Genomic DNA, 72,089 nt, shown 5'->3' with positions numbered 1-72,089 from the left:
AAAAATTTATCAAATAATTAATTCAGATGTTGATCCAGATGATGAGTTTTCACCACTGTGGCTGTCATATATTTCATCTGGTACATCTATTAGTTTACTTGACGCATCATGTACATGAAATGATGGATTTCTTCTTAATTGAGGGTTTAAAACTTTTAACTTTTTTCTGGCTGTTGGACATGAAGTAGTCGGAGTGTGAGGCCTTTTTTTGGCTTGTGTGAAAGTGGGTTTTTTTAACCCAGAACCTCCAGCTTGTGATGATTTTAACCCAGAACCTCCAGCTTGTGATGAGGTTCTTGTGATGATGCTCTTGGGGTTGATGGTAACTGTGTTTCAACCTGAGTTTCAGTGGGTTCAGGTAGTTCAACTGTTGTAGATGGAGCACCAGGCTCATCATTACAATTTTTGACCCAGTACTTAATATTTGCTTTGACCTGTGAATAATTCTCTTTAACAAAAACTAACATTTTTAGTGTTTCTAGTTTAATACACTCCCGTTTGGCACTTATAATATTTCCACTTGTAGAAAACATCCTTTCTGATGAAGCTGATGTTACTGGTATACACAGATGGTCTCTTGCAACAGCTGACAGCAATGGAAATTCCTTTTCATGATCCTTCCACCATTGTAAGGAATTCACATTATAACTTTGTGCTGGCAAGTCCATGTATTTCATTATTTCAGTTTCCAGTGGGGGACATTTCAGCTTTGATTGTGAAGTTTTCAACAATTCTTGCTCCTGAATGATGTCAAACAATTCATCAATTTCAGCTTTATCCAAAGTTTCACTATTTTTCACTGTCATCTCGGCTTCACGGGCAGCATAGAATTCAAGTGTTGTTGGATGATTTTCCACCAAAAAATTTGTCATTTCTAACAATTTGTTTGAGTCTTTTGTGATAAATTTGACTCCAACACCTCTTTTAGATGGGTTGAAAAAGTTTCCATAGTTGTAATATTTATAGTTTATGCCTTTTTCTGGTAGGCGAGTTTCTAATTCTGATTGGAAGTTTTTCAAAAGAGGAACAAGAACTGATGAAACCCAATGTCCTTTTTTCACTTCATTGGCACAATACTGATGCAAACACAGAACATCATGTTGAATTTTATCAATTGTTGTTTGTGTGTTGGATGCCCACATTTCACTGTTATGTTTGCACTTGGCAAAAAAAGGTTCAATTGCCTCAATTAATTCAAATTCGTCTGGTGTTGGCATGAGTTCTGTGAGGATTGCATTGAGACTGTTTTCCTGAACATGTCTCAAACCAGGCCTAAGGGTTAAAATTGATTTCATCGTCATTTGGTTTGAGTTCCATCTTGTAGCAGCAGGTTGGATTAATTTGTTTGCAACTATTCCTTCTTCAGAACATGCAAGTTTGATTTCCTGCCAATCAATTGTACTCTGATGTGTTCTTTGAGCCAGTTTCTTGCATTTGCTAATTACTTCATCAACCATTTGTGTGTTTTTAACAGCAGACTGGAAAAAAAGTTAAAACTTTTTAAAAAATTTTATTGTAAATACAATGGTTTATTGTAATTCCAATATTTATTGGTAATTATAAAATCCGATATTTAACTGTAAACCCAAAGTTTTTACTGTAAAAGCAATTAAAAAAAGAAAAGAAATCTGATATTTTGCTGTAAAACAGATATTTAACGTAAATTTCGCTCTTTTAATTGTAAATATTTACCTGTAAACAGAGGTTCATGATGTGGTCCACACAAAGCATGTGTTGATCAACAAGTCTTGATTGCGTAGCAGCACTCTTCATGTTACTAGCACCATCTGTCACACACACTCTTTTAAGAGTGTCTCCAGCAAGGATGGGGAATTTGTTAATCATATTGTCCAATCCTTGTGTTAGTTTGATACCAGTTTTTCTGCCAATAAAGTTCTGGCAATCCAAAGTGAGCTTTTTCAACTCAAAATCCTTGTTACAATAATGGACTGTAAGGGATTCATAAGGATAATTGTTTCTGGAAGTCCAACCATCACTTGTGAAAGCAACAATTTTTGAATTAGGAACGTCTTCATCAAGTTGCTCCTGCACATGGTTTTCTATGTTTTTGTAAAGCATTGGAAGTTTGTACTTTGCTAATGTTGTCGAGCTTTTAATGGTTGCTTTAGGACACAAATAGTTTAGGAGCATTTGGATCCCTGGAGATTCAACCATATTTAAAGGAATGTTTGAAAGGACAAATGAAAGTGTGAGAACTGCATCGAATTCTTGCTGATTATCACTATGTAAGGACCATTTTGGTGCATCAATATAATCTCCGATTTGACTTTGTGCTTGCAATTTTTTCTGAGATTCTGCCTTAGATTTTGGCTGAGACTTAGACGAAGATTGTGTCTTCTTCATGGGGGGAAAGAACCCTCTTCTTAGACCTGATATTTCCTTTTGTTTCCTTGCTTCCTCCTTATCAGCTTCCAGTATCTTGCTCAAGGCACAAGTTTTATCCTCCATCTCAGCAAATGGTTTTGGATGCTGAGATCTGCAAAAAAAAGAATTAAAAATAAAAGGTTAAACATTGGAAATTACAGTTATTTACAGATGGCGCTATAAATCCGATTTAACTGTAAAACGTGAATTACCCATAATTACAGTAAAATTTCGGTTGTACGGTTTGTTTTGGTAATTTTAATAAAATGAACTAATTATTCATTTAGTATAATACTGCACTTCTACAAAACTTCAGTCTACAACTATTGGCCTTCCTTCTTTAACCACAGTATATTTTAAAACTATAAGTTATTTACAGCAAAAACTCGTTATTATAGCTATAACTACATTTACGAAATATCTGTTTCTTAACAAAATGCGATGTATTATTTAAAATACTTACTCTAAATGTCCTCTGATTCCAGTAGTGCTTCCATAGGTACATTTGAGTGATTTTCTGATGCCTGGACACAGAATACATTTGGCATCATAATTCTTCCTCTTACCACTCTTTGTGTCAATCCATTCAATAGAATCCTCATCAATGGTGAAGTAATCCCAAATGAGTTGAACAACCATTGTAGTTTTTCTCGCAACCAACAAATCAATAAATAACAATAATCTTCTCTCTCCAAACTAAAACTCTCTTTTACAAGTTTTTTCCTTCATTTATACTCTATACTTTTCCTAAAATATCCTTTAAAAACCGTCATAAATAACTGCAAACACATGTTTACAATTCTTTGGTTTTCACTGGTAAAAACTATTAAAACTATTAAATCTACAACGTCATTAAATGCTCTAGAACTTTCCCCAACTGAGTTACAACCATGTTGATTGATTGATTGATCAATCTAAATATTTCTTCCCTGCCCACCTTAAAAACATCAATAATCGACTCCGGACCATGCTCATATTGGCAATTAAAACCATTCCTAGCACAGGAACAGTATCTTATTTACTATGAAAGCCATTCTTAGAGCCAACCCGTTTAAAAAAAAATTAAACTCATGGCCGAGCATGGGAACATTTTACTACTCTTAGGCTGGAAGAATTATCTTTTCGAAAATGTCCAGAATGTATGGAATTCAAACGGCATCAGGAAAAAATCACCCTGGAAAAAATTCCGAAATAGTTCTTTTATATACTTTGATACGCTTTAGTATAGTATCATTTTATTATTGTATCAGCTTTTTTCCTGATACCGTTTTTACTGTTTAATTTTTAAAAATTTATTTTATTGTTTTTTTATTTTTGTTTTATCGACTGATTATATTTGCGTAAGATTACATTCAAAAACAATTTACTTTTACATATAAAAAGTAAATTACATTAAAGTATTTGTATAGGTAAAATCTAAATTACTTTTTAAAGTAAATTACTTTCACATGACTTACTTTTAATATGATTTACATAGACAAAGAAAAAGTAAATAACATTTTTTATGTTAATTACTTTTACTAGTAGTAATAAATTACTTTAACAAGTAAAAGTTACGCATTTTTAAAAATAACTTTATGTAAGTATTTTTTACATGTAATATATTATTTTACTATGCTACTTTTTAAAAAATGAATTACTTTTAAATGTAAATATATTTGATCGCGGCATACCCTTGCAATGGTTTAAATCATACCTTTCCAATCGTCAACAGTTTGTTACTTTAAATGGCACCTTCTCAGATATTAAAAGCGTTTGCATTGGTATTCCTCAGGGATCCATATTAGGTCCTCTTCTCTTTATTATTTACATCAATGATCTTAATCTTTCTATCAAACATTCAAATACGTATCATTTTGCTGATGATACAAATCTTCAATTAACGACAAACTCCCTCAAAAAGCTAAATAAATATATTAATGAGGATATGGCCAGTCTTGTTCAATGGCTCCGAACAAATAAAATCTCATTGAATACTAAAAAAACGGAAATAGTAATATTTAAGACGCAGTATACTAACTTTTCCAAAAAACTAACAAGAATCTTCCAAAATACTTGAACTTTAGAATAAGTGGCCAAAAGCTGCCTTTGTCTAGTAACATAACTTATCTTGGTGTTGTGATAGATGAGAAACTTTCATTTAAAACACATATAAATAACCTTACTCTCAAATTAAACCGTTCCAACGGCATGTTAGCAAAAATTCGACACTACGTTAATTTTGAAACATTACTATCTATATATCACGCAATTTTTGGTTCACATTTACAATATGCATGCCAAGTTTGGGGACAATCTAAAACTGTCTGTCTTTCTAAAATTGTTTCTCTTCGAAATAGAGCAATACGAATAATTCATTTCTGTCCAAGAGACTTCCCTACTGACATCCTGTATCTTACATCCAAAGTTCTTCGTTTCTATGATTTAATCCAGTTTCTAAATTGTTTATTTGTCTGGGATCAACAACACTGTCTCCTTCCTTCCATATTTCGTAACTACTTTAATAGTAGGACAACGTGTAAGTATAACCTAAGATCAGTCACTTTTAACAACTTAACCATCCCACAAAAACAGACAACTAAACATGGAATAAATTCCATTACATATCAGTGTATCCTTTCTTGGAACACCCTTCCGTACACCCTAAAAACAGATTTTATCCTTAAATCCAAAAATCTGTTCTTAAAGTCACGCCATCATTTTTACCTAAAAAGTTACGCTTGACTTTATTCTTTACCTCTGTAACTTTTTTCTTTATATTTATGTACATTTTATAATTTCTTAATTGTGTATATCTGTATATATGTATGTACATGTGAATACATTATAATAACTATTTGACCTATATTTTAACTCTTTCAAAAGTCTGTTTTATAAGTGTTACTTATAAATTTTTGTAAAGTCCTGCTTTTACTATGTGACTAGTTTATTTCTTAAGTTTTTCTCTTGTCTTTTCTTTATATTATTTAGTTCATTGCGTTTTATTAGTATATTACTACTTGCAATGACCTGTGTTTTTTGTAACATCCTTAACACGAAATATATTGATTGATTGATCATTTAATCTAAGTTATGTAAAGTAATATTTGTTTAAAAGTAACTTTTTAACATCAAAGTAAGTAAATCTGCTATCCCTAGTAGGTTTAAAACTATAATCAAATTACAGCTTTTACAGCTTTACTAGTTTTTCGTCATTCGGAAATTAATTTCCAATTAATTTCCGATGGAATGTTTAATTGCGGAGGGAATTTTCGAAAATCTAAATCGGTTTTTACTGTTAATTTACTCTTTTTATAGATTACCATCGCAATTTAATCAAATACCTCGTATTATTAGAAATACTTCGTATTTACAGTGAAATCTCGTGATAAATCATCGAATTACATCGTGCCTCGAAAAACCTCGTAAAGGTTTTTCCGATAAATTACCGTACTTTATTTTGACCATCGGTCGCGTATTTTTACGATGGAAAGTAATCCAATTACGCACTTTTGCGTAAAAACCGATGCATCGCTATTGTAAATCTCGTAAATCTCGTACGAGATTCCCGCCGAGTACGATGGCGGGATGCTCTAACTATTGTTGCTCTTTAATTTCAGGACCAGTTTCAGTTTCTGATATTTGTCTTGGAAAAGTCTTTTTAGGTGCACCTCTTTTTTTAGTTTTAGTTTGACTTTGTAATCTTCTCAGTTGGTGGTGTGATATGTGGTAACTTATATGGCTCTTCTTCACAAGTTTTTTCCCAACCTTTGAGGTTAGAAGGAACCTTTGTGTACTTTTGACTTACAAAAAACTAACATGGCGGTACTTTTTGGTTTTGCATTATGCCTAAAACCTGTATCAGCAGAAGTCACAGGTATAACCAAGCAACTTCTAGTCAGACCAGCTAGCAAAGGTGACTCATTTTTATCTTGCTTCCAATATTCAAAAGTATCCACACTCCTTTTGGGTAAGGCTATTGTCTGATACTTTTCACATTCAAACATCAAGGGTGGCTTGAGCTTTGATTGGGTTTACTGTAAAATCCCAGGGCGCTCGCTGAAATCTGCCTCCTTTCTTTCGAAAACTCAAGGTCCACTGGATCAATTGATTTGTCAAGGTCTGATGTTTTTAGCGAAGTATAATCATCAACCAATGACTCATAGAACTGGATTGTGGTTGGGTAATTGTCAACCAATTCCTTGATGGCAGTTTCCCTCCCTTCTTCACTGTTTGCTATATTTTTAAGTGTATATCATCTATAATATGGGTGCAGAAGTGAACCCACATTATAGTATTTGACTCTAATGCCATTATTTGATAGATTTTTTTTAAGTTCTTCCATGAAGTTGTGTAAGAACTCTGCAACTTGAGGGTCACGCTCTTCATCCTCATTTACGGTTCTTTTGCAAAGCAAGTGGAGAACTTATATGTCTTTTTGAAATTTATGCAGAATCACCTGTTTTTCAGAAGACCGGGAATAAGAGCATTGCTTACATTCTATCAAAAACGTTAAAATGTTGCAAATATCCTCTTATGGTACTGGACTTATCAGCCTCTTTATTTTCATTATCAGATTATTAAATCTCGTATAAAGATAGTGGATGGCAGAATCTGAAAGAAAAAGCTGAGTTATAAATGTTAAAAAGGATGCAAATTACAATGTTTCAATAGTAGATAGTTCAAAAAAAATAAATACATGAACCACAAGACACATTGATGTGTTTTGAGTAATTCAAATTTTCGTGCATTTTACCGCATTTACCCAAAATTACTGAGATTTAAAATATACTAAACTACAGTAAGAGTAAAACACTTACTTTAAGTGAACTTTAACTCCACTGGTGCTACCATAAGACAGTTTAATCATTTTTTTGCACTTATTGCACTCAGCAAATCCTAATTTCTTGCCAGAGCCAGAGATGTTATCCTCTTCTCTGTCATGCTTGGTAAAATAATTCCAAAGAGACAGTTTCTTGAAGATGGTTTGATTTGGCAGTGGTTTTGGTGTACTAATCAGATCACTGAAGCAAGAACTTTGAGACTGGTAGCCTTTTTTGACTATAATCAAGCTTATATAGGAGGCTAATTTAATTTTAGAAGGTAATTAATTATTTAACAACTATCTGACTTGATAAAAACAAAGTAATTTTTTACCATAATAATTACCGCTTTTACTAACTTTTATCACAATTTACCGAAATTACCGATATTTACCGCTTTTACGCAGTTTTACCGTATTTACGCAATTTTACCGTTTTTACGCAATTTTACCGTTTTTACGCAATTTTACCGATTTTACGCATTTTTACACAATTTTACCGTCTTCTGTAATAATAAAGCGTAAAAATGCGTAATACGCATTTTATCGCATTTTACCCCAATTTACCGAATTTTTTTACCGCCAGTGCGGTAACGCCGATGCTTAGTTGGTAGGACATTTACCCGTATGTGGTTGGCTGCGAGTGATTTGTAGTCTCTTGAAGAGAAAAGCTGTCAGTCTGACGACGGGTTGGGACGATAAAGTTTGTGATGAGAACGTTAAGTGGGTGCTTCAGGAAGTATTTGCTGAGGTGGAACGCTGCGAGCCTACTTGTGGTGATTGGGCTGTGCGTGGTGATGAGGGAAAAGTGTGGGTTGATGCCAGTTCTTTAGCGATTGGTGCTCTTATTCAAGTTGGGGAGACTACTGTGGAGGATACAACATGGCTGTGAAAAGAAACGTTTGATGTTCATATAAACATGGCAAAATTAGACGCTGTGATACGGGGAATGAATATGCCTCTGATGTGGAAGCTGAATTAAGTGACTGTTTTTACCGATTCCATGACTGTACCACTGGGTTTCTGACGCCCTTACGGGAAAATCAAGGTTTAGATCAAAAGCGACGGGCGAAATGCTGATTCGAAGAAGACTGAGCGTGTTGCAACTACTAATTGAAGAATACGATGTTAGCGTCGAGGTGAAACTCATCTTCTAAAGATAATTTGGCCGACGCATTAACTAGAGTTCGCAGCAGATGGCTCAACAAACTGACTGTGCCAGAGTGTCTGAATAGTTGTATGGGAGTCGCAGCTACGAAGGCTGAATCTATTTCCGATTACACAAAAAAACTGGACATTTTGGAGTGAATCGAACGTTAAACTTTGTTCGTAAAACAATTCCGACTGCTACTGAAAACGATGTTCGAAATGTGATAAAAAATTGCACACCATGTCAGTCAATAGATCCAGCGCCAATACGGTGGGAAAAAGGGAAATTGGATGTTGAAGGAAACTGGGAGAGATTGGCCATGGATATCACGCATTATGGCACTGAAAAGTTTTTGAGTCTAATTGATTGCGGACCTTCAAAATACGCGTTGTGGCGACAATTATCGAGCTCATACGAAAGTGTTGCCAGAGTCCGAATATTCCGTCTTGTTTTTTGTGAATTTGGAGCACCGTCTGAGATATTAACTGACAATGAGCCAACATTTAAAACTAAAGAGATAAGGAGTTTCCTTGATAGTTGGGGAGTGCAAATTAGATATAGAGCCGCTTATTATCCTGAAGGAAATGGAATTGTGGAAAGAAACCACCGTACGATCAAGAGAATAGCAGAACGATCAAAAATGTCGATACCGGAAGCACTATATTGGTACAATATCTCAGCCGACAAAAATGGTGCAAGACCGATGGGCAAAATATACAGCTATCCCATTGGTGTGAATAGATTGAAAAAAGAGAATCTTCCTGCACGAAATGTCATGAACGAGAGATTTCGAATTGGAGATAAAGTCTGGCTGAAACCACCAAATGCGAGGTGCCATACAAAGTGGCAACCAGCAACGGTAACTCGGAATGCGTTAAACCAAACCGTAGAAGTGAACGACATTCCGCGTAATAGGAAACACATTAGACCTCAAAATGATACTCAGTCCTACATTACCCCTGATGTGGAAGTAGAGATGAATGTTGAAACTGATTAAGTAAACGCTGAAAACCAAGGAGATCCAATTAAAGATGTATTAGAGACGAACGAGGAAAATATCGAAGCTGAAGATAGACATGCTTTTGCGACGAAGTGGTCGGGAACGGCGCATGCCTTCGAAATACTTTGATTACTATTTGGATGATCCGTAAGGATCAAGGAGGAGTGTAATTCCGGAAAGTTCTAGAACATTTGATGACGTTAGGGATTTAATAGCTTTAGTAGTTTTTACCAATAAGAATTGTAAATATGTGTTTGTGGTGATTTATGACGGTTTGTGGAAGGATATTTTGGGAAAAGCATGGGGTATATATAAAGGAGAAAATTTGTAAAAAAGGACAGTTAGTTAGGAGAGAAAATTATTGCTATTTAGTGACTTGTTGATTGCGAGAAAAAAACTACATTTTATCTAACTGTTCGGTTAAGTTTGTGTATAGTAGTATAATAATTAATCAGTAAATCATCAAGCAATCGTTTATTTCACTTTATAAAAAAAAATTAATACAAAGCTAGGATCAGTCGCAAACAGTTATGTAACTGACAAAAGTGTGACCTCAGCTAACACAAAACGTTCAAGCACGTTCGACGAACGTTAGAAACGTTCAGGCACTTTCTATGAATATTCCGTAAGAGTTCTGGGGTCACCACTATAAAACTCATTCCGAACGGAATTCACGCTCATTTCATCTGAAACCCGCTGAAATAAGCGGATTGATACTATAAACATATTTTTTCGTAATTTCCGCTAATTTAAGCGTAAAAACCCGATTAAAATTTACGCGATCTTTGTGTAGCGGAAATCGTTAATCCGATAATTTGAGCTAGCTTTATTTTTTTAACAGTTTCTTGTTTTGAAAACAGAAATCAAACTCAATCTCTAACATCTCTCATTGACAAAATTAAAGTAATAAGTTCCACATTTCATTTTTCACCGTCTACCTCGACAACAGATAATCAATAGTCGGTAAGAAATTTAAAATATGAATTTGGGCACGAATATATTACTTACTTTTTTCAGACCAAACTCTATTTTCACATAAATTTCTCCACAAATATCAAACACCAAGTTAGTCATTAAATGTTATTTTCAAAAAAAGAGGCTATTAAGGTTAGTGTCACTAATAATGAAAGAAATTGCTTTGTCAATTACAAATTCTTTTATTTATATTTCTTTTGTATTGCAGTAGAAAACATTGAATTTGATTATAAAAACTCAGAATTTAGTTCTAGATTAGTTGTACTACATTTTATTAAACTATTTGAGTCTAATGTCAAAAACAATCTCATCCAGTGGTATTAGCTTTTGACACCCATACTACTTTTGTTAGAATCTGTCACCTTGGCGTCGCTTGTTTGATGTTGTCTCAGAAGTCCTACATAGTTAAATAATACATTTTAAGTTTGTAACATTTTACAACATTGATTAGATCCTATACTATATTGCATAATTGCAGTATTTTGCACTGCCTATATTAGGAACCATTTACACCTTGGGGAAAAGGTCACTTTTAAAATATTAAAATATTGTCAGGTAACTAAAACTGATGCCTGGCAACTTTTATTTTAGTAAAAATGACAAAAATTTTCCAACTCACAAAATGTGTAAATGGCATCTAAGGGTCAACATAGACAGGTGATAATAAAGCAATACTTTTTACAAAGTAAAATTATCAAAGATATGATAACCACTGACTCTTTCTCTCCAACAAACTAACACTAAATGATTAAAAAGAGAATTAAACTTTTCAGGAGACAACGAATTCGGGGGGAGGTGGACAAGTAAACAAATTCTAAATGTTAAATCATATTAAAATAAATGAAGTAGTTTTTAGTAAATGAGTAAAAGATCGAACAACCGAGTAAATGATTAGAAATTAAAAAGTATTAAATGATTTCAAAATCAAGAAATTCACCGAATGTTAGTCACGTAGCTCAAAAATAAATCAAAAACCAAAAAAATTTACAAAAAAAATGATATAGACTTTAATAATGTATATCAAATAAGGATAAAATTTACACAACGTGTGACTCTTTTTTCAACATTTTAGAAGCTTGACAGTGCTTCTACTAATAAACATTAGTTTGACAAATTCAGGAAAATTTTACTCTGACCAATCGAACAAATTTGTTCAATTGGTCAGAGTTACCCTGATTATTACTTTAATTTCTGCTAAAAAAATAAATGGAATCAAATTATTCAATTTTAGTTTGTTAGAACGTCTTTTAGACGTTTACTTTTTGATGCTTTTTGAAGATATTTATTGTTATTTATAGAGTAGCACAAGTGGAGAAGGCTTCCTTTTAAGGGCTTATAATAAGTTGCATTCAGGACCAATATATTTTTTCAGGTCAAAATGGATCCTGCTTCTGACAAACCAAACTAACATCCCATGCCTCGGTTTTTTCAAGATTGGTTAACCTTTGCTGTTTTTGAGCCATCTGTGACCTGTCACCAAATCTTCTCATTAAAATATCTTTGCATTGTTTAATCCAGTCTGCCAAAAGAATTTTTTGTGACAAACTCTATGACACTCGAGTTATGTAGGCGTCTTTTTTCCGTCCCCTTGGATAAAAAAACATTAAAGCACATTAAAAATAATGAACTAAGTGTGAGAATAGTAGTATGTATAGGGTCAATAAAAACAGTCAGCAATAACAATAAAGGATAACTTTAATGTAATATGATGAAAATTATTTAACATGACATAATAGCTTCACTACTATAAAATTACAGTTTAGTTGTTGCTGTGTGCCTGTCTTTGTAATGCCTTAGAAAAAATAATTTTTTTATTGGAACTTCTATGATATATAATTATTGGCATTGTAGTAAGTCTATAATATAGACATATCACAGTGAATGCAGTGAAAAAATTACTTAAAACTACTTAATGTTATCAATCGTTTAACAAAACATTGATTAGCTGGCCTTGTAAATTTATAAAGAACGTCTTAAAACTCCTAAAACATATGAACGTAAGACAGTGCTGGCTAGTTGCACAGAAAGATTCATAATTGGATATAACTATAATTTATATTTAAGATAATGATATTGGGTTTACTTACGTTTCTTTTTTTAAAATTTGTTTTTCTTGTGGCATTTAGTTGGAAATTGGCACAACTGTCCATGATGTAAACAAAACAAAATGAAAAAAAAACAAGAGATTAACTGGATAATATCTTTTCGTTTTTCATGAATCCGCTAATATTTTTGTCGGAAAGTTTTTACGATTCGAAAAAAAATGTTTATAGTAGAGGCAATTAAGGATTATCGGGTTTATGCCAATTTTGTCGAATCCGAAGAAATTCATCGGGTTTACGATTTTTTTAATTCGGATTGGAATGAGTTTTATAGTAGTGACCCCAAAACTATAAAAAAAGTTTGAAACCTTTTTAAGAAAAGAAGTAAACCACTCATAAGAAATTATTACGCCATAGATAGCCATTCAAGACGATTTTTTTATAATTCAAATAAACATATATAATTTATATCATTGTATAGAGCTTGACTTGACTTAAAAAATGAGGGGTCTTCTGCCTTTGAAGTTTAACGGATCTAAAGTTATTTAGTTTTTTGTAGTGCAAAAATTGATGATTTTTAAGTATGGAAAATTTGCATTGTTATGGCACCGAAAAAGAGAGTATTTTGGATCATATTGACTTTTGAATAACTTTTGAACCGTTATAACATTTGACTTGATGTTTTCTATATTGATTCAACAACTATAAAACAACAAAATACCAACAAAAAAAATTTAATTCTTAAGGGATTGCCCAGAATCGTCTATTTTACAGACTGTGGGTTTTAACTTATTTACTTAGTTTTGGTGTCATATTGACTCTTGAATAACTCTTGAACTGTTATTACATTTGACTTGATGTTTTCTATATTGATTCAACAACTATAAAACAACAAAATACCAACAAAAAAAATTTAATTCTGAAGGGATTGCCCAGAATCGTCTATTTTACAGACTGTGGGTTTTAACTTATTTACTTAGTTTTGGTGTCATATTGACTCTTGAATAACTCTTGAACTGTTATTACATTTGACTTGATGTTTTCTATATTGATTCAACAACTATAAAACAACAAAATACCAACAAAAAAAACTTAACTCTGAAGGGATTGCCCAGAATCGTCTATTTTACAAACTGTGGGTTTTAACTTATTTACTTAGTTTTGGTGTCATATTGACTCTTGAATAACTCTTAAAGCGTAATTACATTTGACTTGAAATTTTCCATATTGATTTACCAACTATAAAAAGATAAATTGCCAAAATATTTTTATTCAATTCTGTCTGGATTGTCCAGAATCGTCTATTTTACAGACTGAGGATTTTTACATATTTACTTAATTTTGGAAAATAAAATTAAGGGTTATATTACAATTACACCATGCAAATATGCATAATCAAATCATGGAATCCAAATAATACATCATTTTGAAATTATTGTTTAATTTACAGACTGGTCAGTAAACTACTGCAAAAAGGCTGCACAAACCAATTGGCATATCGACTTTTAATGTATTTGATATTTTTGAACTGTTGTTACACTTCACTTAAAATTTTCCATAATGATCCAATTTTTTTTTAAATTGGAAGGGATTGACCAGAATCTTCTATTTTACATGCTGAGGGTTTTTACTTATTCACTTGGTTTTGGATATTAAAATTTGGGATTAAGTTATAATTACACCATGCAAATATGCATAATCGAATCATGGAATCCAAATAATACATTTTAAAACTATTGCTTAATTTACCGACTGATCAGCAACTTCTTGTGTAAGGAAATTTCTTGTGCATTGAAATAGAAACCTCTTGTGCATTGAAAACTGTCAAAATTACTCAGAACGACCTATTTAACAGACAGAAGGTTCTTTAATAAAGTTAAAATATAATTTTTAATGAAAGAAACTTACTTTTTGAAACTTGGAGTTCTTACAACAGCAATAGGCAGGTATAACAGCAGAAATGTAAAAATATTATTATTAAATGTAAAAATATCAATATTAAAAATGTAAAAATATTATTATTAGAAACACAGATAAACAATAACGTGTTAAAAATATTTTAATTCATTTTAAAAATATATAAATTAAAAACATTTGAAACCAAAATAATTATAAAATAAGAAACTTAATCTTTAAGATTGTTTATGTGAACTTATGAAAATGTCTAAGATAAAAAAAAATGAAAATGACATAAAAAAATGTTTTTATTCTAAAACTTATTTCTTGGCTTTTAGTGAATGATTAGAGGTAGCAAGTTTCAGTAACGAAACAACCTAATAATCATTTTTAACAATAGACACCACGAGAAGGTAAGCCAAGTTGTCTATCAATACAAAATATCACAACAATAACATCACAATACAAAACACAAAAGCTATGTGGCACGGAACGCTCCTAATTCACACTAGTGTAACTAAGTAATGGGTTAACTTTTAGCCAAAACTATTGATCATCCTGAAAAGCTTAAAGGTGGCTCTATTTGCAGATAAAATAAAAAACACATGGATTTCAACCATCTTGTCTTAGAGCTGACTTGCTAATTGTTGTTTCAGAACAGTACTACATAGCATTAGATAGAAGTGGTTAAGCAAATTCTACTTCTCTGGATATCAAAGGCTTTCGATAAAGTCTGGCATGATGAAATTACCCATCTTTTTGCAATCTTTTAAGTCGTCTGTTAATTGTTATATAGCTATATAAACTTTGCCTTGGCTCTTCCATTAACTTCCAACTCTAAAAGTGGTTGCTTGCAGTGGTTGCCTTGTTAAAATAAAGATGTTTAAAAAATATATATATAGATTTAACAGAACACAAACATACATATAATGACTTACAGGTACATAAAAAGAAACTTACATATATTGACCAGTATTATCACATGAAATTCCGGCCACAGTTCCAACAGAAGTCAAGTGTATATATAATGACTCACAGGTGCATAAACACAACAATTTGCAGGACTTACCTGTAGCTAAATAGTGCTTCAGAGGTCCAAAAGAACACAAGCATACACATAATGACTGACAGGTACATAAACACAAACATACAATACTGCAATATATTTGCTTTTTTTCTCTGTACTTTCTGATATATCCTTTTCTATTTCGCCTTGCTAGTAAAACTAGCCTTGCAATTTCTTCCTGTGATTTCCCATTTAGCCAATCAGCTGTTTTGTTATTGTTAAACATGATGACACCAGCTGCAGTTGTCATGTTAGGTTTCATTTTTAACCTGCGGTCATAAGAAGCAAAGTCACGTTCAGACACAACGTTAGTACGTGGGCAGTTTTGAGTTTCCTCAAGAACATCAACATCTGGATTGTGATATTTTCCTCCAGGCAATTGGTCTCTTAACTGACTCTGGATCATAACCGAACACGAACAACATATAACTTCAAGACATTCTTGTGTTAAGGCATCCAAAAGTGGGTCATTACAATAAGAAAATAAACAATCAAACACTTCATCCTTGGTGAGATATTTGACATCAAAAAATGTAGAACCACTTAACATTATTGATGCATCAGAAGAACAACAAACAAAATAATTAAACATTTGCGACCAAACAGTATTCAAAGAAAAAATATGATCCTCCTCTTCAATAATACGAAAAAGAGGTCCTGATATCAATTTATTAAAAATTCGCAGAGCTCTGGTTGAAGCATGAAAAATTATGTTGTCAATATCATGCCTAATTGATTCATGAAGGAAATTTGAACCATTAAGATTAAAAACAAATTCTTTAAGATGATCTTTGTGAAAATACGTTGCTCCACCAAGTAAAAATATAATGTTAAATTGATGATGCAGAAATGATACCATAAAATTTTTTGAAAACTTTTTATGCAAAAATGCTTTCCATTCATCAGCTTTCCCATTCCGTTGATTGCCATGTCTATAACTTGTAAGTTTTGAAAGTTCATACAAAATATCAAAGGTACCTGAGTTTTGAGAATTTTTAAAACCACCATGAATACTACCTTCCTGCTCAACCACATTTGCATTTGAGAAATTTTTAATTTTTCATTTAAAGGAAGCCGATCATAGTTCTCTCCAATGTTTAAATTGGCTAAAAAAACTTGAATTAACGATATTGCGATCTGTCATCAAAGATTTGAATGAAAAAATAAGCTTTCGAAGATCATCCTCATAGTTTTCCTTTTCAGGAGAAAATATCTGAGACATATCAGTAAGTAAATTTTTTAGCTCTCCAAAATAAGATTGTGCCTAGCCTGAAAACATATCATCTATCCCAAACGTGTAGCTTCCAGATGATGTTGTGACTTGAAAACTACCAACCTCTCTAAAATTATACTTTGTGCCATCTGTATGAAGAACATTGTGTGTACTATTCAACATAGCCTCTCTAACCTGAGCTTTTGATAAAAGGTTCATTTCACTAAAAAGTTCAGCAGCCAAAGACTTTTTTGGAAGTGCGCCACATGAAATACCAGCCGTTTTTTGTAGTACAGTTCTGATAACAGATTCAACATTATTAACAGAAACATTTTTACTTAAAAGATCATAATATACAGAGCGAATTTTATCATTATATCTACCTCCTTCAAAAACATTAATTATATTTTTTTCAAAAAAGTTTACTCTTTCCTTCAGCTCTTCTGAAAGATTTTCAAAGTAATTTAAACTCTCCATTAAGATTGAATCATTCATTTCATCAGATGTTTTCAAAACAGTGTTTTCAATTTTTTTCTTTAAATACCATGCCTTTTGTCGATCTGATTGTGAACGCTTTCTAGCCAAATCAATTTCTTTTTCCAATTCAAAATTTTTCTGCAACAATTGGTTAATCTTACAATCCTTTCTAACTTCTCTTTTGTTGACATTTCTGACATTATATTTTGACAAGATTGCTTGATATTTTCTTTTATATTCATTTCATCTCCTATTAATTTGTCTATTTTTTAATTTGAGATGATTAATTCTCCGTTTGTATTTTTTTGTTTGATAGGTCGAATCACCAGATAATATAGGTAGTGTTTTATCTAAATTGGAAACTGAGAGATTCTCTTCATTAACTTGCGTTTCAAAAAAAAATTTTTCAGATCCATTTCCTAAAGGAGTGTATACAATAGAATTCGGGGTAACAGAGCACGAAAAATCATCATTAGCAATTTGCAGGTTTAAGTCAGAAGATACAAAAACAGTAGCATGATTTGGAACAATTTCACTATTGTAGATAGAAGTAGAACAAGCATCAGAAGGTGACAAACCAACAACATCAGAAAAAGCATTATTAAAAGATAAAACAGAGCTTAAAAAAGGTTTTGTTAAGTCCAAATTTTTTTCTCTATTTAATTTTGCAACATAATCTTTAAACTTTTTCAAGTACTTTATTAGCATCACTCTAGAGATATTATATTTACAGTAGGTTGTAAAAAATAATGAAAGATTTTGCCAAGTCAAGTTATATTTTCCTTTTTCTTTGCAAATTTTTAAAAAGTGGTTATTAGTTAATATAAAATCAGGATATTTGACAGAAATAATGCCATCATTTATATTTAGAAAATCCAAAATATTCTTGTAGGTTGGTGTTACTGACAACAATTTGGTAGCTAAAATTAATATTAAACTTAATTTAAGCAATTATAACAAAAGGGAATTTAAATTATCATTAGAGTTTATAGGTTCTTTTACTAAACCAATATAAAAAATAGAAAAATAAATGAAAAAAAAAACTGATAACTTTCTTACACATTTCCATTTTGTGAACGTTTTTTGATTACTATTTCCGGGTTTTGTTTTGAAAAAAACAGTTTAAAGAATCTGTAGTACAGACTTGAGTAAAAATTGTAAGAATCAAGCTTGTAGTTGAACAATCCGGACAAAATACCTTAATGAATTTATTTTTATTGCCTTGAGAACTGGAGTCTTTAATCAAGAAGTATACTTTCAGTTTCAATTTTATTTGAAGTTAAAATTTCGGAAACGTAAAATCAAAACAAAAAACGTCATAAAATATGCGAAGGAATATAGATATATATATACATAATTTCTATCTACAAATCCTTAGAACCAATTCTTCAAGAAAACATAAATAAATACTTGTTATAAAAAGAGGAAAGACTAAACTTGCAATTTCCACCTGGACACTTTTAAAAAACACTTTTTTTTTCTATAAAAATTAACTTTGAAGTTTTGAAACGCTAAGAATTAAAAATTTATGTATAAAAGTTAAAAAGTGTCCACATTCCATTAGATTCCTCATCCCTTTTTTAAGATATACGGAAAGTTTTGTAAAAATTGGATGTGTTTTGGTACTAAGGAATCCTAACCTCCAAAAGCTTCGTTTTAAAAAAACGTCCCCGCTTCAAGCTTTTTTCTTAAAAGTGGTCTTAAGATATGGGTAAAATTTAAATGAAGTCAAATAAACCATATTACTTTCTATATATGGCTGAAAAGAGGTTGAGTATCACTAATTGATGCAAAAAGCCTCAAGGTGTTTGCTTAAGCATACAAAAAAATATAAGAGAGTAAAGTTCATGAAAATTACGTGTTTTTTGTCAAACGTCAAATGTTTTTCGTTGAGCCGTGGAATCGCTACCATAGAATCGGTGGTATCTGCAAACGTCATAGAATTGAAAGTATTTGCATGCGGTCTTAAAATAAAATGGTAAATGTTTTGAAAGAAAAAATGAAATTAACTTATTTTACTCGATTATATGTTCTTGGCATGCTTAGGTTTATATCAATATACAAAATCATAATTTATAAAGTTGCCCAAAAAGTATGTACGTGGAATGTACAGCAAATTTTAATGATTTTTATTACTTTTATCTAAAGTTTAATACGCGAACACAGCTTATACCTAAAGAAAAAGCCAAAAAAATTACTGTTATTATTAAATATATATAACATCTGAATTTAAAAATACAATATATACAACAAAATATATTTATATCTATAAAAAAAATTCAAAAAATTATTGTTTTTCTCCTTATGTTGTGTTCTTAGTTCATCCCTCGTTTCGAGGTTGTTATATATATATATATATATATATATATATTTTTTTACAAGGGGGGGGGCAAAATAAAATTCAACAGTAATATTTCAAAAACTACATAAACGCATCAATTAATCAAGTCATTTTATTACAGTGACAAAAGAAAATTAAAGAAAATGTAAAAATAAAAACACAAGTATTAAATCATTGTTATTCAGTAAATAGAAATTGTAGTCGTCTGCGTTCACTGCCAAACTAATTTACAATTTGTTCCATAAATTCAGATTTTCTGGAGCGTATTTTTTCACGATGCACGCTCAGCATGCAAAGCCCAGACAAACGCTCATAATGCTAATGCTAAATTATACTTAATAATGCTAAATTATATAGTAATATAATGATTAGTTAAAAAACATTAAATGATTTATGAAATACAAATTAGACATATTCCAAAAAACAAAACAAAAATTAAAATACAGCAGGTTAATGCAAATTAATCAAATTAAGTATATACAATCATAGCAGCCGAGAGAAATTTTGGGTCCTGGGGAAGTTTTCTTAAGGGGCCCTCATTATGATCAATTATATACCCAGGACCAAAAGAAGCGTGCTCTGGTCATTGAAAATTAAAAATAAAAGTTAAATCTTTTAAAAGTCAAAACTATTTAAATCTTTTCAAAGTTATTTTAAAAAATTATTTGTACACACACGGGACCTCGGGAATTTTCCCCGTCCACTCCCCCCCCCCCCCTTTCGGCGGCCATCTATATAGTTATAATAATTAACATTTAGGTAGCAAAAAACACAAGGTAATAGTATTACTAAAATGAATATAACACAATATATTAGAAAAAAAAATAAATAGAAATACAATACAAACAAGAAACATTTTGCCAACAAACAAAAAAACAGCAGCATAAAAAAGTAAATGAAACTGACACATTAAAAAATAATTTAAAAAAATTGATTACTGCATCCAATTCTTTCTTCGTTAGTTCGAATTTTATTTGTTTGCGTAAGGACTTTGTAATTGTAATTCGATTTCTTTTTTTTATTATTATTATTTCCTTTATTTTCCTTTTTTTTTTCTTCTTCTCTTCTCTTTGGTTTCTATACTTCTCCTTTATCTATTATTTTTTTCTATTAATTCCTTTTTTATTTTTCTATGATGTGTTTCTATCATTTTTTTTAAAACTTTTATTCAAACATCTTTTTTTTAAAATATAAAATATGCCTTTATAAAAAAGCTTCCGCCATCGTGGAAGTTATTGCATTTGATAGTAATATTTAATTTAAACTGTAGTCATTTACATTACGGTGAGTAAACTATAAATGAGTTAAATTGATGAGATATCGAAATAAAATCTTTTAACAGTTAAAAGAAATTATGTGAATATTAAAATTTGTTATTTTGCTTTTCCAGGTGGGGGCAACTGCCCCCACTTGCCCCTGCCTGCCGGCGCCCATGATGGCTACCTTATGACTAAAAAAATAACAGAAAAACTTAATATTATTATTAAATACAGTTTACATTTGACTTTTTAGACATTCGAAGTTGCTTGATAACATGATGTCTAAATATTCCAATAAACGTGTTTTTACTTATTTTATGAAAGCACCAAATAACTTTTGTATAAAACACCCCTCAGCGAAAAGTAACTGGAAAAAGCCTTCATTCTGACGAAGATTTTTTACGAAAATTGTTCGCTTTAAAAGACAAGTAGAAGATGAAAATTATTTGTAATATTTGAGAAGTTCCATCCAGAGTGGAACTTCTTAAATATTACCAATACTTTTTTAACTAAAAAATGTTTTTTGACAAACAAAATATTTTAAAAAAAAGTTTATTATAAGTTAACATTTTTTCGATATTGTGCTTGTTAAACTATGAAAGTGATCTGTTCGGTAAACAATCTCACCACCTCAATATTGAGGAGATTGGATTATATATATTCGAAAGTTCGTAAAACGCTAGCTTATGAAACGACGGCCAAAACAACCGAAATCATTGATTTGCCTGGTCCGTTTTGCATCAAAGATGAGTGATCGATGTTCCACTGCTTCCCAACATCACCTACACTGATAATTATATAGCTTAAATTAAATTAAATTTTCAGTAAGTGACTTATAAACCGATTCTTTTTATACACTTGAATCTTTGTAGTTAGTTAACCTACCTTCACTAGATGATAAAAAATGCGACTAGAAGTTTGTTTTTTAGAATAAGATTACAGTACAAAATTTGATGATGTTTTCACAACACAACACCCTCAAAGTCAATTTGAAAATTTGTTAGATAAAAATAGAAGAATGTTCAGACTTTTTTTTTACAAACTTTTAAATTTTCTTATAATTTTAGTAAAAGTTAAAATATGGCTGGTTTGAAAATCCTTTATTCAATCTGTTAAACAGTGTGTATGTATATTTTAGTGAATAATCATAAAAGGTTATATAAATCGCTTCATCAAACCTAAACATATTTAAAATCAGGGTGTGAGACACGGTTTTCCATCCTTTACATTAGGACTTACTCTAATTCATGTACGCGAAAAACCAAAAATATAAAAAAAGAAATGTTTTGAAATATGAAACCAAATGATTTTTCATAAATAGATTTATTCCCATTTTTTTGGCTACGCTTGTTTGATAAACTTTCTAGAAACCAAACCCAAAGCTGCGTGTTCTTAAAATGAGGTATTATTTATTCAATATTATTAATGATAAGTTTTTATAAGAAAACAATAATTATATTGTTAAAGTAATATAATGTTATTAAAACAACTATAATATTCATACAATGCTAAAATATATTTATTTTAAAAAATTCTATAATACCAATTGCATCAAACATGCTTACCCTTTTTATTGTTTTTAAACCATTTGTATTTTCATACTGTTTCACACTCATTGTCAAATATCTCATTTACTTTGGTAAAAAAAGGTAATTTTTGAAAAGTATGGGATGCCCTACTCACCATGTGTTATGTTTGAAACGCAAGAATATATTTTTCATCAACGACCTGATTTAAACAATATTTGTAAAAGAAATAAAAGTAACTGAAGGCAAATGATTAAGAAACCAAAAGTAATGAAGTAGGTGTCACTTAACCTAAACGCAAAAGCTTAATATTTAAAGTAAAATAGTTTAGGGAGAATGTTTTTAAAGAAGTTCGTAAAAATATCTTTTGAAATTAATTAAAAAACTAAAAAACTTTACTTGATGCTTTCCCAAAAAGTTTATCATAATGATAAATGTTTTTACCATCATTTTACCAGCTTATTCAGTTATCTTAGGTTCAAACCTAAGATAACTGAATAAGCTTTGATATAAGGAGTGGTTACGACAAATGACAAATCAGAAGAAAGTCTTTTATCAAATGCTTGCGGTCGAGCGGACCAAATGCACAAAGTGTCTTGTTAACATGAAATCAAAAGAGAAATTTTTTAGTGAAAAAGCAAACTTAAAAAAAAAAAAAGTTTATTTTATTGATAAAATTGAAATTTTTAGGAATCTACAGGAATCAAAAGCATGATCTCTTTCATTACAAATCTTAATAAAACAACTCTAAATTAGGAAAACTTGCTTGAACCGAAATATTTAGAAACAAAAAATTCAGAAATGAAAAACCAAGAAAAGTAATTCAACTTTAGTTAAAATGTTCTTATTAAATTTTGTTGAAAACTGCTTGATGACGTCATTTTTTCTGATTTAAATTGAAAAAAATTATCCTTTTTTTTGATTAAAAAGTATACACATAAACAAAGAAGTCACTCCTGGACAAGTAGGGGAGAACCTTAATGAAAGGGACGATTATTGAATGGGACAAACTCAGACTCTTATACAAGCATTGATGTAAGGATATTCAAATTCCTGTAACAAAGAGTGATAGAAACAAGAACTCAACTGACCGACTTATCCATCCTATTGCTTTATGACCGTAATGACAATTGATGTTATTGTGTTTTCGAAAGTAAAAAGTAATTTTTAAAAATGTTTATTTTTTTCGGATTTTGCAACAATTTTTGAAGTTATGGAAAATAAAATTCCATGCTTAAATAGATAGCAGTCTCTAGTACTACAGTGAGTAAAACATTCAAGCTTAATTAATGGTGTTTTTGGTGTGACTAATCATTTTTGGATAAAGTGATGCGCATATTGAATGGGACAAAGTACTACCTATTGAATGAATTTAATAAAGTATTATTTACAGCTCAGCAGAGGGATGCTGCAGTCCCTTACTTTTATCCCCATGGGTAATGGGTATTATTTACACACTTTTATACTGCAATATTTTACTTAAATAAAAATAACTAAATATAATATTCTAAAATGAGAAAGTTCTACTTTGACTAAAATTTATTTAGAGTAAAATGTTTAAAGTTAAAAATATTTTTTGTGTGGTCTTTATGTATGTATCTATATATTTAACTACATTTACAATTAATAAACTAATTTGAAAAACGATTGAATTAAATACGTTTATTTTTAATTCTTTTATGTTTGTCCCATTCAATGAGACATACTTAATGAATGGGACAAATGTCATGCTCCAATAAAACTCTCTTTTTACCAATAGCCAAATGCAAATCCAATTTTTTTGTTTTATTATATCATTGAGCAAGAGTCGGTGGTTATCAAACATATTTAAATATATATATTAAACAATTTTATCTACACTAATAAAGCATTTTGCAAAAACTGTCCCATTCATTGAGGTTTTCCCCTAGGTTTTCACATGATTTTGCTGAATTAGGTCAGCATACTTGCCGCATGGGAAAATGGTGATGTTTTCAAAATCGCAATCCCCCTTTTTGTAACTTACAAATGATTAACTGTTCGAATTACAATTCGAAAAAATTAAATTCAAAAATATCTAAGTTTTGAATTTTCATTCCTTAACATAAACACTTTGCGAAAACTGTTTGCACTGTGAGTTATGGTTATTGCTTCAAATTCAAAATTGCTGCTGATTTTATGCAACTTCAAAAGAGCTGTTCCCAATAGAATTCTAACTCTTTATTTATTGTTAACTGAATATTTATTACATTTATTTAGGAAACTTGCAACTTCTGTAATTTAGATTTCAATATATATAGTCTTTTTCCAGGAAAACTTCCTGGATAAACATTAACCTGGACTTGATAAGAACTTTCCTTTGTTTCTTTGATCCGTTCTCTAGAAACGAAGAAGAAGAGGAGAAATCAAATCGGAGCTTCATGATAAATCAATAGAACTGCTTTTACAAAGATCGCAGCTAACCTTTATATGAACATTAGGGTTGGCCAAAATCTAAAAAATTTGAAAATTACATGTGGCTGCATAAAAAGTTGTTCCTTACCATATAAAAATTATTGTAAAAAAAAAGTTTTCTAGGATGTTTCTAAGTACTATTTAAAGATTCGTGTTTTTACGCAAAAATATCGCTACAAAAAATTAGGTGATGTGGGATTGGGAAACATTTAGCATCTATTCCAAATATTTAAAATGCTTTAATTATCACACAAAGTATATTTTAACATTAAAAAACGAATCATTTATTTTATATAACCAAGGTGCTATCTGGTGCAGTGATGCATGGTATAACGGAAATTGTTATTTGAATTGAACAAAGTTAGAGAATAACTCTTTCTTATTTAAATTACCTACAAGTTTTCTATGATTTTCAACGACTTCTATTTTTTCGTTTCGTGCCATCTAATGATTGAATAAAGTTTTGTTCAAGTAAACTCTTCTTATTAGAAATCCTATTTTTAGATTTTGCAAGCAACCCCCATTTGTCATGTAGCCTTAAAATATTGTCAATACTGTACTTGTCTTGTTTATAAGAAATGTTAGCCTTACCCCAAAAGAGCTTGACTGATTTAATAGTAAGCAATGCAGCTAACTTAGATTTCGAAATGTTGCTTTGAGTGTGCAATGCCTCCCTAACTTTAGTAAACTCTTCATAAGAGCTATCAATAACTTGCAAGTGATACCTTGAAATGGATGATGCAAATAATTTAAAACTTTAAATAAACTTTAAAAAACATAAAGTTATAACTTCAGTCTTAATACAGTATTAAGCATAACCTGAAAAATTTATAAACATTTCTGGTAGTGGGCAAAGAGCTTGTTTTTAAATCTTCTAACGGATATCCAACCAACCATATTTTATTAGTTGACTTCAATATTTTCAAGTATTTCTTTTTTACCGACTTTTTTAATTTGGTTTGTTCAATGTCATTTTTCTTTGGTTTAATTAGTGACATTTTCTTTATCAAATATTTACTTTGAATTACATAAACTGGAATTGAAAACAAGATAAGCATATAGTGTTAACCACTTAATTATCTTAATTGTATAGATAATAACCTGGCCGATAATAATAAATAGTCAGTACGTATGTAAGTAAGCATCTAGGCCTACAATTTGTAAAAAAATAAGTATAAGATAAACTTAATGAGTTTTAATTTCAATTACACATATTTTTGAACACAATTCAGCGAATACCGCAACTCTTACAGGAGTCGATTGTATGAAAACCACTAAATAAAGTTATTGTGTTGAAAAATAAAAATCTATAAGTGTCAGAACAAAAGATTTTTGTTTTGCTTTGTTTTACAAGAAAAGGATTAAAATATGAATATCGTATTAGAGAGATACTCAGGCATCTTTGTTAAACTCTTAGTACTTTTTGCATAAGCAAAATTAAGTCTGATTTAAAAATTTCGCATTATAAAAAACAGCGCATATTTTACAAAAAATGCTAATATTTGTTTCTATTTAACCAGGGCTGTGGAGTCAGAGTCGGAGTCGGAGTCGTGGAGTCAGAGTCGGAGTCGGAGCTCATTTTGGCTGGAGTCGGAGTCGGAGTTGGAAAAATTGTACCGACTCCGACTCCGGTTTAAAAAAATCTTTCAAAGTTTCATAATTTTCATAAGGATTTTATAGATGTTATTCATTAAAATATTTTATGTTCAGTCAGTCTATAGCACAAGTATCAAACTCTAGCCCTCCAGTTGTTACAAAACTACAAATCCCAGGATGCTCTAAAAGCTGACACAATGGGAATTGTAGTTTGCAACAACTGGAGGACAAGGAGTTTGACATGTTATTTTAAGGCCTTTAAAACAGGGGTAAGCAATAGGATATTTTGCTGCTTATCACTGAGAATCATAAATCACCTCCCTTGCGCTCTCCTCTACCTTCCCTTTAACTAGATAACTTCATGATCCCCCAACTCCCGGCTTAAATTGTCTGGCACTGTGCTACATGTTTTTAAAGCTAGGCGTGCCACCACCAAGCACCAAAGAGCTGCTCCACAAACAGAAAGACTGTAAATATTTAATTAACTTTGCATTAGAATCTCAAAATCGAATTTCGAAAAAACGTATTTGAAAAAAATTTCTTTAAAAAGTAATTTATGAAGTAGCGGCCTTTGGGGTGAGGAAGGGAGGAGGGTTAAAATCGTGTAACGCACGAGGGGCGGCAAATAAATCGAGGCAGCAAAATTTGAGTCTTGTCATATGTTTAGTTATTACTATATATTTTTAAATGATTTAATATAATAATGAATGATAATTTGGAAGAGTAAGAAGGCATGTATTTTTCAACTTGTATGCGTTTGATTTTTTTCTAACATGTGTGTTTTCCACGATCTAGTTATATAATTTCTCGTATTCTTCTGAAATTAGAAGCAAAATAAATTCGGAGTTTGCCATACCCTTCGCTATTTCACTTTCCAAATCACCAACCATGTTGTTTTTATCAATCCGAATTTTATAGCTGTTTTTAGTCAAAACTTTAGATAGATAAGTGCATTCTTCACCCGTTTTCCAATTAAATGACACCACTTCGTCCCCATTTTTCGTTTTCTGCAGTCATTTTGAGCTGTCAAATTATGAGAACTTTTATTCAGTGAAAACTCTCAACATAATTGTTTAAACCTTTAGATAAATAATACCTTAAGTAAACGTGAAAAGTTTCAAACACGTTGTTGAAAGTGTGTTAAAAAGACTACTGGAATCAACACAATATGGCAAACCAATCAAAAATCTAAAAGTTTTATTAACACAAAGTATTGAGTAACTCTTTTTTGCTTTTAATTGACCAAGCATAAGTATATTTTGTTTTAAAAGTTGTGGCAAAAAAAAAAGATTTCTCTAATATTTCTCTAATATTCTCTAATATTAAATCATTTAAAAATATATAGTAATAACTAAACATATGACAAGACTCAAACTTTGCTGCCTCGATTTATTTGCCGCCCCTCGTGCGGTACACGATTTTAACCCTCCTCCCTTCCTTACCCCAAAGGCCGCTACTTCATAAATTACTTTTTAAAGAAATTTTTTTCAAATACGTTTTTTCGAAATTCGATTTTGAGAGGGTTCTCAAATCAAACTTAAAATATTCCACTGGGAGTGTTTTACGTATAAAAAATACTAAAATTGTTTTAAATAGCGTTTATAACTGCAATAGTGTTGAAATAAAACGAACTTAGAGACAAAATAACTACCACCGACGAAAACCATTTTTTCTCGTGATGACATACTAAATCAAATTCACCAATACGTTTACGAAACAAACGACTCGAGTAAATTAATCACAATATTAACTTGAATGTCTGGACTAGGAAAGACAGCTCGCTAGAAAGTATGCAGCAATTTACAATGAATATTTTGAAAGCGTTGTGTGGGTAGATGCAGCATTAGACAAATTACAAGTTTCTATGACTCAATCTGTCACCTAGTTAAACGTAAAAGATTCTCCAAGCGAAATTTCAATTTAAAATGCTAAATTAGAAAGTTAGTTTAGAATTTCAGTAAATTAGAAACAGACTAAATAGGAAATCTAAAACTGATACTTATATTAGAAATTTGAATTTGATTTTAAAATTAGATATTTAACTTGGAAAGCTAAGTTAGAAATTTAAATTAAAAACTGAAGTTCGAAAGTTAATTTAGCAATTAAGATAAGAAGTTGAAATTAGAAAAATAAATTAGAACTCTTCAGTAGAAATTTAGATTAGAAACACAAAGAGTTTTCAGGCAGAAAATTAGAGATTTAAGTTAGAAACTTAAATTGGATATCTAAATAAGAAGTTTAAGGTAAAAGTTTAAGTTAGATGTTAAAGCTAGTAGATTAAATCAGAAAATTGGAAAACAAATTGAATTAGAAATTTAAACTAGAAATTCAAACTTTTAATTAGAATTTATTAACTTAAACTTAAATTTTCAAAATTTAATCAAAAATTTAAAGTGTAAATTTAATCAAAAATTTAAAGTGTAAATTTAATCAAAAATTTAAAGTGTAAATTTAATCAAAATTTTAAAGTGTAAATTTAATCAAAAATTTAAAGTGTAAATTTGTAATTTAATTTTGAAATTTAAATTAAGAAATTAAAGAAAAAGCTTTAATTAGAAATATAAGTTAAAAATCTAAACGAGTAACTCATACTCACGAAGTTAAATTAGAATTTCAAACAAGAAGCTTAAACAATTTATCAGAAATTTAAATGAGAAAACTTAAAACTTAGAGAACTTAATTAGAAATCTTCCAAAGAAATTTAATTTAGAAATTTTTGGTTAGAAATTCAAACTAAAAACTCATATCAGAAAATTAGAAATTCAAACTAGGAATTTCAACTAGAAATGTTAATTAGAAATTTATATCAAAAAGTTGCATTATAAGTTTAAATTGTAAAATATAAATTAAAAAGTCAAGTTAAAAAATTAAATAATATATTCAGAAAAAAATTTTAATTATCAATTTGATAATTATAATGGAAATTTAAATTACAAAAATATGTTAGAAAATTAAACTGAAATTGTTAAATTAAAAATTAAAGATGATCCTCTCCTCCCCGTAGAGCATGGTCTTAAAAACCTTTTTTATTTGCTTAAAATAGAACTAAATCAAAATGGATAGAGTTCAAATTTCTTCAAAAAAAAAAATAAAGTTAATTTAGGGGGAAAATTAATGGGGGGAGGGGGGGAATTTTAAACTTAATATGGTCAAATTCAAAATCTACTGAGAATTTTGATCTAATTTATGAAAGAACAAAAAAAAAATTATGCTTTTAATAGGCGTTCAAGGTTTGGGGCATGTAGAGATTAGTTTCAATCACCCTAACTATTCGACTCTACACTCAAAAAAATCTTTCCTTGCAAATTAAGGGAAAAAATTTCCTTACCGATTTTTCCTTAAAAATTTCCTTTACCGTAGTAAAAAGTATTCCTTGATTTAAGGAAACTTATTTCCTTATGTCTAAATTAAGGAAAAACATAGGAATTGTTTGAGTAGGTACAAACGGCGGGGCGGGGCGGATCAGCGGAGCGGATCATTCAAGTGACATGGCACTTTTAATAGTTAAATTTCTGCTAACGAATTCAACCTGAACAAACATATTGCTAAATTTTTTTATGATGACATTTTAGTAAATGGCTGTGCCTGTTTTGATAGGTAGCATAAAGCACCTTAAAATAGAGGTTATTGCAAATCTTATCGCCAAGAGCAATAATGAAGATAGAACAACTACACTCAACAATCCTAAGGCAGGCGAAGTTTATGTCATATAAGTGAATCATGAAAAAGGTTAGGCAGCAATATTTCAGTGCACTTGTATAGTATTTGTATTTTTAAAATATATTTGTATACTAAAATAGTATAATGTAGTAAATAGCATAGTTTTTGGATTATACTAGTCAAAATCAATTACGATGCCTAAAGTAAAGTTAGACTTTAAAGAAGTTATACCTGTAATCTACAATGTAGACTGTAGCCTACATGTAGTCTACAAGACTGTATATAGCTTTGTTTCTTTTAATATGTTTAAAGTAAAATCTAACACTACTTAGGCATAGTTTATCCTTTACTTAAGGCTATGCTATAGTAAAGCAAGATATCTTATTAATAAATATGTAAGGACTTCTAAATGTCATTTAATATTATATTGAATATTTTCAAGATGTCATTTAATATGCAACATTTTTTTGAAGCTAAAAATTGTCTTTCCTATTATAATTTATTTGAAGATTTATTTATTAGTGTAAAATGGCTCCATAACAAACTTACATGCTTGTGTCTATTTTATATTATGTCAGTGTAAGACATGCTATAGAAAATAATCTGCAGGTTTTTAAATGACCTTTTTTATACATGCTGTTTAAAAGTATCTGTGTTATGATTTTAAAACGTGAGCACCAATGTGCTTTCATTGTACTTGCCTAAAAACAATCATAAATTATAACAATATAGTAACTGCTATATTATTAAAAATATTATTATAATTTAGTAGTAGTATATAAAATGTGTATTATTATTATAATTATAATTATAATTTATTAGTAGTATATATAATTTAGTAGTAGTATATAAAATATGATTTAGTAGTAGTATATAAAGTGAGTTTCTAATTCACTCGCTGTTAACACATAGCTATGTGTTAACAGCGAGTGAATTAGAAACTCACTTTGACAACTCACTTTTGATAATATAGGTGTGTATTAATAAAAAGAATAAAAAATTTAAACAAAAACTTCTTAGAAGACTTAAGACCAAAAGTAATTTTTGTTTAAATTTTTTATACTTTTTATTAGTATTAAAAAATTTTATTACTATTAAAACTCATTAAGTTAATTTTTTTAATGCTAAATATTTGTCTAATTTGTTCTTGAAACTGTTTACATTTGCTGGCAATGTTGGGGTGTTAGCCAGGAATATATTTTATGATAAACAGAAATATATCTATAATCCCGGTTCGAAGCCCTCATGTAACCCAAACTTCTAGCCCTAAAATGGGTGAGACATGTTTTCAAAGTTATAACTTTTCAAAACTTTTTTATAAAATTAAACTTATAATTTTGCAATCAAAATGAAATTATAATATTTTTTCTTTTTTTGATAGAGAATTATCTCTAACGCAGATAAGACTAAATTACCATGCTTGCTACTTTATTACTCCTGATTCTATTCTTTATCTCTGTAAATCTCTATTAGTTATAGTACCAAAAAAACATAGAACTTACATCAATGAGGACCTCAAAGGTATTATTAATTAGTATGATTAGTCAACAAAAAGTTCAATAACATTGTTGGTTTAACAATAAACACAGATTAATTACTACCTAGGTAGCAATAAATTTATGTTTATTGCTGATAATAAAGTTAGATTAAGGTATTAGTTAACTTTATTATCATTCTAAATAATATATTGTCAATATCATTATTCAATTTATTTTAGATATTATTACATATATGTTCACCATAAATATTATTTATTAATATGTTATCATTCTAACTATATTATCAATCTAAATTTATTACTATATCAATCTTAATCATTCCACTAATACATCAAACTTTGCCATGTTTAAATTGACTATTTGCTTGCTTAATCGTTTATCTTAAAATAAATAACTTTTATGACAAATGCCCTGATGTTACTATGTAGCTTAACATGAGTGCAGTTTTTGCCCTCATGCTATGCACATTTTGTGACATAAGGGCAGATTCGTAAGATGAGAACATTCTGTGTAACTTAATATTGTTACGCAGGCAAAATATTGTAACATGAGGGCAAAATTTGTAGCGCCAGAGCTAGGCAAATCGTAAAATGAGGCCAACTAAGATTACTACTACTACCACTACCACTACCACTACTACTACTTAAAAAAAAAAAAAAAGAGGTATTGAATTTTGGAAACTTTAAACCCATTGGGAATTCTACAGTATACTCGGTGCCATTTGGCTAATGATTAGGCTAGCTAACACCCTGAATATGTTCCATAAATTTTCTGTTTTGTTTATAAGGAATTTGTACCTTGGTATAAACTTGGTTTGTTCTCAGCTGTATTTTTTATTATTACCTCTGCATGTTTTGAACTTTATTTGTTTGCTTATATTTTTGCTCTTTTTACTCAACAATTTTGGTTGTCCTGATTACTGTCACTTAATTTATATGATGTGAAGTTGTTCTCCATGTATAAAGCAATTTCAATAATTCCAGCAATTTCCACCTTTTTGCCTGCCATATCTATTTTTATTTTATACTGTGGAACCTACTAACTATACAATTGATGAGTTGTTAAATGATGCTCTTTTTAGTTCACACAAAAGTTTAAATTCTCCTTATTTGTTACCAAGTGATGTTGCATGTAAATATTGTGGTTGTTTATTGTATATGCAATGTATATGTGTGTGTATATATAAATATATATTATTATTATTTTTTTTTTTTTTTAAACGATTGGCGGGCAGATGGGTATAGGTGGAAGCAAAATGGTTCCAGTAAAATTCCTCGGGCTTTGCCACTTTACACAAAGATCCATTTTGCCACAGTTATACCAACAGGAATTTCAAATGATTTCCAGAAGTTTGTGTACTGTGACCTGAGTCGGACAGATCTTGTTGTTATCCATTACATCGGTAACCACAACCTTGCAGTTTTAGTTCCTCATGGTAAATATATCTTGCATTTTGATAATGGTTTTTGTTTTTCTTTTAAAAGTTTTACGTAAGTTTACTACTAAATAAAACCTACTTTAAATAAAATCTTTTAATAATATATTTAATTAAAATTCATGTTGTGTAGCCCCCTCTCTTTTTCATTCCAAACTTTGCTTTGAGTTTTTTTTACACTGTCAAGTAACATTTTGTTTTTAAGCAATAAACATTCACTCTGGCTGATGACAACAGTAGGCGGATTATCTGATATAAATCGGCGGATCACGTTTTTTTTTTGTAGAACAATCATTAAACTTTACAGAATTTCATTTAAACAATAAAAATATTAGGCGAATCACTTAATATAAATTGGCGGATCACTTTGTTTTTTGGTAGAAATATCATTAAAACTTATAGAGTTAGACTTAAGCAATCAAAATATTAGGCGTATCACTTCATAAAGTTTGGCGGATCTCTTGATATAATTTGGCGGATCACCTTGTCTTTTTGTAAAACAATCGTTAAAATTAAAGGAGTTTGATTCAAATAATCAAAATATTAGGCGGATCACTTGATATAAGTTGGCGGATCACCTTGTTTTTTTGTAAAACAATCATTAAAATTAAAGGAGTTTGATTCAAATAATCAAAATATTAGGCGGATCACTTGATATAAATTGGTGGATCACTTGATACAAATTGGTGGATCACGTTGTTTTTTGAGTTCATAAAATTTATAAAATATTATAAACTTATATACTTTTTTTTGTCGTTTAATAAAATTGTAATATGCAAATTCCTTCTAAATATTATATCGTTAGTGAATTTAAACTATATCTGAATCGTTTTTTTAAATGAAATATAACTCGCTTTAGTAACGTTTAAATGATCTGCCCCGCCGTTTGTACCGTTTAAATGATCCGCCCCGCTGATCCGCTCCGCCCCGCCGTTTGTACCTACTCGAATTGTTTTAAGGAAATATGCTTCTATCGTATTCTATAAAAGCGTATTTCCAAAAAAAATGTGCGCCTTTGGTGTATTAGAGTGAAGTGCGCTGATATCATGAAATGATAAAGATACATTATACTTAAAAATTTATTAATTTACAAAAATAATTGTTATTGTTATTATTAGAAAACAGTAATTTGTTTCCCAATCGTCATGGAGTATTAAAAAAAAATAATCGAAGCTGGTGTAAATTATACCAGCTAGTTTAATTTTTTTTCTTTACTTTATGACAATTGGTAAAATAATTATACTATGATTATATAAAACCTCATGTATGTGTATGGTTAGTGTAAGCATTGAACTTGGCTAGTTAGGCTAGAAGGATCAAATAAGCGCGAATTTAATTACTTTCCTATGTTAATCTAAGGTTAAAAGTATACGTATAAACTTCACGAGAATATATAGGAATGCTTTGAATATATATATATATATATATATATATATATATATATATATATATATATATATATATATATATATATATATATATATATATATATATATATCAAGTAGTTTAATGGTAAATTTTAATACATTTTAAAAGATTAACTTGTATAAACTTTAACAGATTAACTTTGATTCATAATTGAATCAACAAATGTTTTGAAGTTGATTTTGAAGTTTGATTTTAGCTCAATTTTTTGAGATTTTTGTTAAATTGGAAGTAAATTATACTTTTAAGTACATTACTTTTGAAGTGAATGTATACTTTTTATTCATACTTGTTACAAATATAAGTTTTTTTTGCATCATTAAAGTGGAAACCCTCTCTCCCTCCAAAAAAATTTTTTTTGTGTAATTAATATTTTTCAAATTTAATTTCCTAATCATAAAGTAAGTTACAAAATTTACTGAAAATAGCTACTTTTTTTTCTGGGTAAAATGGTACCTGTAGCCAGTGCCAGAAAAATGTTGAAAGACACCAGCCAATATATCTAAAGATTTTAAAACAAAGTTCTAACAAATTTTGCATACTTATTCTTGTAAAGTTGGTATTTGATATTAGTAAAACAGATTTTTCATATGAATTTTTAATAGGCTAATATATTTAGACAAAATTGTGGTCAAAAAGTAACTAAATTTTGTGACTTGGTTTCCTGTGTTCTAGGATTTAATTGGATTACTGGACTTTATTTTATCAAAAATATTTCATTTAAATCATAGAAGACAACAAAATGCATTCATACTCAAAATTTTATCTTTTTACCACTTTTATTTTTTCAGATGTTGACTAGTGTCTTTTAAACCCTTTATCTGCTAAAAACAGCTTTTTATTAAAAAGGCTTGTATTTGAAAATGATATAAATATATATGCAAATTTTGATAAAATATAAAAGTTAAATGTTAAAATGCACTAGTTTGATATGAAAGATTCTAACTTATTTTTAACAAGATTAATAAAGAGTATTCCAGTGTTTGTTTCTATTCTAAAGTTATATCAAATAATGGAAAATAAAAATACTTGAAAAATACAAAAAGTGATAATTTTAATAAAAAGGAAAGTGGTAAGATTTTAAAAATAACTTGTTTTTTTAATATTTTTTCCTTATGTAAAAAAAATTTTATTTGTAAGGAAATTTAAAAGTTAAAAAAAAGTGCTGTTGCTATTGTGGTTATTAAGAAAGCTAAAGCTTTATAAAATTTAGTTTTATAAAGATCTATAGCAAAATTTCAAAAATGATTTGAGATAGTAAATCTCTTATAAATTTTGCACAAATTTAAAAAAAAAATCTTTTAAAAACTTACATATTTCTGAGGGGTTTTCCACTTTAATCTTGACTCTTAGTTATAATTTTTGTTTTGGTGGAAACACTTTTTGTTTCCTGATAAACTGTTTTGAAAAATATGTTTTTTTACATTATTTTGTAAATATTTATAGCTAGTTTGATTGTTATGGACAGCAGCCTAAAACTAAGTTTTTATGAGTATTGAAAACAGTAAATACTAACTGTATTTTAAAGCTAACTAAAATAATATATTCAGCACTAATTAGTCTAGGTTTTTAAACTATTGTTTTGCGCTTGAAAAAGGTTTGAGAGGTTGTTGTTTTTTAAGGTCCATGTTAGACTGGATTTAAAAAAACACCATTCAGCAATAGGTTTATAAGTGGAACAAATTGCAAGTGAAAGTAGTTAATTCTAAACATTTAAATTAGTTAAAATCAAGTATGAACTGCTTTTTTCAGATTAAATAGGATTGATAATCATCAAAAGCTTTCAATCTTTATTTTTTTACCTCTGCAATTGCAGTTGAATTATTAAGTTAAAATATATTTTCATAATTTAACTCAGCAGCCCACATCATTTCATATATCACATCATTTCATATATCACATCATATTCTTTTTGGTGTATATTTTAAGAACAAATTAACAGTGGTTCTAGAATGACATTGCATTGTTATGTGTGCCAAAAGTCCTTCAGGTCTGTTAATATAATGTTGTGGCACCTAAAGCGTTTGCACACAATTTATCCCCATTCTGATGTTCAATGTGGACAAGGTGACTGTACTAAAATATGCTCAAGTTTTTTCAATTTGAGATTACATATTGTGAAACACCATAGAGAATTATATGTAGGTGATTTTGCACCTGTACTATGCTCCTCCAGTCAATGCAATGATTGTGAAACAAACGAAATCCAAATAGAGGAAAAAACTATGACCAATATTGATTGTGATAATGTAAATGATGCAGTTTTTGGTGATCAAACTAGTATACAGGAAAGCATGCAGGGTTTTTTTATTGCATTCATTACTAAGTTGCAAGCACGGTCTAATGTTCTTTTGACAAATGCTAAATTTGTAACTGAGAATGTTCAGGAATTGCTACAAGATTCAACGCATCTTACAATCCAGCGTATTCAATCCATTTTTAAAGAACTAGGTATTGATGAAAATGTTGTCTGCATTCAAAATCCTTATAAAGATCTTGAAACAGTGTCTACTGCTATTGACAAAGTTGATACGGAACATAAACAGCTTGCTTATTTAAAGCAGCGGCAGTTGTACATTGAGCCACAGCCTGTACCTGTAGGAATTAGGAAAGAGAGTCGTAAATCAATTTTATCAGGCAATCGAGAAATGAAGAATGTTGTTGATACTGCTCAATACATTCCAATTGAAGTATTATTTGCACGTATAATTATTGAATGCAAAATTAATTCTTTAAGTTTAAATTGTAATAGTCATGCCAGTACTGATGGAAACATAACAGATTTCTTTGATACTAACACGTACAAGAAACATCCATTTTTCTCCAAATTTCCTGATGCTTTAGTTTTACATTTGTACATTGACGGATTTGAAACTACAAATCCACTCGGTCCACATATACAGATACATAAAATGGAGGGTCTGTACATGATGGTGCAAAATTTACCTTCCAAGCTACTTTCAAAAGAAAGTTCCATTTTTCTTGTGGGTATGTGGTATGCCCAAGATGCTAAAGATAACGCACTTAAATACGATATAATTCTCGCTCCCCTAGTAAATACACTAATGAAGTTAGAATCGGATGATGGCATAGATGTATCTGTGTGTGTAATCAAACAATAAAAGTAAGAGCAGCATTAGCACTATTCTCAGCTGATAATTTGGGGTACCATTCATTCTTTGGCTTCTTAGAAAACTTCAATTCACGCAAGTTTTGTAGATTATGTGAGGCGTCTAAAGATGAGAATCAAACAAAATTTTATGAAACTTCTTATGTTAAACGCACTAGGGAGTCATATGATGAATCGGTTAACTCGTTAGGTCAATTTGGGTATAAAGAGTCTCATACCAGTATTAAACACTGTTGCATTTTTAACAAGTTAAAGTACTTTCATGTGATGGAGAATTTAGCAGTTGATGCCATGCATGATCTACTGGAAGGCATTATTCCTCTAGAATTAAGTGATATTTTAGGCAAACTAAGTGATGATGGATACATATCTCTAAACGAATTTAATTTGTTGTTGACAGAATTTAGTTTTGGTTCTTCTGATGTTAATAGTCGTCCCACAACTTTTGCATCATTGACGCATTTCAAAATGACTGCTTCTGAATGTTGGTGTCTAATGCGAAATCTGCCATTTATAATAGGACACAAAGTACCACGTGATAACCCTCATTGGAATTTACTTTTATTGCTCATGGAAGTTGTAGATATTGTTTTATCTCCAAGGGTTATTGAAGGTTTAGCAAAGTTATTTGTCACATAATAGCTGAACATCATCAAACTTATCTCAATTTATTTCCAGATAAGCACTTGACACCCAAACATCACTATTTGTTGCATTATCCTACAGCGCTCATTAGATGTGGTCCACCGTGTCAATATTGGTGCATGCGATTCAAATCTCGGCATAATTTTTTTAAACAAATTTCAAGGGGTTCTAATTGTTTCAAAAACATAGGGTTTTCATTAACAAAGCGTTCTCAAAGTGCACTAGCAATTGCGTTTCTTGCTCACTCTGTGTTCAGCAATCATACTGTTATTGGAACAACGAAGGAGAAGATTGTATGCTAAATTGAACCATGTGATATTTATCAGTTTTTGTGCAATAATTTTCTGTTATCAAAAACAGAGACAGTACATGTTGCACAATGGATTGAAGTTGGTCATTACAGAATTGAAAATACAAGTATAGTTGTGTGTGGTTTCTGTGATGGTATACCTGAGTTTGGTTATGTTGAATGCATTGTTTACCTTGGTAATAATGCATTTATGTTGTTAAGGAAGCTTACTGTTAACTACTTCGATAACCATTTTCATGGTTATATGATTGATTACAATCCCTGCTCAAAGCTTTTTAGCACTCAAGTCCAAGACTTAAAAGATAACATTCCATTAAATATTAATAGTGTCTTTTATGAAGGTAAAAAAATTAATTTTGTTAGTCCTAGATATGTAATCTTTTAGTCAGCCTTTTTTTTTTTGCTATATTTTGTTGTTTCTTCACATTGACTGTTAAATTATGTTGACAATCAATATTCCCAATTTGTGTAGTTGGGATTTAAACTTAAATTTAAGTAGTCTTAATAATGAACCAAATATTGTACTGTATCAATATAAACCTTTTATATATTTGAATCTACAATTAAAAAACATGAATCTATGATAAAAAAAACCTTTTTTCAACAGGATAAGTGAATTAAATTTTATTATTGAGTTTATTATTTTTGATTCTTCTACTAAAACATCATATAACATGTGCAGAATTATGTGTGTTAAATTTTTTTTTCTGCTTTAATTTATTTTGAATCATTACATGCATTTAGCTTTCTTTATACAAAAATTATATCCCATGAGATAAACTTCTCTCAATAATTTAGTATACTAAGAAACAATAATAGTAATAATAATAATAGCAATATTTCTTTATTGGCAATAAAAACATACATAAAACATAACAGCTTGCAAAGAGTAAACAATCCAAGAAGTAGACTAATTACAGCTAATATGAAAATAAAATGATTTATAATTAATTTTTGTTAAACTTTTCTAATTTACAAATTTTATTAAAAATGCAAATAATTTACAACTTAAATTTGTTATTTACTAATAGGCTAATAGCTGCATTTTGTCTTAGTATGTCGGAAATTTGACATTGGTGCAGATAGCACTCTAAAGTTTGTGTTGGAAAGTGATGGATGTGAAATCGATCCGGAGGACTTTTCAATAGTGTTAAGGTCTGATATGTCGGTGGTTATACTCAAACCAAGCAAATGTTCGAAAGAGGCATTGTATTATATTTCATGTCACTGTGTACTATCATAATAATTTATCAGTATAACATTGTGTACAGGATGAAAAATGTAATGCTTTTGCAAAATCATCAATTGTCATGCACTTTCACATTACTTTTATAAAAGTTGTATAAATTGAAATGTTAATGCTTAAAATATGTTATTGTTTGTAGAAAATTTTCAGAAACTGTGTACTATAAATGCGAGTGAAACAAGTTTGTGTGTGTAAGCCATATTGTTATTGTATTACTGTTTGTCTAGAATGCACGAGAATGTCAATCCATAACAAGGGAAACTTCACCATCAAGATCTTTTGTCAACGATGAAAATAGCTATACTTCGCATGTCACCACTCACACCACTACATCTAGCAAGGCTAGTAACGGAGGCGTAACTGATGTCAATGAAAATACTCCTAATTCTTCTGCATCAGACATATTATCTAACCAAGTGTCTTTAGAGTCATTCTTGCTACAGCATCCAAAAACTAAACACCATATGATGAGATTGAAAACTGGAAGCTACGAAATATCTGAAAGACAAGCTATAACATGTTACTGCTGCTAAAGTTGTTGACTGTTATGGGAATTATCCGCCGAAAGATAAAATGAAAATGGTTAGCACATTTCTTGCCGGGATTACAGGACTCAAACCAGAAGATTATTTTGAATAAAATCTCACAAGGGGTTTTTAGCTAAGTGCATTGAAAATGCACGTGCTAAGCATAACAGCAATGAAAAAAGATGGACTTGGACTCCAAAAGAGGAAAGGGATAAAACTAGACAAACTTTGGTACTAACTACTGGAGCACTGTCCAATTCACCCTCTACGAACTCATTGATAACTATAACTACTATTCTACAAAATGATGAGTTCATTTTCACAGGTTGCTGTCGAGGATTGGAGGAGTGTGAATTCTGTGAAGGTAATTACTATGACAGGCTCAAGTCAAAAATGTGTTAATATTGTTTTTAAATAACTGTTTAACTAATGAGTATTGCATAGACTTATTCATGTAGCTCATGATTTTCATTGAAAATTAATTACACACTGTGTTGCATAAAACATAAAATCTAGTTTTGATTTACAGGTATAGCAGGCTATGATATAAAAACCGAAATGGTCAAGTTAACCACCTTGTCTCCATCAGTGTTTGCTGAAGACCTCCTACTAGCAGCAAAAATAACGTTTTGTTACAGGCGAAAAAAAATTGAAGAACGTCATCCATCATATTTAGAATGTGTACAGCAAATGCCATGTTACTTATCCTTGCCACAAATGGTAAATATTTTCTAAATAGATATTGAAAAGTAAATAGAACCTTTTTCAGTAAGTAACTTGGTATTGATTTAGTTATCTATTTTTTCATTAGTAAGCCTATGTTGTAGAGATTTAGTGATCTAAGAAGTGTTTTGCATTAGGATGCATCAAAAGCCCCATACTTTCAAAAACAGATATGTACCTATTCTTAAAACTTTCTATTGGTTCTTACAAGTAACTTTTAACTCTGTTAAGTTTTTTCGAAGTCTAACAAGATTTAGGCGGGCCATCTTAAGTCTGAAATTTGCAACGAGACCCTAAACTCTGAAAAAAAAGTTTAATAATGTATATTGGATCTCAAAAGAAGCGAAATTTTATAAAAGTTTCAAAAATAATTATCTTTTTTTTTATTAAAAGCACTATATTAAAAAAATTAAACAAAAACTATTAAAAATTACACTTTTTTTATTTTTTGTTTAAAAATCATAGCTTTTATGCAATAAAACATGAAATAATAATGTTTGTATAAAATATTTATTTATAAAATTCATAAAAAATTTTGCTTCTTTTGAGACCCAACATGACATTAACTTGAAAAAAAATTTTTTTTGCCTTAAGGGTTTCATTGCAAATTTCAGACTCGAGGGGGGCCCTTAAATCTAGCTACGCTTTTAAAAAATTTAACAGACTTGCTTGTTAGAACCAAAAGAAGTTTTAAGAATAGGTACATATCTGTTTTTGAAAGTATGGGGCGATTGATGCACCCTATTAGGCATATGTAATTTAAGGTTGACTTGTTAATAAAAATAAGTTGCATATTGTATAGTGAAACTAGTAGACTTATCGCATTTTTTATAGATGGACAGACTACAGCTACTGTGAAAGCATTGCTATACCTTTTGCCGATGACAGGAAAGAAGCGCCTAACTGCAAAGGAGTCGTTTGATTTGCTGATTGCATATGGAACGGTAAGCATTTTGGATGCCTTGTTATTCATATTTATTAAAATATAATGTCTTGTTTTCTCTAAAGTACATAAATCCACATTTGTTTTATATAGTCTTTATTTTCTCAAGTTAAAATAACTTAAAACTAATTTAGTTTAGTATTTATAGCATGAATTGTGAATATTTTAAATTTTTATGAAATTGGAAATGTCCTAATTCATATTACGTTTACTTATTTTTTTATATTTAGCCTGGCACTGGCAATTCTGTAGATGTTCCGCAAAACTTGGCTCATCTCAAGCGGTACCTTGAATATTCGTCAAATGATCTCAACAAAATCACTGGGAGAATTGTGACGGAAAAGTTTGCTTGGCTGGATTTTCAATTGTCGAATGTTTGGATTACATGTTTAAGATGTTTTGGATTTTTAATTTGGAGTATCCTAGCGGTATAGAGATGTTTTTTAAATTTTTGCAATTTAAAATATATAAATTAACTTTTGGTACCATCAACAGTGTAGCTCGTCTTTTTCATCTATAGCTTATGCTATCTAGTGATCACCACTGATGATGTATGAAAGCATGGCATAGTTAAATGAATATAAGTGTCAACAAACTTGTATAATTACTTCAGTTTTGTTATTTTGTTTGCTCATCATGCTACAGATATTAGATTGTATTAACTTGAATATTTGGTTGTGTAAGTGGTCTTGTTTCATTGTATTTATACGAATATTTTACTTTTTAAGTTACTTTGTAAATTTCTATGCATGTGCAGCATTTATTACACTGTATTCACTTAAATTACAATTGGCTAATATTTGGCTGTACAAGTAGCTGTGTTATTTTGTGTGCTCTTGCTACAGTTATTACATTGTATCAACTTATTTGTATAATATTTAGTTGTGTAAACAATTTAGTCTACTTTAGTACTTGTAATCTTGTTAAAATTCTTGCGACTTGTTCCCCAATTAGTCATTACTATAGCAGCCATTTTGCTGTACACTTGTTACTTTTTGTGATTTGTGAATTTCTTTAATGCGCTTGATTTGATTATTATTTGGAACTTTGGTGCTACTCATCGTGCAACTATTTTGTAATATAGCTTTGGTATATGTTTCAAAATACTAACCAACGCTTTGCTTAATGACACAATTTTGTTTTGAATGTAAGCGATTAAAACAATTCTTTAATATTGATATTTGAAACCAGGAAATATGCTCTTAATTAGCAGGAATAATTGCCTTAATTATGTTCCATGTTGTCCGGAAATTAGCCTAAATTACAATCCTAAATGTGAGTAAAAATTGCATTAATTACACTCCTTAATGGCAGGAAAAATTGCCTTAATAACAATTCTAAATGTAAGGAAAAATTTCCTTCAAGTTTACATTCAGGAGAATATTTTTTTAAGGAAATTATTTACTTAATCATTTCCTTTTTTTAAGGAAATTTTTTTAAGGAAAACTATTTCCTTAAAATTATTTTTCCTTATTTTAAGGAAATCTTTACCAGTGCTGATTTTGAGGGATTATTTCCTTATTTTTTCCTTTAAATATAAGGAAATTTTTTTTTGAGTGTAGCATCGACATACTATAAAGCTTTGTTTAGCTCATGTCTTCTTAGTTACCCCTCATCTTAGTTACGATGAACAATATAATTTCTGATCTACCCTAAAGAATATCGTTTCTCCTCAGCCCTCCAATGAAAAGAGTTGTTTTTTACATTTTTGAAATAAGAAAATGTTTTTTGATGATAATTAAAAAAAATATATCTGAGGACCTGTTGCAATATATTAGAGTATGTTTCTATGCAGTATGTTTTCTAGTTGCTTGCTTGAACTTTCTTTAAACTTTTGAGCGAACTTTTCATCGGATCTTAGCATAATGTTATTTAAATAAATTTTAATCATTAAAATATAATAATTAATACTAAAGTAAGACTTTTAATATTGCTAAGAGTTTACTAGATTTTTATCATTGCAAATTGTTTACAGACTATAAACGCACCTTTTACAATTAGTGGGAGTTTTAGAAGTATGATCCTTTAAGTCGTTACTTTAACATTGCATTCACCAGGTTCGGTGAATTACATAAACCCTTCATTTGAATGATAACGCAGTTCGATACATAGCTCGGATAAAAGAAACAAAAACATCAATCTAAAATACGAAATTAGAATTTTCTTTCAAAAAAAAACAAGCAAGTTTTATTCAAGAGTTAATTAAAGATAAGCTCAGCTACAGGCTTCTACTATTTTTATTATCAAAGCAGCTTTTAGTATTTGGTTTCCATCGACACTTTCTTTGAACTTTTATAAGGCAGTTTAAATCCATTTCATGGCTTTACTTCTTACACAGTTTCTTCTTTGCATGTTCAAAGAAAACCTTCAAGAAAAAGCATTTAACGCAGTAAGCATTTAACGCAGTTTCAATTCAAACCTTTTCTTAAAATGAGCCAAATAAACGCATATTTGCCAGAAAATGAGGCACACGAATAACTCCCGAGAAAAAGAAATTTCTTTAAAATATAATGATACTTACCAGTCTGGTATTTTTTCAAATGGAGCAAGTTTTCTGAGTACTGTTTTCTTTTGTATGATAAAACACCAAAATAATTTACTCAGTTCTAGATCCAGCTATCATCATTAGATTTGAAAACTGAATAAAGAATCTTTTTTTTTTTAAAAAAAAAAGTATTCACAAAAGAATAGACTAAATGAGATCAGTAGTCTTGAAAGAATTTTAACTCTTTAGTCAGATTATATTAAAATAAAAATATTTAGATGTAATAATTTTAACATACAGAATTAACTTAATGACATTATGCTATTAGGTCATCAGTATTACTCTCCATTAGACCATAATTGAAGATCACATGGGAAAAACTACAGACGCCTAACATCACAAATTTTCACATTTACATCATTTTTTTCATATACTGGTGCTTATCTAAAACTTCTGACAACATGCAAACAAAAAATTGCAGTTATCAGGTGATTTTTAAATTGAGGTGTTAAAAAATGTTTAACATTCAGGACTACAGATTTCTTCAAACAGAAAATTCCATTTTTCTCAAAAACAGAAAAAGTAGCTTTCAAATATGGTCTGAGGAGTGTAATGCTTCAAATATGGTCTGAGAACTGTAATGAGAAGTCAGCTGTACAACGTCAAAACACAGTATCTGTATTTTTCATAATTTGATATAAAAATGACTTTTGTAAAGTACGTCGGGCCGCCAACTTAACTTCATAACTTTCATCACTTGAAACTTCATACGGTTATCAAGAAAATGCATAGAATTCAATTTAAATCGACAAAATGGTATTTTTAGCTTTCATTAAGCTGTAATTGTAGATACTGTGTTTTGAAATTTATAGAAAAATTTGAAAATCCTATTACATTTAATTTAAAACACGGTATGTGTAAATTATATTTGTTAAATAAAAATTAATGCCATTTGGGGGGGGGGGGGGGTATTTAAGATGGGTGATGGGTCAACCGACTCCTCCTAGATCTATATTTTGTATTCAATATTTTGAAAAATCCTTAATCCTATTTATCATTCGGCAAAAAGACGTGGCATAGTGAAAAATCGAGTTGCCCTATTCCTCCTAGAATAAAGTCTAAATACTCCCCTAACTCCAATGAACTAACAAATGTTAAAATTGTTTTATGAGTGGAGTATTTACACAAACTTGTATGAAAGTTCAAAACAATAACCAATTAACAAATGCTTATTTCGCACTAATTTACTTAAACTAATATTGAATATCTATTTAAATGCTCAATTAGTAAGTAACGTCCACATGGTAGTGGTTGAATCTAGTCTTTTAAAGCACCACATTTTGTTGGTATTATGAATCATTTACTTTTACTTACCACAAACTGTATTTTGTTAATTTTCTTTAATCTCAACCTAACAATTATCATACTAAATTGCATAATTTACTGGTTTCAAACTAAAGAATAACAGATAAATGAAAGATTTAACAAAATTATGTGAAAGCTAGAAAAAACCACTTAAAATAAAATTCAAAAATGAAAACAAATATGTATCACTTTCTTTATTGCATAAAATATATAATTTGAAAATACCTAGTCTTCAGGTAGAACAATTTTTACAGTTTCATATAATAATAACAACAAGTATAAACAAAATAAATAATAGTAAAACATAATAAAATAATTGTAAAGTACTTATTCAGTCTTTATTAAGCCATATTCAGTCTTTATCAAGTCTTATTCATAATCAGAAGTTATGAAAGCATTACCAATGCCCATCTCATCAACCAAATCTTCTGAAGTGACAGACACTGGAAGATTTATCCAAAAATATTTCCTGTCTTCTGGCATTACTGGAACAAGTTTGTCAACGATTCCTTTGTTTTTTATTGAGGTTAATTCCTCTATGTTGAGTAATTTTTTTAGGGGCATATGTTTTAATGTTTTTTAAAAATTCTTTTTGTAAGAAGTCCAAAGTCTTTGGCTCTCCATTAAAATCTGTCCAGTATTCCATACAAGTTGATCCTCTTGAAAATTTGGCCATAACAACTCTGTTCATTTTAAATCCACACAATGTATCTGTTTTTACATTGGTAGTCCTTTTTTTATTTTGCCACTCATAAAAATTTTTCAATTCTAAAATATTTAAATTTTTTCGGCTTTGGGAAATACAATTCTTAAGGTCTTCAAAGTCATATATATGCCTAATTTTTTTAATTTTTTTTTTTCAATATTTCCATGGACCCCATCAGCAGTCATATGGGTATGACCCTTAGTTAGGTATTTCATTGTTACTGATATTGTATTTTGAAATAAGGAATTTGTTGAATTTAAGTTACATACCAATGCCGTGTATAAGGTCCAATTTTTGTTCTGGCCAGTGCAATTATCAGCCCAGAAAATAAAATCTTGTACATCTCTTTGGTTACTAATTAAAGTCAATATTGAGTCTGTAACATTTTCAGCTTTACGCCCAGCAATGGCTTCATGCCAAAGTACACAGTGGCATAAGGCATTTGGTTTTAATTGAGCAAATGTTTCATTAAATACCACTAGTCTACTGGTGAAAAAATTAGATTTAGTATCTGGCATATTAGGAATTATAAATAGCTTTTTGTAAGTCCATTGAGTAGATACAAGTTGACTCGATACTCAGTTTAGAATCTTCCTTGTATTTCGACGTTGCTGCTACAGCCTTGGCTTTATGGTTTTCTAAAAGTGTAATATTATCTCTAATTTCATTCTCATCAGTAGAATTTTCAATTATATTTTGATAGGTAGAGCAATCTTCACATTTATCAATTGTGGGATTTCTTAAAGATATATTTAAATCCTTTATGATTTGTCTATAAAACTCTTGAGAGCAATAGTTTTTATGTTGAGAGCAAAAATCATCATACATGGCTTTTACTGTTAGTCCAAAAGGCAAGTACATTATATTTGGTGCATTAAGTCGCCGATAATGACTTACAGATGGTTTGTACAGCCGTATATGATCAGCTACAATATCTTTGGGTAAACATTTTTTAATATTTTGCTGTCCTCTATTTTCAGTAACAGATGACATTAAAAAATTACTGTTCATCCTTTTAACTAGTTCTGTTAAAACAGAATCATTTGTATAGCCAAGAACGTTTAGAAGAGTGGTTTTACATACCTGTACTTCTTTTTTTTTGGAGTCTGGAAGTTTGTAAATCCTGGATTGTGACTTTTTAAAACTATCAACAAAACCCTCCACTGTTGTTCGACATTTTACAGATGTAATTGTTACACATTTTGCTAAAAATTGTCTCCTCTGGACATATGTTGTTAGAGACCAATAAGTTTTCCATAAAAACTTTTGATGATCAGTGGATAGATTGTCTCTACAATTATTTCTACACTCTACAGGGCATGTAAGAAAACGGTTTGGATGTTTTGTCTTGGCATTGACATTTTTTAATTCCTTTTTTTCTTCTAATACTGCTTTCTTATCTGCCTGACTAAACTTCTTCTTTTTCCTTGCAGTTTCAATAAGTTGATTATCTGGAATATGTTAAATATTTGTATACATGTAAATATGATGTAGTAACAACTGCATTGTTGTAGGTATATATAAATTATTTAGTACCTTGATGTTCAGTAATTGGGGTTAAATCAGGATCAAAGTTACTGCCATTCAAATCCTCTTCAACTTCTTCAACTAAAAAATACAAATACTGGTATACAACTTTATGTGACATTTAAATATGATGTATTAACAAATGCATTGTTGTGTATATAAATTATTTAGTACCATAATGCTCAGTAATTGGAATATAATCAGTATCAAAGTCATTTTCATCCAAATCCTCTTCAACTTCTTCAACTAGAAAATATAAATATTAGTATACAAAATGATGTGACATGTAAATATCTTATATTAATAAATAAATTTATAGTGTATATAAATTATTCAGTACCTTGATTTTCAGTAATTGGAACAAAATCGCTGTCATTAAAAACGTTTACAACTTCTTCAACTAAAAAATATAATAAACACTATATAAAATATAACATGTGTTAATATGTTATGCAACTAACTAAATACTGTGTATAAAACATTTAGTACCTTCATTAACAGTAATAGGAATAAAATCAGGATCTAAATCATCTTCAACGTTGTCGACTAAAAATAGAATTACATGTTAATGTAAAAACATAATATAATAATAAGTAATTACTTAAGAGAACTTACTTATGTGTCTTGGTAATGCATAATTGTGATCCCAGTCCATAATTCTTTTTTCGATTAGTTATTAAATAACTTAAATTAAGTCTTAAAACTTAAATCTTAAATTTTTACATTAAATTTTAATGTAAAAATTTAAGAATTAAAAAAAAGTCGTTGCTAGTAGTTAGTTACTGTGTTTTGAGTTTGAATTTCACTACGCTTGAAATATATTTTCGGCAGATTACAATCATAACAAATTCAAAACACATCATCTACAACTTCGTGTAGATACTGGGTTTTGTTATTGTTTTTTTTATTTATCAGAATAAAATGTTGTAGTTACTGTGTGGTAACTCCTGATATAATTGCCTGTTTCCAAAGAGGATATTACATAAAAATTCTGCATAAGTTGGTATCAAAGAGTATATAAAAAAGTAAATTTCGATAAAAATGTTGGTTACTGTGTTTTGACGTTGTACAGCTGAAGTGTAATGACCTATAAATGAATACTCATCCCAGCCTATATCAAAGTAATAATATTATATTAAAGTAAATATACCATACAGAATTATGGTATAAGAAGTGTAACAAAATAATAGTAATGATAAAAGTTCAAATCTACTCATAAGAACAGCGATACCAAACTTGTGTGAGCTTTAACAACAAACCAATCTTTGACATAATTGCATGACCTACAAGTGACCATTAAAAAAAGAATTGTGTTCAAATGATACCTTAAAAAAAGTAGTATTGCTTTTAAATAATGTCCTACATAAAAGTTTTGCTTATTTTTCAAAAAAAGTTTAAAATTTCAAACCTAAGAGTCATGTTAAGTTGCACTGATTCTAGATGTAAAAACTATTTTTAAAATACCTTTTTACTGCTGCCCTTCAAGGATTGGATTTATAAGAGATGCAATTGAGTTAACAATGATCAGTTTCAACTGGATATAGAAAGAATCATACTAAAAAAAAAGATGGTAATACAATTATTTTAAATAGAAGGTAGATAAATCTAAGCTTCCTGTTTTGAAGTCATCAATAAAAGTACTACTTTGATTTCTACACTGTTCAGAATTTTATTCAAGTTATTGGAAAATCAAAGCATTTTAGACAAAAATTGTCATACACTTAAACCAGCAGTACTAAACCTGTTGCCTGCAGGCCTCATATGACCCACCAAGCTTACTTACGTAGACCAGGAGATATTTGTCAACAGGAAAGTGCTTTTTAGTAATTTAGGCAGTTGTTGGTAAAATCCAACATTCACCAGCTTCTTCACGTGTCCATATTGCAACTCCATTTGAAGTGGAACTGTTTTTTCTAAATTTAAAAATAATCATATTTTTATCATTTTACATCATTTTCAGTTGTTTAAGTAACAAGCTTTTGACTTCATTTGACAGCACTGGTATTCCAACATCCCCCAAAACTTAATGAAATAAGTAAACCTTAAATTTGAGGTTTATATATTTCATTAAGCCACCCAAATATCATAAGTTCTTGATTGGATTTAGATCAAGACTTTGGGTGGGCATTCTAAAACATTAATTTTTTATTTATTATTATAATTATAATTTATTATAATTACTTTCCTCAAGATTTAACAGATCTTGCAGCATACTTTGGGTCTTTGTTGTGCATTAAAATCCAAGTAACAGGTAGGTTATCATTAGCATACATTTTTTGTTTTATTAAATTTTGCAATATATCTTTGTATTTGTATTGATCCAAATTTCCATCAATTTTGACCAATAGTATGCCAGGAAATAGCTCCCCAAACCTTAATACTATCCCCACTGTACTTCACCATCTTCAGAGTACATAATGGGTTGTTTTCTTGCTTCATAGGATGCCAAATGTATACTTTCCCATCATACTGGAAGTAATTAAATTTGCTTATATAGCCTCAAAGGCTGGCTTTCATAAACAATCATGAATGTTTGGGGCTGACATAACTATGTGATACTGTTTTTCAATTTTGGTTTTCATCTCATGAGAAATTAAAAAAGGATCTTTTTAAGGCATCATAATAATTTGGTCATCCATATTGGTTGAAGTTTTTCTTAGTGGTGGCTGTCAAATTTTATCATCACTGTATTGCATTTTTAATGTTTATGACAGTTTTGAACCAACTTTCTAGAACACCTTAGTTGATGCAAAGCTCTAGAAATATTAACTTCATTTGTTAATATGTTTAAAATCATTTTTTTCTTTTCCACAGAGCAATGCTTGTTTTGCCCCATGTTCAGTTACAAGAAAAATAAATGTTCATTACAAATAATATTTACAATGCCTTGTTCTTCTGATTCCCACTTCAGAATTTTATTGAAAAATCCTAATTTTTAATAAAGAGATTTTCCTTTAGCATGTGATATTTCATTGAGCACTTTTATACAACAATATTTAACAACAAAGGTTTTTGTTATATGTACATCCAAATAATAATGCAAGTTCCAACTTGTAAGTTGTCATAAGAAATGCCATTAAAATCAAATACATAGAAACACTGTTTACTAAATGTAATTAAAAGAATCTTTTTTGTGGGATGTGCTATTTCTATGAGCATCTCTTTTTATAAATAAATACACAAAATACAACCAAAGTATCCTAAATATCTCTGTTAAATAATATTTACAAAAAAAGTTTTAAAAGAAAAAAGTGTACAATTTATTATTCTGGAACTAAAAGTTTAATTGTAATTAAAAACATTTTGCTAGAAACTATAGAAATTCTGTGAAATAATTTTTTAGAAGTAAAATATTGTACAGATAAGAAGTTACTCTATTTACACAGAAATAAAATTCAATTTCTTACCATTTAATGCTACACCCAACAAAATATCAAATATTTTTAGAGCATAAAGACAGTTTGCAATCACTTCCTCATAGTTCAATCAATTTATTTTAGTAATCCTACAAAGAAATATTTCCAAGTTCAATTGAAATTTATCAACAACTGACATAAAATTTACTATATTGTAAAACTCATTCAAATAAATGACATTAGCAAAATTCATCCAGTCAGATGATGCTTGTTCAACCATAATCTCGCTAAATTTTTCATCTTTATCTAAATTCAAGGAAAGAAAAAGATTTACATAATAAATATTTTTGGTGTCTAAAAAAACTATTGAGGTAAAAATAATTGTTTTGGAATTGATAGTTTCCTCAGCACAAAGAGAGAATTTTTTGGTTTTCTAAACTTCTGATTGAGAAATTCAACTTATTCTGAAAATGCCTTCTAAAATTTTCACTTTTTTAAATCCTTTGAAATCCTAAAGCTTTGAGTTTGGTATTTAATTTAGTACCAATTCCTTTTTAGCCTTACTTGATGATCTCAAAAAATACACAAATAAATACTCAATACAAAATACTTAAACATACACAAAGGTTTCTAATAATTAGAAGGAGAATCAAAGCATTTATTTCTAAAAGAGATCTTTTTTTTTCATTACTGCTGTAAAGTTACCTGAAGCAATGCAGGAACAAATTTTTTCACTTATTTTCAACTTTTTTCAAACTTTTTTTGCTGATTATGATTTTGCTGATTAATAAAGTAATAATTTTAATTTCTGTTACTTTTTTGCAGAATTCTGAAAAAAAGATCAAATTTAGTAATACCTTTTACAACTTGAAAATGGTGGACTTTGATGCTGTGTGCAACTCATTTATTATCTCAAGAAACACAGAAAGTAAGTCAAACTTTGGGATTAGGTTTATTTCATTCAATATTATCAAAAGTTAAAAATTAGGAGCACTTTATCATTGAGATTGATTGACTGGATAATCTGATATAGAAATCTTTCATTCAAGTTAATTTGTTAATAGATCTACAAATATTAACACGCATGTAGAAACAAATCTAAAATGTCATCTCAGTATAGCTTTTATATTAAATGACAAACTCATAGGTAAATTTTTTTAAGTAATACACAGAATATATTTTATATAACATTCTCCTATCATACCAATCTGTTTAGTAGCATAACATGACTTTTAGATTTTTGTACTCCTACCTTAAAATTGAATTCAAGTTAAATTGACAGCTATGAACCACTGTCACAAAAAATGAACTTGAAAACTACAGAAATACCACCTTTGCACACTGAGTCTATTAAGATAGACGCTGAGAAATACCATTATCTGAAAATTCTTTAATCTCTAGTTATATGAAATCAAGGAAATTTTATGACTTTCCCCAATAGGTCTTAACAATTCTGTTTAATATTTACTTTAAAGGTGGAAATTTAATAGATTGTTGTAACACATCTTTTTTTGTATGATAAAAGTTTGTAGCTTTTTCATAAAAACTAAACAACATGAATTATAGGGTATTTAGAAAAAGCTTTGGTAGCCCTTATTTATTTTTTACTATTTGCCCATAAATAGCCAACTTTTTTGAAAGTAGAACCAGTGCATATGTAAAAAAATTATAACATGTTTTAATTAAAACGTTTTTTATTTTTGTCAATCTTTTGACAACACTTTCACTTTAAATGTTTCTAACTTTTTTTTAGTAAACACTTCAAATGACTAACCATAAGTTATGATGTTATAAATTTACAGTTTGCCATGCTTATTTTGATAGCTGAGCTGATCAGGATATTTTCTCAATTTAGTGTGGACACCTCACATTAACTTTTGGAAAACAATTTTAATAAAATTTTGTGATGCCACACCCCAAATTCAGCAGTGTTATTGATGTTTACTGTATTAAGCCCTTCTTACACAGCTCATATTTCATACTTGCCTGAAATTTTTCAATTGGACAAAGTGGTGGCATGTGTGCTAAATTCATGTTATTTGGAAAAATATTGACACCATTTTGTTAATACGATTACACTTTTGTTAATTCAATTACCCTTCTTGGTAATGGCAAGATCCATCATCAGGCCAGAGAATGGGTGGATGATCATGCTTTTGGATCATAGGCATAAGTCGCTTTATTAAATATTCTTTAACATAAACTTTGGAGATGAAAAAATGGCTGAGTTTTGAAACCACATGAACAGATGAGTTGCCAATTTACAGTTTTCTTGATAAATTTTTTGGTTTAAATTGCTTTTAGCAAAAAATGAGGCTTTGTTCCTTTTGGGATTGCATAAAATTGCTGGCATCAAACAGGTGAGTTTCAGTAGGTTTCATCATTCATTGTAATGCACTTTTGGATTCCTTGCAGCTTTTTCTGTAACAGTTTTTGACAGCATTTTTGGCCTTACCTGAACTGCGATTGGGAACTTCCAGAGAATTTCTGCTTCCTGTATGACTTGTAGTCTTACCTCTTTTTGACTTCTTGGATTATCAACTTGGGAGCAATAATTTTTTTTTTGAATATCCAAAACAGAGAACTCTGGATTTACATTTTTCCAACTTGACAAGTTTTAAACTTAGTAGACCACTCTCTAGATTTCTCAAACTTCTTTCCAATCTATTATCTTCACCCCAAATTTTGATGATAAGACTGACAGTATTCCTTTGAACTATACTGTTTTGCTTGCAAACTAATTGGAATACTAGAATTTTAAAGCCACTCATCCATTATGATTGTCTCACTTCTACTTCTGAATACATTTTCTTCGCTTACAATCAACTTTTTCTAAAACTGCCTTTGTATTTTTTGAAAGGGAGATATATTTTGTTTACAACAATAACAAAATTATCAAGTCAGAAAAGGAGTCAGACTTCAAATCTGAAGTCTGACTTGAACAAAATACAAGAAGCAAACTTGACCTAGAACTGTTCACAACTCACAAGTTTTTACAAACTCAGCTATTAAACAAGTTTTAGAAGCTCATAAATATGTTCATGTTATAGGTGATTCTGGCTATCCTTGCAAAAAAATTTTAATGTAACCTTTTTCTAACCCAAAAATTGAAAGTGAAATCTGATACAATTACAGTTAGAGAAATGCACTTATGTCAGTTGGATAGTGTTTTGATATGTTAAAAAAACAATTTCCTTGCCTCATTATTCCATTACAAGCAGAACTGCAAAACTGCAAAATTCCATAACAATATCCTGTTTTGTTCTTCCCAAGATTGCCCTTCTACAATGACCAATGATCTCATTGCAACTTTGTATTTCATTCTACACTAAAATAAAAAAAAGGCAATGAGGGAAATGGTGCTGAAATCCTCAAATAGAATAATTCTCATAAAACATCATCCCCAAAAAGTGTCAAAATAGGGTTCAATGACTTTGGTAAAAATATTGACAAAAAAATATACAGCAACAACCTGTCAGAGAGCCTGTCACATTTAATCACATCAGGGTATGTCATGATGCCTTTTTGCTCATGTAAAAAAATTCCCTTCTGAATTTTGCTTTTGGAAACTGAAAACTCATTTGCTTCTTTTCTGACAGACAAAGATTTTAAGGTTAATGTCAAAATTTGAAGTTGCTGTCATCTGTTAGAAATTTTGAAAGGGTTTTTTAAGAAATTTTTAAAGGGTTTTTAAAGGGTAGAAGTTTTTAAAGGGTTATCATTTCATGCAGTTAACAAGGTAGTCTAGATCATCAACTTTGGTTGAAATCTCCTTTGGAACTTCAATCTTATCTAGGAAACTTGCAACTGTTCTGATTATCACTGAATCTGATCTTAATATAAGATCAGATTCAGTGATATTCAGAACAGTTGCAAGTTTCCTAGTAACTGCTTCTTCAATTTAGTTTAAATTTCTCTTCCCAAATGAAGTTTCGTTAGAGGATTTCACTGAATAAACTTTTATAGGAGACTTTTCAAGTTCACACAAAGTACTGTTGAGCAATTATCTTGTTGACTCTAGCATAATTTCTTTCTCTTTATCATCTTCAATCTTCATCTTGTCCACTTCTGATTCTTCACCTGATGCTAATCTATATTTGAATTGTGGACAAAGCTTTTCATCTGGTACTATAAACATGCCTTTACAGCATTGTTACTTTGCTGTATCCAAGTGATTTCATGAAGACTGCCTGTAAAATAAAATGAACCCATAATATCTGTAAAAAAAAAAAAAAAAAAAAAGCTTATATTTCACCTATTTTTTGCAGACAATAACAGCTAATAAGAAAACTGTAAGAAGCTGTTGAATTCATTTTGTCATTTTTTACCATTTTTTTCAGAAATTTTCCAATTTTGAGATTTTTTTCTAACATGATAAAAGTTAATAAAAGAAAAACTTTTGAGACAAAAAAATCCAGAAAACAGTTTTAGAAAAACTATTCACATAAAAAAATATCAGAAAAAAGTTTGGAGGCTTTGAAGTTGTCTGTTTTTAAGGTTCAAGGTAATGAGGGGTGCCAACTGATATTTCTAAACAGCTGCACCTGGAAGTCTAAAATTGCAAATTTGGCCTATTTACCTAATGCAGATATAATGTAGAAATCAGCAAATCAGAAATGGCGTCACTCATGGTTTTATTTAAATTAGTTGAAATTTATTACAAAATTAGTTGAACAAGTAATGAGACCAATATTTTATAAGACCTATATTTTCATATGGGTAACACAGAATTTAAAAAAACTCAGTTTTTCAGATGATCTAAATATAGACAACATAAAAATTGCTAAATGGTTGAAAAGTACTAAAAATATACTTAAAAATCTAAACTTCTTAACAGTAAAATAAAATTCTGCTTAAGTTGAACAAAAAAAGGTCATTCTAAAGTGATTGTTCAAAAAAAATTAAAAACAATAGAGTTAAAGGTCTTTCTTATTCAACACTTTAATTAACATGGTTACTTGCTATAGCGTATTTAAATTAAAAACAATATAAATACATAAAAATCAAAAATGTTAAAAGCAAAATAAGAGAATTGTGAAAGAAACACATTTGGTAAGTCAACATACCTAACTAACTAGCCTTTGACCAACCAATTACCATTTAGTGGAAGTTCTCTTCATCATTACTTAAAAATGGACTCAGCTAAAATTAAAATATTAAACCAAATCAATTAAAACTTTTTCATGATATTATGGAACTTAAAACATCATAAAGGGAGAATAAAAATTTTAGATTAATATATGGAAAGATGCTACTTAATAAGACAAACAGTAAAACTTTAATTATCTAGATTGCATACTTATGATGGAAAAATAACAGAAATTGAATACCAACTAATATAAATATATATATATATATAAATATACATAAATATATATATAAATATATATATACATATATATATATATATATATATATATATATATATATATATATATATATATATAATATATATATATATATATATATATATATATATATATATATTTATAAATATAAATATAGGGAGAAGACTGATAAATAGTAGCAAAATCCTAATCAGTTTAAAAGAAAAGATTATAGTAATAATAGTGTTACCAAAAACACAAAAAAAAACAACTAACAGAGGTAACCTATTTAACTACACAAAAATAAAAAATAAAAAAACACAAGAATATTTAATATACAAGAATGCTGATGACAGGGACCAAAATGGAAATGAGTAAAACAAAAAATAGAAGGAAAGTGAGCCAAAAAAGATAATGAAACCGTAGAAAATATTAATAACCCTTAAAAAAAAAATAAAGACTAATTAAGATTAAAAAAGCTAGGCATATTTGTTAAAGAATGAAAAAAATATATATAAAAAGAAAAAGAAAACATAAACACAAAACGATGAACAAAATCAATAAAACAACCGTAATAACGATCTATCTGAAATAAAAAAAAACAGCTTTATGTAACATATTAAAAAAAATATAAATAAATTATTATACACACATCCGCAAATAAGAAAATCAATAATCACAGACATTTAGAGGATCCAGCGAATATAGAAAGAAAATATAAATAAGGAAAAATAATAAATATATATATAATGAAAATTCCTCCACAACAAATTTATATAAACCACGATGAAAACACCCGTTCTCGTCCGATCACGGAAGTTAAGCACCGTCGGGCCAGGGTAGTACCTGGATGGGTGACCGCCTGGGAACTCCTGGTGCCGTAGGCTTTTGTTTTGCCCTAGCCAAAACAAAATAATAGCTTGAAGTGCGTGTGTGAGTGTGTGTGTGTGTGTATGCCTTTTGTTTCTGCAAATCCGTGTTTGAGACTGTTGCTGTTGGGTAAAAACGAACACGCATGCTAGTTGACCAACATTTTAAGTTCAATGATTTGGGGTTGCTAAGGTGCTTCCCAAAAAAGAACAAACGTTAGGGTTGGGTCCACAAGGATGCCAAAACAAGATAGTACTACACTAGTAGACAGCATAAAGACATACCTCTCCAATGAAGTGCATGCACATTCAAAGCAAATCAGAAGTTCCGAAGAAAAAGTGTAAAACAAAACCATTCTCGGCAGCCATTTTTATTGAACATAAACTATAACCTAAGGGAGAATAAAGTAAGAGAGTTTGGTAAAAATGCGTCATAGGTCACGTGGATGTACCAAATTCCTCACTTTTGCGCGGATCCAGCGTAACATGAATAGAAAGTGTGCACGCACGTGACCTTATTGGCACCCATCCATTGGTATTCTATAAACACAAAGGAAACTTAATCTCCGTAAGAAGTTAGCTCCATTAATGCTCTTGGAACGTAACACTTAACGGAGAAAGAAAATTGGCAAAAGTTGCAGAAGCCGGAACTGGGCAGCAGCACCTGCAGTTAAAAAAAGAAAAAAGGGAGCGCTCATTGCGTCTAATTTAGGAGCCTAATGTTTAGGCTCGAGAAGCTATGCTTTTGATTGAATCGTAAGAGAAAGGGGCGAGCGCCAACGCAGGCCCCCACAGCCAGAAAGTGTACGGTCGAGTTACCGACGTAAGCGGTAATCGCAGTCAACCCAGAGTCAGCCCAGGCGAAGTGCAATGCAAAAGCCTCACCCTGGAAGAAGCCCCATGTTGATCAGGTTTGCTTCACCGTCAGGTAAGTATGCTTTTTCCCGCAATCTAACGTTTTCTCACTGTAAGTAAGTACGAGTTGGTCGATTGGCTGATCTCGTGCTCGTGCATAAATGCTTGATGCGTCCGAAGACGATGTTTCGCTTTTGTACATTTGTGGTTGCCCTTCCCGAAGCCCCGAAACTAACGAAACTCGACAGTTAAAGAATTGACATGTACCTTAATACACAGTGACTTAGTAGAAGTGTGTGTTTTTTCCGTGCCTATCGAGGCGCTGAGAAAGGTCGAGCTTTAGTCAATATTCAAATGCTTGTGGCGAGTGGTTTGTCCCCATGCCTTTTTGTTGCCGTACAATTGAAAAATCAGTCAGCTGGGCTCTTCAATTACTGGCCTTCAATTAATCAGTCAGCTGGGCTTCAATTACTTGCTAAACTAAGGTATTGTCAGTATTGCAGTTGGACAGTACATTTTGTCTCAAATTTTCAGTGTTCAACTCAATTACTTATTCATTCCTATTTGTTTTCGTATTCCAACATGAATTCGTTTAACCGACCAGTAAAAATGACATGCACTTTTATAATGCGCATGTTCAATATTCTTGTCAACAACGCTCTTTTTAACCCCTTTGCATTTTTTATGTTCTCCTTTTTCTTCTTCTTCTTTTTCTTCAGGAATATTGTCGGAGTAGAGCTTAGGTCGAAGCCCAACAAACTCTTTAATTTGCTTACCAGCAGTCTCATCCTAGAACATTCCAATAATCTTTTTGTTAGCACCCACTTTGAATCCAACATTTTTAATGGCAGGGTGTTCTTTGTCAAATTCGCTCATGTCAAATTTGCTTTCTACGTCATCAGCAATGTCTTCATAAAAATCTTCAGTTTCAATTTCGTAAATGAGAGAGTCAGTGTCAGTCATTAACAATTTCGACTTATCACCGTATTTAAGTTTGATGTAGTCATAATGGAATTTAAACATCAAAGTCTTGCTGATGTCGAGGATACGCATTCCCAAGAAAACAGGCTTGTTGTAAAAGATTTTTGTCTTTTTTAAATGAACTGCGATCAAGTTTTCATCAAAAATGGTTCGGCTTTCGAATTGAGTCTTATTGGCTAATTTTAAGACTTCTTTTTCATCAGTTACAAGTTTAACATCCCTATGGTTTTCAATATTCTCCATTGTTTTTCTAAAGACGGAGTTGTTCATAAGTTTAAAAAAGTCCTTTTCAAAGTCGTTTTTAGATTTAGATCTTAAATCAGTGTTGAGGTCAATGTACTTTTTCATTCAATCTTTTTCCTCAAATTTAATACCTCGATGAATTTTTGTAATGACTAAACCCATTCGCTCATACAATTTCAAGCTTTCATGATGCACAACGTATTTCTTTTCATTGTTTAAATTGGGAAGTAGCTTTTCAACTTTTCCAATGAGCATTCTTTCAGGAGCCAAAGGGTAATCATTGTGTTCGTCGTGAAGATGATCAGGATAGTCCAAGTCAACTTCAAGAATGCAAGGGATATTTTTCCAATTTAAAATCTCTCCCTCAGTCATCCATTCAAAACCTTTAACAGGAAGAGGTCTACTCATTGCCCATCCGTACAAATTGTTAGCATCTAAATATTGGATAAACTTTGACAGTTCTTTAGGATCATATTCATCCATATATTTATTATTAGCAGTTCCAAGTCGGTTTGACATCTGATGATGTGTATACAGAGTATGAAATCGTGCACTTGAGGCGGTCCCTGCATTCTGATTGGTTCAAATTCATCACGTGATCACGACGTTCCAATCACAGCATCGATGACGTCATCATGTCGTCACGTTCATGAATTTGAACCAATCAGAATGCAGGGACCGCCTCAACTGCACGTTTTCATCCTCTGTATACAAATGTATGAATAGAGAATAGCTGAAAAATAAAAATACATCAGAAACAGCTTCCATTATAGAAAAATGAAAAAAATGAATAAAATATGCATTTAACAAATATATGTATAAAATATATAATAAAAAAACACCGTTTAAAAACGTAATAAATACCGTGTAAAATAATGTAAAAAACACCGTGTAAAATAATGAAAAAACACCGTGTAAAATAATGAAAAAAACACCGTTAAAATCTACTAAAAAATGCACACTTTTACTAGGGAAATTCCTTGAGAAATTACTAGTTTCCAGTCCCCAAAGACACTAAACCGCGCATTTTTACAAATAAAGAAAAAATAAAATGAACAACAAAGTTACCTTCCTTCGACGCCATTTTGGAAAAAATTTGAGTAGAGCTTCGCTGTCCGATCTCCTTTGGGGCTTTCGCCCAAATGACTGATTAACGTTCGCACCGGTATATATAGAGAAAACGGCCCTTAAGTAAACAAACGACGGCCCTTAAGTAAACAAAACGTTGCGGGGGGTCCCAAATCGACCAATCAGATTGCAGAGAAAAGTAAACAAAAAAACCAACCGACCAATCAGATTGCAGAGAAAAGTAAACAAAAAGAAAAACCGGGGGTAAGTAGGGATAATATATATGCGGACGTGTTAGTAAAATAATGAAAAAACACCGTTTAAAAATGATGAAAATAATGCTTTTATATAACATTTGTAATAGTATCTGTTAAAGAAAGAATAATATATAAATATAGGTGAGAATATAAATAGATTAATATATATTATATATTCAATTGATTAATATAATATTAATATTTCTTTGAAAATGTTGTGGGAAGAAGTGTTAGATGATTCGTTATATGAAGCTACACATTATTATTATTCAGAAATTCGTGGCGATTCATCATCAACAAAAAATCTTTTTAATGTGACGAATGAATTTACTTTACCTTTTGTTGATTTTAGAAAAACTGTAACTCGAAATATGTTGAAGAGAGATTCTATAATTCATTTACAATCTATGTTAATTCCTACTAATTTATCTTTAATGGAAAAAGAAGAAGATAAAACAAATGATCCGTGGATTCAAAAGGTAAAAGAGTATTATAATAATAATATTTATGAATTTTATTCTCGGATTGGATTGGATGAAGAACCGGTAATATTAGATTGGATGACAGAAAAGGTGTGTATCGTACATGGTTGGGATGTAAAAGTTATTGATTTTCGAGAAGACGTGCGGAAAAAATCTAATATATATCACAGTATTGTACAGTTAGTAAATGATGAATATTTGAAAAGGAATGATGACGATAATGTATTTATGAAAAGAACATTTATGAATGATGGTACAAAGTGGCTTAAGTGGAATGATTTACGAAGTGATATTGATAAAAATTGGTGGAACATGAATTTTCCGTTGATTCCAAATTCTTATTTACCGTTTAAATTTTGGAATGGTTCGTTTTGTAGTGGAATATCCGCTAGTCCTTTGAAAAATGAAAGTTACATTTCAAGAGAAAGAAATTTTTGTGAGATGGTGACGGATAAAAATCGAGGGGAAATTAATTTTAAAATGCGAGGGTTAAGACCACAAAATTTCTTTTGGTATGATGTAATGCCGAAGGGAAAAGATGTGAGAATAGTGAGCGAACCGGAAAGTGATAAATACGATGTGAAGCAGACATTTATTCATAATCAATATTATTTTCCTCTTCCAAGTCCTTTACCTACTACGACACCTGAAGTTGTAAAAAGCGTGATGGACTTTAGTTTTATTCCTACTCATTCTCAGGCTGCTGTTTATAAAGTATTTCCGTTTCATCAATATATTAGTTTTCAATATGACGATAAATTAAGTATGTATGATAATCTTCATAATTTTGCTCGACAAGGATATGAAAAGTTTGAGAATGGAAAATATGTTTTAAGAGATCCGTCAGAATATCATAATTTACCATTTTTGTTTTTTGTGGAACATGATAATAATCCAAAAGACGGTAACGTTTTAGATATGATTGATCCTGATCGAAGGAAATTTACATATTTGTTTTCGATAAAAATCGAACCTCGAGATTCCGATAAATATAAAAAAAGCGGTGATGTAAATGAAATTAAAATTACTGTTCGTGTTTCTAATATTGGTCATGTGTTTGGTGAAGATCCTAAAACTGGATATTCGTATCCTATATTTGTACCAACACCGTTTGCAAGATTTTTTGAAGAGTACATTCAATGATCTATATATCCGACTGGTGTAAAATATTATTATAAGTTTAATAAAAATAAACATTTAACTGATATGAGGTATTGGTTTGGAAACAATATTATTCAAGAAGGACATAGTAGTGGAATCCCTAACGAATGTTTGTTGATTGAAACAATGTATGAATATTTATACGGTGAAGATAATGATCGAATTAAAGATAAGCAAGTAGAAATTGAGACATTATTACAAGAGTGGCAGCATTTGTTGTATGCAGATAAGTCGCATTGGAAATATATGCCTTGCATTCCTCCTCGTATTCAAGATTTTTTATTTGGAATGTCGTGTATAAGATTGAAGAACAATAGAATTGAGAACAAAGCGGATTATTCGTATTTAGAAGTGTCGGCGAATAAGGATACTATTGTATCACATTTAACTATTCCATGGTTTCAAACAACAGAACAGAGTATATTTCCTATACGTTCGCCACAAATATTGGATTATTTTAAACGAGGATTAATGGATGGAAAAACGAATATGGTGTTAAATGGATTAAGCTTTGAAGATTATAAGAATAATATATATTTGAAAGTAATGTGTAAAGATCTTTGGACTCCGCAATGGAGTGAGAAAGATAATTTGAAATGGTGTCCTCCGTTATATGATGATATTTCATTAGAAGCTATTAATAAAAGTGTTGTGTATAACGTAATTAAGTTTCTTAAAAATCCAGTGGGAAATTTTAAATATTCATTAACGTATAATGATGACTATGTTTCATTATTAAATGGTGATTTTAAATCAGTTAAATTTAAACCATACATGAATGATAAAAAGAACAATTTGGAAGTGTGGTTATATTGTGAACAAAAAAAAGAAAGTTATTCTTCTTCAGTAAAATTGCCTTTGGTATGTTTAGGTTTGTGGAGAAAAGAAATTCCTACTAAAAATAAAACGAATTATTATCGTTGGTGTCAAGGACAAAAGAATATATTAACGGATGATGCTATTCAACAACTTACATTTTATTCCACTGATATATATCAACAATCGCTTGTTCAAAGAAGATATGATGGTACTATTATTGATAATTGGAAAGAAAGCTATCCTATTAGAGGAGTTCATTTAATAGTGTATCAGCCTAGAGATGAAAGAATTAAAAATAAAAAATTGACAAATGTGTTTGAAACTATGATTATTCATCGTGATGATAATAGTCTGCAAAACGAGAGTAACCCTTTTTCATTAAGATTATCGGATTCAGTAGTTAATGAAATTCAACAAAGAAATATAAATAAAAAATATTATCGTTGCGCATTAACTTACATTTATTTTTTTCCAACAGAAGCTCTTAATTTTCCTTCTGAAGATGATCGTTGGGTGCATGTTACGTTTAATATGGCGGAGAAATGTGATGTTTATTTAAACAATATAAAGGTTGAACATGTAGTGGCGTCGTTTGATTTAAATCAATATTTAGTTAAAGGTGATAAAAGAACAAACATTTCATTGTTAAACAATTATCAACCTCTTTTAGAAGGGCAAATGCGTTATTTTCAAGTAAAAGATACGGTTGATTTTTCATCATTTAGTTGTACATTATTGAATTCAAAAAATGAAAAATTAGTATATAATTATGTTATCGATCCAATATTTGTATTGCAATGGATACCAGTGGTGTGAAAGATGTTTTTATTTTACATAAGAAATGGAAAGGAAATGACAATAATGAAAGTAGTGAAGTTAATCCTTTTTTGTTGGGAGTGGAGATGGAATCTATAAGCGAATGTTTGCAAAGATATGGCGAAAATAGAGTGAAATGCTTCGTTAAGCAAATATTTTTTATGCCGAATAACGTTTTGAATTTCCCTCACGAAGATGATAAAATGGTACATGTTCAGTTTGAAAATGCATTATCTCAAATGGTTTTTTTAAATAACAAGCTTGTTGAAAATATCGTTTGTTCTTTTGATATGAATGAATATTATGAAAGGGAGGGTTATATTCATGTTACGAACAACAATAGAAAACCTCAACTTGACGGTGTAACGAGAACGTTTATTTTAAATCGAATAACATCGCTTCAAAAAATAAAATGCACGTTATTAAATTCGAATAAAGAACCGTTAATTTTTGAAGATGATAAATTTAAACCGCTATTTATTGTTGAAGTTGAAGTTATTAATAAAAAATGAGCCATATTAAGGCGTATGCTAATAGATTTATTGCAAAATCGAAAAAATCTCATGATGAGATTCGACATATATATAATGAGATAAATAATCAAAAAATGAGACAAATAAATGGTTATTTACAACAAATTAAAGAAGAAAATAAAAAAGAAATGAATGAAAGGATAAAAGAAATGAACGATAAACTCGAATCGTTAAAAAAAGAGAAAGAGAAAGAGAGTTTTACAAATGAAGAAATTAAACAGCGTAAAAGAAAAACAAAGACGCGAAACGAAAAACGAAATAATGATGACGTAAGTGAAGATGAGAACAATGAAAGCGAAGACGAAGTGCGAAAAGATAAAAAGAGATCTCGAAAAAGTATATTGTGTAACGTATGTTTAGAAAATGTTGAAGCTGTAAATGTTGAGGGTATGTGTCGAAGGGTGCTTTAAGAACCGTTGTTTGTAAAAGACCTGATAAAAATCGAAAAAAAGAATGGTTACAAAAAGGTTATAAGAAAGTATTGAAAGACGTTAAAAAGCAAAAAAAAGACGTGTTTAAAAGCGATTCTGAAAGCGATTCTAATTGATGTATATTCTTAATTAAAAATATATATAAAGAGTTTGATAATGTTGTATTGTTTATTTATAAAAAATGTCTACAGAAAGTAAGTTACGTAAAAGAAATTTGGAAGATCGATATAGTCCTAACGATAATCCTGCTACTCTTGAAGAGAGTTTAATTAATACAAAAGAAGAAGGAGATTTATTAAAACAAGCTCTTTCGGGAAAATTATCTAAAGAATGGCAAGAAAGATTGAGTGAAAAATGGACTGGTTTTAATACAACAGGAGTTCAAGAAGAAATAATAAAGTCTACTACGCAAATAATATATCCTAATAATAATACAACTCGTGATATAAAACTTCGTTTCGAATGGGAAGCTGTTGATCATATAAAATTAAGTGAAATATGTCTCGCTTTTAAAATGCGAATATTAAAAAATGTAAACGATAATACATATTTTAATATGGCAGATGGTCATGCTGATGACGCGTTTATGAAAAAGTTTTGCGTGCGAGAAGATTTCATATTTTATTGGATAAAAGGAATTAAATTGTTTACAAATTTAGCGAAAAATCAAGAACATTGCAGCAATAATTTTGTTCCGTCGGAATTTTTGTCTCGTATGAAAGCGTTAACTTATAAGAAAAATTACAAAAAAAAGTATCGTGAAACGAATTTAGATCATCAAATGGGTTGTGTTAGTTATGGTGATAAAGATGTTAAAGAATTTTTTGCTAAACATCCAACAGTGACAGAAAGTAAAGGTACAAATGCTAATATTCGCGCACTTACTGGTGAAGCTCCTGTTTATCAAACAATTTTGTGTGATAGATATAATAAGAAAGCGTGTGGTAACGGAATGTATTTTCTTATACCTTTAAAGCTATTGAATGAAATATTTGAAATAGAGGAATATATTGGAAGAAAGAAATTTGCATTGGAAATATATTTTGAAAATAAATATGAAAAATTGATGGAACATATTTTTCCTATTACTGATGCGCAAGTTGCAAGTTTAACTAATATTGGTTTAAAAATGGAAGATCCGTGTTTGTATATGCTAAATCACAAAATAAATCCTACGTTGGTTGTTGAAAAAACGGCTTTGATGATGTCTACTCCAGATAAACCTTATACATTATTTCGTATGCAGCATTTGGAAACCATTGATAATGTTGTTAATAATAGAAATGAGTTTACTATTGACATGGGAAATAATAAAGTTTCCAATTGGTTGGGAAATACTATTATTATTTCTTGTTATCGAAAAGATCAGTTGGAACATCAAAATAAAAATTGTATGACATTGCGTGATATATCTACAGGAGTTATATCACAAGTAACGTTTTCAAATTGCAGACGAAGTTATGATAGTAATCCGGGTGATGTGATTCAATTTGATATGAGAGATTTTTTAACTCGCTGTCAAGTGTATCGTATGTACGCAAGTTGGCACAATGGCGGACTTTCTTCAACATCAAATATTGATAATTTAGTATCTGCTTATCATGATCAAAACGATACTTTTATTCCAAGCATGCGTGAATATTTTAATCTAGAATACAATTACGATCAACCATTAGTGTTTGATATGACGAGTGATTATAATTCTGTTCAAAACGCCCCTCCTCAAATTATGACAGGAAGTAGTGCTTTTCAAATTACGTTAAAATTTCATGAAAATTTTACTGGACAAGTGACAATTGGCGTATATGTACCAACGGAATATATTCAAAATGGAACGGGTTTACACGAAGAAATAACATATTCACCTAACTCGTTAAAAGCCAGTTAAAAGACGATATTTTTTGACTAATTTATTATATAAAACGAAAAAAAATATAAAAAATCAACTATAATAATGTATCGGCGACGACGACGAGTACGCAGAAATAAAAACAGAAAACAACGAGGGAGAGGTGAAAAAATTCAAAAACTTATTCGATTGGGAAAGATTGCTGGTGATCAGTTTTTATCTTCAACATATGGAAAAAAAGCATTAGATTGGGCAGTAGCACGAAGAAGTCAATTAATATAAAACGATGATTAACAATTCGCGAGATAAATATATACGAAGAAAACAAATATCAAAACAAAAAAGATATAAAAAACGAAGAAGAAGAAACATACAAAGAGGTGGTTTACCTTTTCTTATCGCACCGATTATAGCGGCCATTGCAGCTAAAGCGGCCGTTGCGAGTAAAGCAGCAGCGGCAGCAGCTATTGCTACGAAAGCAGCTTTAGCGGCTAAAGCAGGAACGATTGCAATTGGAACGGCAAAAGCAGCAGCAAGTGGAGCGATAAGCGCTGGTGTTGGTCAGGGTGTGAAAACAATAATTGAAAATAATAAATAAAAATGTAATTTTAATTAAAAAAAAGAATATATGTTACAAAATGGTATTATTCGTTGCATTTTCTTTTTCTCGTTTGTTTAAAAATAGCAGCATATTTCATCGAGTGTGAAGTTAGGTTAAAATGAAATATTGTTCGTTGATCAATTGAAAACATGCCATTTCGTAACTGATGTTCAAAATCGAAATAACCTCGTTGTTTGTCTGTATATCTTTTCAATTCTTCTTCTTCATCTTTCAAACCACTGTCGATTAAACTTCGTAAACGAATCAGTTTATCTTCTAATTTAGTAATCTTAATATGTACCCAGTTTAAAATTGTATCAGCTTTAATAGTAAGCGAAAATGCTTTTTCAATCTTTTCTACCTTCATATCCGATGTTAGTTTAATAGTAATGTTATTATTTAATAGATGTGATTCGTTTAAATCAGACATAAATTTTTCCAAAAACGAAGTATAACATACAAGAGTCATTTTTGATACTTGTTTCGTTAGATTCACGTTAGATATAGATTAAAATGAAAAAATCGTTTAATTTATATTTTAGTAACAATGTAACAGGTGAATCAATAAATAGAATGTTACTAATGACAACAATGAATAATATTGATTAGGAACAAATAAAAAGTGTGCAAAAGAAAAACAGGTGAAAAAACAATCGATTTTTGTTAATAGTAACAATCATTAATATTGATTAGGAACAAATTAAATGCGTGCAAAAGAAAAGTGACGTAATAAACAGGTGAAAAAATAATCGATGTTGTTAAGGGTAATAATAAATGATATTGATTAGACACAAATATAACACGTGCAATATTAAAGCGATGATATTGATTAGGAACAAATAATAAAAAAACAGGTGAAATAACAAACAAAACCTATATAAGACGATGATAAAGTTTAGTTGATAACATTCGATAAATGGTTAACAACATGGAAACAACAATAAATGAAACCAAAATGGAAATATTTAATGAAAATATGCGAAAACGAAAAATTAACGATGATGATGAAAATGACGACGTATTTAAAGACGAAATGAAAAAATCAAATGCTACTCAAGAAACGAATGTTAATCAAGAAACTAAAGAGAGTAAAGTAGTAAAGCATATTAAAACAAAACAAAATGAAAATGTAATGACAAAATATTGTAAATGTATTAATATATTTTGTTTTTGTGATATTGATATTGAATATAAAAAAATGTAAAAAAACATTTATTTAATTTTTTTAGATGCAAAATAATAATGTTTGTTTATGTTCCAAGTCGATTATAAAAGATAAAGTTAAAATTGTAGAGCGATATCGTAAAATGATTATGGAAACGATAAAAGATATTTTGCAATGCGAATTATGCGAAGAAGTGTGGTTAAAAAAAGACAATATTGTATATAAATGTGAATGTTGTAAAATAAATATATGTAATAGTGAATATTGTCAAGAGGAACATCAATGGAGAAAGGATTTTGATTGGCGACAATTTGAATTTGATGATATATAATTTTTTTTGTAACGTTTTTTTTAGATAAAAAAATGAATACGTTATTAAGTGGAGATGAAATGATCAAGAAAATAAAACGTTTGAAGAAGAAAGTAAAGTCGTTGAAATACGAAAGGTATTTGCTGAATAGAGAAGTGACAGATTTGTTATGCGAAAATGAAAATCTTATCGATAAAAACGAACAATATAAAATCACTTTGGCTAAACTGAAAAAAAATGTATTTGTATTAAAAAAAGAAAACAGACTCATGAAGACAATAAAAAAATAATGTAAATATTTATAACAATGTTAATAATTGTTTATCTTCTTCTGAAGCGTTATTTTCTCTTGCTATATCTGTTAATCTTTTTTGTAACGAAATCATTTTTTCGTTTTCTTTTAAAGTGTTGATCGAATCGTTTAACCAATAGTACGGTAATTTGTTTAGTTCGTTTTCATGTAAAAACGTCGAGTTTTGAATGTTTTGTTCTGTTCTTAACCAATCGAATTGTTTAAGTAAAGCTTTGTTTTCGTTGTGTTGTAAAATATTAACTTCGTTTTGAAAAACACGAATAGGGTTGAATTCAAAAGACGATGACGGTGAATCGTGTAAGTACATTTCTTCTTCTTTATCTTCTATATCGTGTAAAAAAGCACGTTTAGCTATTACGTCGCAATATTTTAAAAAAACATTTCTAATAAAGTTTTTAAATTGAAAAATTAAACGTTGATCAAAAACGGTGTGTTCTTGAAAGTGTGAAGCCAATATTTGTTTGAAATAAGACAGGTCAATATTTTGTTTGATTTTTTCAAAATGTTGAAAGAAAAGCGAAGCAAAATAAGCACACCAACCACCGCATAAAACAGTATTGTATTTCTGATAAATCAATCGATTGTACAAAATGGTAAGATTTTGTATGTTGTTTTCCAACGAATAGCATTTGATAAATTGTGAAAAATAATAAAATTGCGTGTTAGATTTTAAATCTTTTTTAGAATCTTGCAAAGTCGTGTCGATTTCGTTGTAATTAACAGATAAACTATCGATGTAGGAGTTTGTATTTATCAAACTTGCATTTTCAAAAAGTACGTTGCAAGTTAAAAAAGACAGAGGAATTTGTCGATCGAAACTTTGTTTACCGAAGCTATCAAAACAAAACAGATGATCTTTATCTATTCTCATTAGCATTCGCCAATGTTCTCCTTTTTCATATGATGGATCGCTGTTATATATAATAAAGCATCCTTTTCTGTTAAAATTTTTACTCAAATACGAATAATCAAACGCATTTTGTATTTCATCCAACGAATATACACCCAAATAATAATCGTTAAATAACGGTTCCGAAGTAAAATAATCGTGCAACGCTTTGTTTGTCACCATATTCTTATTGTTATATATTCTATTTTATCTTTTTTTCTAGTATAAATAATATATTTACATATAAAAATGATGCGCACCATTAATGACAATACAACAGAACAAATGAATAAAGGTAAGCGTTTATTTTTTTTATTTTGACACTATATTAATTCATATTCAACCTTTTTTAAAATAGTATATATAATGGAAGAAATAATATGAAAAAAAAATATTAAAAAATGGCTTTTATAAAGTATAAACCGAGGCGAATTATTGATGAAGATGATGATGATGATGTTGATTTTAAAATAGTTTCTTCAGTGCCGCTTAATAATTCTTTGCCGGTAAAAAAACAAAAAAAAAAATGGAGTAAAAAAAATTTTAGAAAAAGAAAAATTGAATGTAAAAAATTGAAATTTTGCAAACGAAGAACAAACTCGAGATATACTAACAATGCGATGAATAACAAATTAAATCGAGTCGGAAAAAGAATCGTTAAGTGGGTTTTGACAAAACGAAAGTAACACATTTTTTTTTTATTTTAAGTAGAAGTTCGAAGAAGATGGTGGATAATGGATATGGAGACGATACAAATTACCAAAACACATTCTTGTATAAGAGAAGTTTCTTTAACAAGAATGTTCGATCCTTTTGGTTTTATGTTAAATGTTCACGCCGTGCCGTGTATAGATTACGATTACATGGGAAGGAAATATCGAAACGCGTTCGAGTTTTGTTGTAAATACATTCATAGACTGCCCTTTTATCCAAAAACCGCTCTCTTAACGTCTTCATGTGCCAAAGTGGTGTCTTGTAAAGACGTAGATAACTATTTGTTGCAATATATTGGGAAGAACGATGTTGTATTATACAAAGGCGGTATATGCGAAAAACGATTTTGCGAACGAAACCAAATATTATCATACAATATTGAATTGTTAGGTGTTCCTAAAATAGAACAGATCGCATCGCCTTATAAATACGGACATTGCGGTGGACATATTGACGATGGTGAAATTGTGCATTGTCCATCTGTAGAAATAATGACTTTTAGTTATTATTTGTATAAATTTTGTATGGAGGATTTATTTAAATTAAAAAATACAATACAATAATTTACGAGTTTTTTTTGTGACGAGTTTAGAAAAAAAGAAAAGTGAAGAGCAACCTATGGAAATCGACGAACCGATGGAAATCGACGAACCGATGGAAATTGATGAACCGATGAAAATTGAACAGAAAAATATATCGAAAAAGATAAATCAAGAAGAAAATCAAGAAGAACCAATGGAAATTGATTGATTTTTTTTTTAGAAAAAAAACGATATAATTAAAACAATGTATTTCATTTAATATAAAAATATAATTTTTTTTACATTTTGGATTTGATTTTTTTATAAATATATCGCCCTAACAAGGCTCCGCCAAGCAACGGTAAAGCAACTGGCACTCCACCGCGTTGTTTTCTTTTTTTGTATTTTTTCATTTCGTTATTGATAGCGCGATGAACGATTTTTCGAATTTTCTTTTGTTTTTTTTTTAAACCGGATCCTCGATATTCTTTCATGTATTTTCTTTCGTTGTTACCTCCTCGATAAGTGCGAAACGTAGTATAAGTAGACATTTTAAAGTTCTATGTGATTAAGATAATTCTTTTTATAATCTTCATAGTTGTCAAAATAACGGTCTTCATCGTTTAATGTAATAGGGTATAAATCTTCTCTGCGAACGAGGTATTTTCTTTTATCAATCGTATGTTTGATAAAATAGCGATGAGTAGGAGCGTAAAAATTATCCAATTGATTTTTGTTTATCG

The 72,089-nt window shown here is 29.8% G+C and overlaps 1 protein-coding gene, 1 non-coding gene and 5 pseudogenes across 4 annotated transcripts; 3 read left to right on the top strand and 4 right to left on the bottom strand.

Moving 5' to 3' along the window:
- Window positions 1-14,639: 14,639 nt before the first annotated feature.
- LOC149889304 (uncharacterized) lies at window positions 14,640-18,074 on the bottom strand (annotated as a pseudogene).
- Window positions 18,075-24,976: 6,902 nt separating this feature from the next.
- LOC149889303 (uncharacterized) lies at window positions 24,977-25,562 on the bottom strand. Its single transcript, XM_090084166.1, has 2 exons — window positions 25,384-25,562; window positions 24,977-25,289 (listed from the first exon to the last, which is right to left on the bottom strand). The coding sequence occupies exons 1-2, from the start codon at window positions 25,560-25,562 to the stop codon at window positions 24,977-24,979; spliced, it is 492 nt and encodes a 163-aa protein (XP_089940292.1).
- Window positions 25,563-32,553: 6,991 nt separating this feature from the next.
- Window positions 32,554-42,611, top strand: LOC149889301 (uncharacterized; annotated as a pseudogene). The gene is made up of 6 exons (XR_016451865.1): window positions 32,554-32,754; window positions 39,320-39,468; window positions 39,738-40,401; window positions 40,567-40,757; window positions 41,595-41,704; window positions 41,934-42,611. The product of XR_016451865.1 is annotated as an uncharacterized LOC149889301 (transcript).
- On the top strand, window positions 35,651-38,180 carry LOC149889302 (uncharacterized; annotated as a pseudogene).
- Window positions 42,612-46,063: 3,452 nt separating the features above from the next.
- Window positions 46,064-58,502, bottom strand: LOC145191615 (uncharacterized; annotated as a pseudogene). The gene is made up of 12 exons (XR_016451591.1): window positions 58,461-58,502; window positions 56,209-56,284; window positions 51,194-55,332; window positions 49,570-49,699; window positions 49,251-49,341; window positions 49,018-49,069; window positions 48,839-48,897; window positions 48,276-48,332; window positions 48,127-48,186; window positions 47,961-48,032; window positions 47,796-47,883; window positions 46,064-47,710 (listed from the first exon to the last, which is right to left on the bottom strand). The product of XR_016451591.1 is annotated as an uncharacterized LOC145191615 (transcript).
- On the top strand, window positions 57,240-57,356 carry LOC149889300 (5S ribosomal RNA; annotated as a pseudogene).
- Window positions 58,103-58,274, bottom strand: LOC149889299 (U1 spliceosomal RNA). The gene has a single exon (XR_016452269.1). It is a non-coding gene; the product is annotated as a U1 spliceosomal RNA (small nuclear RNA).
- Window positions 58,503-72,089: the final 13,587 nt, after the last annotated feature.

The sequence above is a fragment of the Hydra viridissima genome, unplaced genomic scaffold, assembly GCF_058129835.1.
Source record: "Hydra viridissima isolate aposymbiotic clone 2 unplaced genomic scaffold, HvirCarnegie_v1 scaffold_4, whole genome shotgun sequence".
Classification (NCBI taxonomy): Eukaryota; Metazoa; Cnidaria; class Hydrozoa; order Anthoathecata; family Hydridae; genus Hydra; species Hydra viridissima.
Note: the sequence above shows the minus strand (reverse complement) of the source record. Positions and strands in the feature narration are given on the sequence as shown.

Excerpts from the sequence above, each read along its gene's own strand:
- LOC149889303 (XM_090084166.1), bottom strand. The coding sequence starts at position 25,562 with ATGTCACTAATTAAACCAAAGAAAAATGACATTGAACAAACCAAATTA. Across the intron at positions 25,290-25,383 it reads AATGTTTATAAATTTTTCAG|GTATCACTTGCAAGTTATTG; the intron begins GTTATGCTTAAT and ends ATCCATTTCAAG.